The 61326-nt window shown below is 37.5% G+C and overlaps 7 protein-coding genes and 1 pseudogene across 7 annotated transcripts; 4 read left to right on the plus strand and 4 right to left on the minus strand.

Annotated features, from left to right (window-relative positions):
• The first annotated feature begins 8928 nt into the window (after positions 1-8928).
• LOC146906648 (putative transcription elongation factor SPT5 homolog 2) lies at positions 8929-11262 on the plus strand. The gene is made up of 6 exons (XM_085728907.1): positions 8929-9210; positions 9539-9600; positions 10442-10567; positions 10652-10912; positions 10993-11148; positions 11221-11262. The coding sequence occupies exons 1-6, from the start codon at positions 9138-9140 to the stop codon at positions 11260-11262; spliced, it is 720 nt and encodes a 239-aa protein (XP_085585033.1). The 5' UTR covers positions 8929-9137.
• Positions 11263-12020: 758 nt separating this feature from the next.
• LOC146906649 (F-box/kelch-repeat protein At3g23880-like) lies at positions 12021-15551 on the minus strand (annotated as a pseudogene).
• A 507-nt stretch (positions 15552-16058) lies between these two features.
• On the plus strand, positions 16059-16367 carry LOC146906650 (uncharacterized). The gene has a single exon (XM_085728908.1). The coding sequence runs from the start codon at positions 16059-16061 to the stop codon at positions 16365-16367; it is 309 nt and encodes a 102-aa protein (XP_085585034.1).
• A 1993-nt stretch (positions 16368-18360) lies between these two features.
• Positions 18361-19611, minus strand: LOC146906651 (uncharacterized). The gene is made up of 3 exons (XM_085728909.1): positions 19288-19611; positions 19149-19200; positions 18361-18974 (listed from the first exon to the last, which is right to left on the minus strand). The coding sequence occupies exons 1-3, from the start codon at positions 19609-19611 to the stop codon at positions 18361-18363; spliced, it is 990 nt and encodes a 329-aa protein (XP_085585035.1).
• Positions 19612-21464: 1853 nt separating this feature from the next.
• LOC146906652 (uncharacterized) lies at positions 21465-22079 on the minus strand. The gene has a single exon (XM_085728910.1). The coding sequence runs from the start codon at positions 22077-22079 to the stop codon at positions 21465-21467; it is 615 nt and encodes a 204-aa protein (XP_085585036.1).
• Positions 22080-32950: 10871 nt separating this feature from the next.
• LOC146906653 (uncharacterized) lies at positions 32951-34042 on the minus strand. The gene is made up of 3 exons (XM_085728911.1): positions 34012-34042; positions 33299-33912; positions 32951-33247 (listed from the first exon to the last, which is right to left on the minus strand). The coding sequence occupies exons 1-3, from the start codon at positions 34040-34042 to the stop codon at positions 32951-32953; spliced, it is 942 nt and encodes a 313-aa protein (XP_085585037.1).
• Positions 34043-40077: 6035 nt separating this feature from the next.
• On the plus strand, positions 40078-40784 carry LOC146906654 (uncharacterized). The gene is made up of 2 exons (XM_085728912.1): positions 40078-40105; positions 40210-40784. The coding sequence occupies exons 1-2, from the start codon at positions 40078-40080 to the stop codon at positions 40782-40784; spliced, it is 603 nt and encodes a 200-aa protein (XP_085585038.1).
• Positions 40785-47293: 6509 nt separating this feature from the next.
• LOC146906655 (putative transcription elongation factor SPT5 homolog 2) lies at positions 47294-49368 on the plus strand. The gene is made up of 6 exons (XM_085728913.1): positions 47294-47366; positions 47499-47560; positions 48544-48669; positions 48758-49018; positions 49099-49254; positions 49327-49368. The coding sequence occupies exons 1-6, from the start codon at positions 47294-47296 to the stop codon at positions 49366-49368; spliced, it is 720 nt and encodes a 239-aa protein (XP_085585039.1).
• The last annotated feature ends 11958 nt before the right edge of the window (positions 49369-61326 follow it).

Below are 61326 nucleotides of genomic sequence, written 5' to 3' on the forward strand. Positions count from 1 at the left end.
ACACAACACACATAAATGTATGATAAATATACATAGTCAGCTTCATTGATTAGGTTAGCGTATAACAAACAATCAATCATCTTGGTTCATTTTATGGATTAGTCCCGAGTGGAGTAACCCCAGAAGATAATCCTTTACTACCGGTGAAATGCTTAGCAAGAGCGCACCGGACTCCCTTAGTGAACGTGCGGGTCCCTCACGGCTTACCCCGTTCCCCTTGGAGAACCTTTTGTACCCAACCTTGGATGGAATACAAAAGACACATCACCTTAACTTAGTGAAATGCGGCTCCCTTGCGGCTTAACCATTCCCTTAGGGAACCCCTTGAATCCAATTTGGATAACAAGATACATGACACTCTTTCTTACTTTCCTGTAAGCCTTAGTCTTATGCATGAGAAATAAACTTAAACACACTATCTCTTTTACCTTGGACCCTTAAACGATCCCACTAGAGGTAAGCTTAATACTTGCTTAACTTACTTTGTGAACAGATATAAATCGATTCACATCTTACCATACTCGTATGGCACTTAACTTCTATGCGAAGAGATTACACTTTGCGTCTTAATATTCTAGAGATTGATACTTAACTTACTAGTTCTCAACAACTATGTCGAGGCTTTAGATTTCCCTTTCTTAATGGTTAACTTGCTACCCGTTTCTTGACATAATTTCTCTCATATGCCATGCCTTACTAACATGCTTAATACTTGCTCATTTATCATAAGAAATCTTGCTTACAATGATCATTATTTAGGACCTTGGTTTGAGGGGTTTACTTCTATAATAAGACGGCACAAAGGATCCGGAACGAAAAACACCGAATCTGCCAGAACGAGCAAGCAGTACCAGAAGGCACCACTTACTCGCCACTGCGGGTTGGTTGTGAGCAAACCTCCAGAACTGCCATTTTGCTCGCCATGGAGAGTAATAGCTTGCTGTGGCGAGTTATGACAATCCTGAACTTGTGAAAATGGTATTTTAAGCCCAAAAACCTCAAACCATGTGTCTCTAAGCATATTGGTACATATTTGATCATAGAATACATGTAAAACATTTATATGGCAAGTATTAACACATTTAGTAAGCATGACAAGGAAAGGGGCAACTAAACTAATACATAAGCCCTAGCATTTTCATAACTTTCATAATAATCTATCATGGCATAAACATGAATCCCAAGGGTGGGAAAACTATCTATGGAACTCACCTAAAAGATTACACTTGATTCCCACAAGTTTCCAAGCATCAACTTCACTTCATGCCTCAAAACCCTAGCTTTGGTCCTTATTGCTTTCTTGTTCAAACCAACCCACTCTTGTTGTTCTCTTGCAATCCATATCATCTTTATCCTTGCTAGTTCATCTCAAATCCATCCCAAAGCTCTATTCAACAAATCCTAGTTCTTGATTGACTAACATCCAAGGCCTTAGCTCACCAATCAATCTTCAAATCATCTTTCTCTTTGTTTCTTAACCATGAAGAATCCATAACTTGCACAAGATCATGCTTCAATCCCAACTTGACCAAAACCCTAACCTTAATCTCTTCTTAGGTGAGGAAATAGAGAACCCAAACAAGGCCAAGCTTCCATAAACTTAAGAGACCAAGAGAAGCAAGAATCTAGAAGTTACCATGGAAGGAAAAAGTTTGGAAAGGATTGGTGTTGAGAGGGAAGAGATCGATGGAGAGGAGGGAGGAGAAGAGAGAGCAAAAACTCTTTCTCTAACTTAGAAAGAGAAAGAGATAAGAAGAATAAGATATTTTGGCCAAACACCAAATAAATATCCTTCCTCCTGTGAAATTACCAAATTGCCCTTGCCTTAAACGTGTTATATCCATCTCTGATACTTACTCCGTAATAAGCTGACACTACGTAATAATATTCTCCATTAACCTTTCTTTCAAAATAAGTTCTCTGGGACGATCGACTGATACAGTTCTGATACTGACATGCGGGATGTTACATGTTTCACAACATCAAAAGTGTGAGTAAACATAAACAACTATGGACTTTATATATTGCTTAAGCTTGGTACACGAAAAGTACATACATAGACATAATTTCACGACGGGACTATATCTAGTCTCAACATTATTCAAAATTCGACTTAGGTAATATATGGCTCTTTCAACGCCACTCTTGTCTTCTTGAGCTAGCATGCTAGCTATTGTCGAATCAGATGCTGAAATGTACAATTTCATATTTTTGTTCTTGACCGGAGGCAATAGAATCATAGGTTTTATCAAATAACTCTTGATTGCATCAAAAGCTTGTTGATGCTCCTGCCCCCAGTAGAAACTATCCTCTTTCTTCACCGAAGCAGTTGTGAATAAACCTGCGTTTTACCACTTAAGTTGGAAATGAATCTCCTTAATAAATTAATCTTTCCCAACAACGACTGAAGCTCCTTTTTGTTGACGGAGGTTTAGTCTCTTAAATTGCCTTAGTTTTATTTTGATTTATCTCGATTCCTTTCTTGTGCATGACAAACCCTAAGAAGTCACCTACAAGTACTCCAAAGGCGCATTTTAATGGTGTCGCGTCATTTTTCGGAGATCAAGCTATTTAGTTAGCGTTGACTCACTAATTTTATTCACGACTGGACTTTTAATTTTTCAAAAGAAAGGGAAAAAAGTTCTAAATTACCACATTTTAAAAGATTTAGGGTTCGAGGGTTAGTTACGTTTAGGAAAGGTGTTAGCACCCTAAACGTTCGTAGTATTCTATGAGAACCTCTTGATTTTATTTATTTCTTGGCTATAACTTGCTTGTTTTTTAAAGAAGGAATTAAAGTGGTGATTAAAAAGAAAAAAGAAAATTGTTTTTACATTTTTTATGATTTGGAAGAACAAGGTCTTTTGCATACGTACCCGTGAGGGATCAAAACCTCGTAGTTTGGGGTAAAAATACCGATTGATTTGTTTTATATTTTTTATTAGTTTTGAAAAATGTTTTAAAAAGTAAAAGCAAAAGGGGCAAAATAGAATTTGTGTTTTTTATATTAAAAGAAAAATGACTCAAATATAATTAGAGTAAATTGGAATATTTTTAAGAAAAAAAGGTAAAAAGGGAAATCACTTGATTTGTTTATTATGAAAAGGATTTTTTTTTTTTTTTTGTGAATTTTGATTATTTGCATGTTTTTTGTTCTTTTTGAATTTTAATTAAAACACAACGATAAAACTAACGTGACAATAAAATAAAAGCGCGAGGAATTTCCGTAGTGACGTTGTATCACCACGAAAACCCTTTAACCTATTTTTTTTGCATTTTTTCAATATATATATATATATATATATATATATATATATATATATATAACAGAATAAATAAAAAGGACACATGCATGATTTTTCTCATTTATGGTTACATTGGACCTAAATACATTCTATATCATATGCAAATAAAATAATTGACCCAAAATAAAAATAAAAATAAAAAATACGGAATAATACAATAAACATAAAATGAAAAAAAAATGCAAAAAAAAAAGGAAAATAAAATGCAAGAGATATTAAAATGCGAAATGCAAGGGGGGTGCAAATAAGTATCAGGGCCTTGGGGAAGGCAGCGCGTGTGTAGGCCATAGAAAAATGTATCAGGACAACTGATCTGATCAGCGGCCCTGATCTGATCTAAAGAAACCATATCACAGGCCGTTACTTGAAGTCAAAGTGGTCAGGGTACGAGGGTGCATGTTAAATAATTGCACCCACACGTACCGGATCAGAACGGCTTATAAATAAGCTGAGTCAGTTTTTTTAATTCATTTTTTCCTTTTTTTCTCTCTCTAAGACCTCTTTCCGGCCTCTCCCTTCTCTCTACTGACCTTTCTTCTCTCAACTCTTTTCTCGCCGGAAATGGTTTCCGGTACGGCGGCGGCCGGCCAAGGACCATTCATATTATAAGATGTTCTAAGTATCAATAGAGATGATTTATGTTATAATTAACTAGATCCATTTAATGATCGATGTATACACGTGAGACCTTTTTAAGTACTAAAAAAAGAGTTTCTCCAATGTAGATGCTTTAAGTATTGTCACGTGTTTTACCTTGGACTATACATTTTGTTTTATTCCATTTGAGTATAATTTAGTAAAAGATAAATTGAGTTTCCAGCAACCGATCCGTTTAAGTATGACTATGCCCTCTTGTCTTTGCTGCTCCTAATGATTCATGCTAACATTCTAGCCTTTTGATTCGTGTTATGTTCTACAGTTTAAAACTCAATCTGAAATGAATCCGTATTTGAAAAACCTTCATTTATTCGCCTGCTTTCTAAAAATATATAATCTGAAATGAATCCGTATTTGAATAAAAACTAGTAAAAATTCCTTGAAATAAAATCTTTCTTATACTGAAAGTAATTTTGATGATCAATTTTTTTAGCGTAAAAAAAATATATGCAATTTTTTTTAGGAATAGAATGAGTGACTCTTGAAATTTTTATTTCATGGAAAGGATTTTAAGTTAACCCTCAAACATTCTTTTAGCGTGAAACAAAAAAAAAAAAAACCAATGGAAGAAGAAAAAAAAACAATCAATTAAAAGACATTAATTGTTTTGTTATTTTGTGGTGATAAGTGTTGACTACAATATCCCTCAAAAAAAAAGTGTTGACTACAATAGAAAATGGAATTAAAGCCTACCATATCAATTAATCTAAGCCATTAACCAAAATTGGAATTAAAGGTCAAGATTTAGAGTTAGATATTACACTTACTCTTGGAGTCAAAATATCCCCACCCTTTGTTTTTTGTTATAGGTGTTTTGAAAGATATATCTCTACAAAATTACTAATTATAACACAAAGGCTAAAATATGGTATTGGTCCCTGCAAAATAGGTCAGTTTTGGTTTTAGTCCCTGCAAATTTTTTTTATGGTTTTTGGTCCCTGCAAAAATAGGCCAGTTTTGGTTTTAGTCCCTGCAAATTTTTTTTATAGTTTTTGGTCCCTGCACAAATAGGGCAGTTTTGGTTTTAGTCCCTGCAAAATTTTTTTTATAGTTTTTGGTCCCTGCAAAAATTTTTGTTTTTGAAAATAGTCCCTGACCCCAATTATGTGATGATTTGTCACTTTTGTGCATATGTGGCATATGTGCTTACTTAATAAAAAGAATATTATTTTTTAAAATTTATATAACAATAAATATTTTTTAATTAAAAAATAATAATAAAACAGATACAATAATTATTTTTTAATTTATAAAAGTGGCAAATCATCACATAAATGGGGTCAGGGACTATTTCCAAAAATAATTTTTTTTGCAAGGGCCAAAAACTATAAAAAAAATTGCAGGGACTAAAACCAAAACTGGCCTATTTTTGCAGGGACCAAAAACTATAAAAAAAATTTGCAGGGACTAAAATCAAAACTAGCCTATTTTGCAGGGACCAATACCATATTTAAGCCTAACACAAATATGCATTCTGCAAGAATCCCTAGTTTCCTGATCCATTCCCATGATATAGGATCAAACAAAAAGTCACTAAGGTAGGAGAGACGATGAAAATACTAAACACGGGAAATGTTGGGGAAAAAGATGGAAAACTTATAAAGCAAATTAAAAAAAAAATGTTCAAATGTTCTTGGATATTGGAGATGTCTCTAATCTTATGATTTTGAATTTAAAATAAATATTGAATGTCAATTCTCGCATATCATTTGTAAAAAACTAAATAATGAAACACCACATTCCAATGTCTATTTCTTCTTTGAGTACTGTCATTGTAGTCTCCACGATTTAGGTATGCTAAGATGAGTTTCCTTGTTACATTTGTGTATTAATGGAAAACGGGTATAACTCAAAGTGTATTAATGGAAAATGTGTATAACTCAAAATATAAACAATATAAATGAAAGATCTAAATTAATCTAAAATGAAGTTCATAAATAAAAATAGTAAACCATCAAATTAATCTTTATCTTTGTAGGACACTCACAAATAATTCTTAGAGATCGGGATATTTCACTGAAATTTCTTACTCCATTAAATTGTCAATTTTGTCCCTATATTTAACCACTTACTATCAGTTAAGTCTTTATATTTTAACAATATATTATCAATTTAGTCCTTAAGTTTATCCACTTACTACTAAATTAGTCACTAGTATGTTCTTTGAAGGACTAATATGAACAAAATTTGACAGAATTAAAGATCTTTTGAAATATTCAAAAATAAATGTATTGCATCGAGTGCATATAAAGGAGAAGGGTTAATACGTTTTTACCCCCCTGTAATATAGGCAAGTTCCGGTTTTCCCCCCTGTAAAAAAAGATTCTTTCGATTCCAACCTTGTAATATAAAGATTCCGTCGAAAACCCCCCTGGTCGAATATTGGACCCCCCAGCTGATGATGTGGCGTGACGTGGCGTGCTGACTGTATAATTATTTTTATTTTTTATTTTTTTTATAGGGTACACGTGGCATTTGTCATTTTTTTATGTCGTTACCCCCCTGTAATTTAGGCGAGTTCCAGTTTTCCCCCTGTAACAATTTTAAAAATAAAAAATAAAATCTGGAAAATTTTAAAAAATAATTATTTTTTTTTAAAAAATTCTGGAAAATTAATAAAAATTGAAAATAAAAAAAAAATAAAAAAATTGTTCAGTCTTCCGGTTTATTTTCTCTTTTATGTTGTTTATTCCTTTGATGATGTCTAACTAATTCCTTTATGATTGGGTCATAAATGATTTTGTTCTAGCTCATGACCATGAAAGTTATTATAGTTTATTCAGTATAAATTGTATGTAATGCTTTTATGATTCTTACCCAATATAATTGATTTTAGGGAATTATAATTAGAGAAAAGGGCTTTGAGTTAAGGGATTGATCTGAGCTGTTTTTTTAATTGTCATAAACCGATTAACAATCATATGATTTAGGTGCAGATTACTAATAAGTGATGAATAGATGATATGAAAGACCTAATCATTTCTCTAATCATATTTCAAAACCAATTTTATTCTTCAGTAATTTATTTATTATTGCAGAAAAACATGTTTTCCTAAGGCAACCCCCTATTAACATACATCCTGAATATTGACGAAATTTTTCAGGGTTATGATTTTTTCTGGGTATTTTTTTATTAATATTGATGAAGATGATGAAGGTGATAAGAGAATAAGATGAAGAAAGGAAAAAAATATCGGGTAGTTATAGTGCACTATTACTTACAATAGACGACTAAAATCCAACGGTTTATGTTTTATCAAATAGATTCCACTTATTGATCCAGATTTTTAAAATTTTAAATATTTTCCAGTTTTTTTATTTCGCAAAAAAATCTAAACTTTTTTTATTTTGAAAATTAAATTCTAGTATTTTTAAATATCTTCTAAATTTCAAAAAAAATCCGAACTTTTTTCCAATTTTTTAAATTTCGAAAAAAAATCTAAATGTCTTTTCTGCTTTTTTATTTTATTTTTTGAAAAAAATAATCTGATTTTTTATTATTTTAAAAATTTTAAAAAAAATCAATCTTTTATTTTTTTAAAAAAATAATCTGATTTTTTGTTATTTTTAAAAGATTTTCAGTTTTTAATTTTTATTATTAAATGATTTAATGATGTGGTATGTATATACACCCATGTCATGCAAATATAATTATTTTTTAAAATTTTCCAGATAATTATACAGGGGAAAAACTGGAACTCGCCTAAATTACAGGGGTAAAGACATAAACAAATGACAAATGCCACGTGTACCCTATAAAAAAAATAAAAAATAAAAATAATTATACAGTCAACACGCCACGTCAGCAGAAAAGGGTGACTCAGCACGCCACGTCACGCCACGTCACGCCACGTCATCAGCTGGGGGTCCAATATTCGACCAGGGGGTTTTCGACGGAATCTTTATATTACAAGGTTGAAATCGAAAGAAGCTTTTTTACAGGGAGGAAAACCGGAACTCGCCTATATTACAGGGGGGGTAAAAACGTATTAACCCTAAGGAGAAAGAGAGTAGTAAAAGTAATAGCTTGCATTAGCAAGTAACTAAGATAGTTAGTTATGATTTGAAGTTACTAAGAATCAATAAGAATTACACTTTTCCATAGGGATGACAATCGGACCCAGACCCAATGGACACCCATAAAAATTATCCGCAATGGGTAGGGTAAAATCCCGCTATTATGGGTATGGGATTTGGTCCAGGTAATTACCCGCAAATTTGAATGGGTATGAGCGCGGGTAAGGGCACTATGCTGCCCAGCCCCGCAATCCGCATATATACTTATTTACATAATATTATAAATACTTTATTATTTTTGGTGTAGAATTATTTAATTTATTTAGCTATTTAAGCCTAAAAACTAAACCTAAAATAATATAAAACTTTAGTAACAATTTATTATGACATGCATCTTTTTAATAACATGCAACTGCAATTTTTTAACGCATCACTGATGTAAGGTATATGTTTTTTCTTTTCTTTTCTAGGATATGGAGAACCTAGGCTCGGGAGCTACAAGTTTATGATTTAAATCAATTTGATGTTTATTTTAGTATGCACTTTTTTATATGTATTTTGAATGTTTTTATTTTAATTTTCAAGGGTTATTTTGGATTTTTTTATTTTGCTAAATACTACGATTCATACTATTTTATTATTTGATTTGAAATTTTTTGGATCATAGTTTTATTTCAATTGTGATGTTTTTTGATTTTCTTTTCATAGTTAAAATGCAGGTAATAAGTGCGAGTATGGATACCTAGATACCCATAAGGTATGGGAAAGAGCACTAAAGTTGTTGCCCACGAGGGTACGAGTTTGGGTACGAGTATTTTTTTACAAACGCGGGTATGGGAAAGGGTACTATAGTACCCTGCCCATTGGGTACCCATTGCCATCCCTATTTGAGAGTGCCCTACAAAGATTTAGACTAATTTTATGGATTACTAAAAAAACATGTAGAAGATAAATGAAATAAATAAAGAAATACTGTAGAACATAAATTAAGTAAGTGAATAAAAAAGACCGTTAAAATTTAAACACGACACACACACACTATAAAAGAACAACACACAACACTAGGGCACAACAAACACAACACTAGGGCACAACAAACAAAGGAGTAACACACACACTAGCAAACTTGAGCATCCAACTGAAAATTTGAATTTGATCATGGTGAAGAGGGAAAGAGAAGGAGAAGAAGACAACAAGGGAGAGAGAAGGAAACTTAAGCATGAAGCCAACGGTGCATTTTTGCATTTTTCTCATTTTTTTCTTCTTTTCTTGCTTTCTTTCTTGGTGTTAGTTCATAAAAACTTGTTCTTGATGTTATATCTTTTTGTTTTGTTTTTGTGACACTTTCTTTTTCTGTTTGTAGAAGAAAAAGATGATTGATGGTGTTTGTTTATAAAAACCTGTTCTTGATTTTGTATCTTTCTGTTTTCTTTTTGTGACACTTTCTTTTTCTGTTTGTAGAAGAAAAAGATGATTCATGGTGTTAGTTCATAAAAACTTGTTCTTGATTTTATATCTTTTTGTTTTCTTTTTGTGACACTTTCTTTTTCTGTTTGTAGAAGAAAAAGATGTTTCACCACCATCGGTAAAAGGCCCAAAGTTCTGGAAGGTCCAATGTCATGTAAGTTGAATTATGGTTCATATATTTCCATGGATAAATGTCAAGAATTCTAAATTTTCACCATGTTCTTTATAGCCTTTCTTGACACAGTAATACAAATGATCGTTCATATTTATCCATGGATAAATATCAGTATTTCTAAATTTTCACCATGTTCTTTATAGCTTTGCTTGACACAGTAATACAAATGATCATTCCATCTTCTCACTATTTGAGAGTGCCCTAAATCTGCATTTACAATCGTTTCTTTGTTTTCCTATATGAATCCCTTGTTTTACTTTAGGCCAATAAACTCCACCAACACACATGTTTCTGTTTTCCTTCATTAGAATAATCAACATTCATACTCTCATAAGCTTTAGCATCATCTTTGTATTTTGATTTGGTATTGGCATTATTTGACTCACCCTTGGGAACCTTAGAATGGTCAAAACTTATTTACAGCACTTTTTTTCAATGAGGAGGAATAACAAAATAGTGAAATTCCACTTTTGTTATCTTCGAAACATCAGCTTCTAAACTGAAGATCCATATGAAAATAGTGAAATTTCTGAGATTGAAAATAGCCCTTCTGTTTACCTCCTCATTGAAAATAGTCCATTTGGAAAACATTGAAAATGTTCCCGATTCTGTTTTCCTCCTCGTTATTCCTCATTCTTCGGATGTTTAAAAGGTAAAAAAGTGGAATAATAAGGAGGTAAACATTGAATATAGTCCTTCTGTTTGCAATGATGAATCGGGAACATGCAGATCATTCTAGTTTAATAACCTTTGAAATGGTGAAGAGCACCCTGTTTGTTTGACTTGAATAATAAGGTTTGAAATGGTTACCTTTTATTAGGCTGGTCGTGAAAAGGAGGCTGTCGTTAGACTCATGCGAAAGTGCACAATCTTTTCAGCATTTATCGTTGAATCTCTTCCGAAATGTGTATATGTGGAAGCTCATAAAGAATCTGATGTCAGAGAGGTATGTCCAAGTGAAACATCTATATTTTCATAACCAATTTAATGTTACATCTTTGATTTTTTTATTTTTTTTTTACTGTTTTAGGCTTGCAAAGGAGTTGAAACTTTAAATTGCAAGAAACTAATTGCTGTTCCAATGAATGAGATGATTGATCTAATGACACTAGCAAGCAAATCTAACAAGGAGGTTCAAAACTTGAGTCAATCGGGTGAGAGTGGAAAGAAACAGCAATTTAGGAAAGGTGACATTGTTATGGAAACAGATGGAGAAACAAAGCGTCAAGTTAAAGTGGTGGATAAAGTGGAGGAAGACCATGTTCTTATAAGAACAATGGATCATCTTTCTGTAAGTATTCAGTCTAAAGTCAGTCAGTCGGTTTCAGAACAAATGATTTTCATAACATGTTTTTTTCTTTATTTTTTTAGGAACCTTATGAGGTGAAAACATCGCAAATTCGTAAACATTTTAAGGAGGGAAACCGAGTTAAAGTTGTTTCTGGTACTCAAGAAGGTGAAACTGGCTTTGTTGTGAAGGTGGATCAGCATGACCACCTGGTCTTATTTACCGATAAAGGGAAGCAGGTGAGTTTTAATGATAGATTTTCTGAAATACTTTCGAATCTATGACTGAATAACAAAATAACCTCTCTTTAGATCTGTGTCCTTGCAGATGATGCTGCAGTAATGACTGAATGATTCTATGACAGAAAAGTGTTACAAGACAGATGGCAAAATTCATGAAGAGTTAGAAGATTGTTTTCACTCTAGTGATTGTGTTTCTATTCCTATCTTGTCTGTAACCATTTATACTTTGTAAAACTCTTATCTCTTGATACTAGGTAGCATATCTTGTCTGTAACAATGAATCATAAATTTGCTTATGCCCTCTCTCTTGAGTTCTCTTAATGATAAATTTGCTTATTCCCAATGATCATTCATCGTTTGGAAGTTGAAACTATGATCTGTTCTAGTTTTATGCTATTTTGATTTAGTGCATGTTATAAGAGATTATCCATGATGAATCTACTTGGAAGGAATATGTACAATCCTAGCTTACACTATCTCAATAGCGTTTCATCAAATGTTTGTAGATGTTCATAATTTGTGACAACCATGAACTTCTATTATGATGGTTTTTATATAAATGTTAATTTTTATATCATTTTGTAGGGTTAATGTTAACACGATTAGAAAAATATTCAAGATTATTATATCTGCATACTAAGTGCAGTATTATTATATCAAGGTCCAGATTAAGATTTCTGACATGCTCTAGAAGTTATATATTCAAGGTTAATGTAGGGTTAATGTGAACAATATTCAAGGTTATATATTAAACAGTTTAATATCTCTGATATGCTCTAGAAGTAGCTGACATGTGAAGTATTATTATTGAGCGCTTCTTACAGTTTCTTTGCAACCTTTTGCTTGATAACAGTTTCTTTGAGTGCTTCTTAGTTTCTAATCTCCTCAACAAAGTCAAAATCCTCACATATATTTTCATCGTTGGTTTGGATGTCATTTGGTGTGGCTGTTCTCCAGCCGAGTACTCCAATTTCTACGAGTATAACTGCTTCTGTTCCATATGTGAGGTAGAATGGAAGTTCTCCTGTAGTCAAATGAGGAGTTTGTATGATATACCATGAGAACTGAATGGAGCTCTTCGACCCAGTTACCCTTTGCTTCGTCTAACCTTAGCTTAAGTTCTTGCAAGATCACTCAATTTGCTGATCCGGCTTACCCGTTTCTTTCGTTCGTTTAATGATCTGGCATAACCTTAATTCCATGTTTCTTTCGATTTCCTCTTTTCTCTTATTTGGTATCATTTAATGATCGATGTATACACGTGAGACCTTTTTAAGTACTAAAAAACGAGTTTCTCCAATGTAGATGCTCTAAGTATTGTCACGTGTTTTATCTTGCACTATACATTTTGTTTTATTCCATTTGAGTATAATTTAGTAAAAGATCAATTGAGTTTTAAGCAACTGTTATTTATGGTATATTCTTTTCATGTTTTAAAATCAAAAGTAGGTTTCATATATTTTTTATTGTTTAGTTAACTATCCACATTTTTCTTTCCATATTTTATTTTTCAATTCTCATTACACTTGTCTTTGCTAATATGTTGCGAATTAAGATCATGCTAATATTTCTTCATACACTTGTTAATTTTAATGTAAAATTTTTTAAGAGCAGGTGAAATAAATTACATAGAAAAGAGTCAACTTGAAGTTCAACAAAGAGTTGAGCTGTAGAACAAACATACTCCTAAAAGATAGATATCAAAAAGGAATTAAATTTCCTAGAAAATGAGTGCTATAACTAAACAATTGTAGCTGCAATAAGCCTCTTTCTTCGATTCTTTCTTCCTATCATTCCTCACCCCTTTCCTTCTTTCTATCATTTCCTCGTCCAACAATGTACGATCAATAACCTTGATATCTTTGAAGTTGAGATTGCAGATCTATAATTAAAAAATGACTTGTGTTAGATTGGAAAGTGAGGTAGCAAAACACAACTAAATAAGTAAGAAGTTGCATAATGATCAACTAAATAAGTGTAGTGTAATATTATATGATTAAACAATGATGTGCCATGAATAAGATCCTGTACTACATGTGACACAGTGAATGTATATCAATAATTAGATTCTATAACAGCATCATTATCAAGAAAAAGCATATAAATTTATATAATCAAATGATTCTTTCTCTGCAAAAAACGCAATATCGTTCGTGTATATCCAGCTGAACCTATCTTCCACACCAGTCTGCAGATCCACGCCATAAAGTTTCGACTTTAAACGTTCATTCTAATTTAGGTCATGAAGCCAATTCCAGTTCCAATCATGAGAACTTCCTTAAGTGATTATTTTCTGCGCTACTGAAACGTTCTTATCAGTACAAGTAATTTCGTCGACTAAATCAGTATATTGAATGACACACTATATCCTTCAAAATTGTATTTCTAAACCAGTTTTATTCACCTTCAAAATCCCTTCTAATTGTTCATAAATCTCACCACCAAATCAAATCAAATCGAACTAAGCAATTTAGCCGTCACCATTCCGTGCGTAAATTTAAATAAATTAGACCAGATTGCATTCTCATCCGACCAACATCTCCAAACCCATTTGCTTAATAGAGATACATTGAACAATTGTAAATCTTTTACTCCAAGACCTTATTCATCTTTTGATAGACACGCTGTATCCCAACTTAGCCAATTTATCCTTCTGCCATCTGAGTCTCCTCACCATTTGCTTAATATAATGGTATACTACACAACACCGAGTTTGACAAAACCAATCTACCTCCAATAATAAATGACGCCTCTCTAGTCTCCACCCATATAGTGCATGTCTTCTTCATTGACTCGATTACCGGAGTCCATGTTGCATATCTTCTTGGATTAATTAGCACCTACCGAAACGCCAAGGAACCAGAATGGAACACTATAAACGTTGCAAGCAAGGAACTTGACGCTGCTTCCGTTAAAGAATCATCCAAATTCAACCCATATAGTTTGCTTTTGAAGAATTTCATCTTAGGCCCAGATACCATTTCAAAGCTTCTTAATAGCCAAAATAATGTCAAAATTTATATCCTCCTTGACTTTGAACCCCCTAAACTCCCCAATTTCCACCGTTACCAATAGCCAAAATAATAAAATAAAATCCATCATGTGATATAATCAAACAACATACAAGAATTAACGGAAATTCAAATAAATCGGCGAAGAGGAACTTACTTTCATTGACATAAAACCAAGCTTTCAGAATAGTTCTTGATATAGTGCCACCAGCGTTCGCCATTGATAATTCTAGTTCTCTCTACACTATGATCTCTCAAATTATAGACAACGGGTAGTTCTTCATCATCATTCGCCAATATGAGTGCATCATAAGTTTTAGAAAGGTGCAATGGCAACCACCGAGAATCAAATTTTTTCTCCAAGTTATAATCTATAATTTGAAGATCTATCTTACGTAATTGAGTCCAAGACTCTTGAACTCCATAATCTGTCATCTTCCATATAACAAGATGAGTTTGCTTGACAACATGAGAAAAACAAAGACAGTCCATCAACAGACAAATAGATGGCTTAATACATGGTACTTCAACAAAACCTCGAGGGGGAAGCAAATATTTGTATGTCTCCGTGCCCAAATCAAGTGAAATAATCACAAATTGCTCAACAGTAAGATCCTTGTAATCATACAAAGAATGGGAGTAGTAATTGCGAATTGCCAAGTAATTAACAATACCACTAAAATGCACACCATCACAACTTAGCTGATGATCCTCCACCGGAAAACTTTGAATATTTCTCCAAGCATTATCACCCAGACTAAAAACTTTCGCCCCTCGGTATAAGTTCACTACCTTATAAGTGTCTTTGGAATTATCATAACCAAATGTCAAATCATAACTGTACGGTATGCTACGAAAATGCCCTAATTTATCTGATATTGTTCTGGTAGCAGGGTTCCAGAAACGGAACCACATCTCTCTATACTTAAAAGAATAACCGAGCAAACATATCAATCCATTGCAGGAACCAACAACATTAGAGCAATCCTTATCCTTCAAACTATAGTAAGGATCATTGGTAAGGGTAATCGGTTTGGACGAACATGAACTCTCTAAGAAACGATCAAAGGAGATGGGTAGGACACTGGTATCCTCTATACTAAGTGTTCTTCCCAGTGTGAAGTTTGGGTTTTGTGTAGAACGCTGAAGGTGCGACTTGACGAATAAAGGATCGGACATGAGGGAGTTCCACGATTTACAGCAGGACCTCAGTCGCATAAGGGTTTTCACCGGAAGGAAAGAAAACACTTCTACGATAAGTTCGTCAGGAAGGATTGTCGGCGAAGACATGGAGCTGGGTGGACGCTGCGACTTCTGTGGTCGGAGATTCATGACGGAAGGAAGGAGGGGAGGGCGATATAAATATCTATGGAGGTTTTCCTTTTTCCTGATTTGTTTTGTTTGATGCACAATTTTATGGTGTATATACACACACACACGAGATATATTATATCATCGTACTTAAAAAGATCTTTCCAAAAAAAAAAAAATAAGGATATGCATAAAAGATATATATTCAATCCAAAAGCAAAAAGGATATTATATCATCTTACTCCATATTTTTGTTATATTTTTTTTAGGGATATTTTTGTTATATTGTTGGTGTTTTTGAAATAGATAAACATAGTTAGTTTGATTTGTTTTTTTTTTAGGGAAATAGTTAGTTTGATTTGTTATTATTTAAAAATAACAAACATTTATATTTATAATTTTAATTAAAATTAAAATTTCATAAAAAAACCGTTTAAATTTTCTAACGTTAGCGCAATTTAAAGAGCGGAAAGACGGACACGCGATTGCCCGTCTTTTCTTGCTAGTTGATGTATAATTTTAATATTTAATTTTGTTTGTTTTTTCCTTTCGAAAGGTTTTATTAGTTTTTCTCTCATGATTGCTATGGAATTTGCAGCCTTTTACAACTGGTCAAGGTTGTGGCTAGAGAGCGATTCCTCAAGTGTGGTTCAGGCCTTCAAGAATCCATCTATCAATCCTTTGCGTTTGCGGAATCGTTGGCACAATTGCATGCAACATGGTTTATTCGTCATTTGCTCCCACATCTTCCGTGAAGGAAACGGTTGTGCAGACACCATGACTTCCTTGGGACACGATTTGACTGTTACTTCTTGGTATCATTCTATGCCGGCTTTACTTGCGGTTGATTTTGCTAGAGACAGACATGGGCTACCCAATTATAGATTCCCTTAGCCATTTCTAGTCCTTTTCTTTATCTTTTCTTTGTTTTCCCGAGGGTTTTGGCCTAGTCCCCCCTCTTGTACATACTTTTATCTTTGTTTTAATAATATATATATTGGGAAGGCGGTAGAGGATGGGAGTTTCTGTTGGGTGCCAACCTAGTTGGGATGCTTCAGAATCGCCCAGATGCCTAACCTTTCTCTTGGCCTTATAAAAAAAATGTTAACCAAAAAGATTACCGAATTTATAGACACTTCAAAAAATGATTTTGTCAAAAATTAAAAGATTTACTTCAAAAAATATAACGATGCACAAGATTACTATCCAATTTTTCCTCTAAAAAAAAAAGATTACCATCCAATTTAATTTGAGTCAATCTTTTTCTTTTTGAGGGATTTTGAGTTAATCTTAAATCCCAAGTAATTCTACATAAACTCGACACTATAAATACTTGCAATACACATGCTATAACATCAAAACCCCAACTCTAACGTAGTTCGATCCTTCTAAGTTCAAGAAATCTGTGCAACCAAGAGAAATATTGAAGAAATCTGTGCAACCTAGAGAAATGATGAAGACTCGAGAGAAGGGTGAATCCTATAACTAATGAAATTATCAGTTATAAGGAATTTGCTAAGTCTGTTCCAAACTATGTGTATATGCAATATCCCTTAACAAACTTCGGAAAAAAGGAGAAAGAGAAAGAAAGTGGGAAGCAAAAAATTAGAAAGTGGTACAACAATTGAAGAAGGCAAATAAAAAGCAGGTCAACGATAACAAATTGCTTAATGGATCGAATAACAAGTTATTTGATTCTTGGAAAATTGAGCAAGAGTTTTCTGTGATTCTCATCATTATCAACTCTGCAAAGGTTAATTTCATGATCATTCGAGTTCTCACGATTCAATTTCTAAAATTCTTAGTTTTATCTTTTTTTATTTTATTTTCCATTAGATCTTTTTTTGTTACATATTTTTCCATTAGATTCTTTGTTCTGTTACTCTACAAGTTATTATCAAAATTGAGTTAAAAAAAATAAATTAAGTGTTTTTGAAGTATTACAAGATCATCATTTATCATGTTATTAATTCGATTTTCTAAAACTTATTTTATAAAGTCTGTAATTTTAAAAAGAAAAGTAAGTCCTCTCATCCGTTCCCCTCCTAAACTCTTCATCCAAACTTAAGGGAATCATTCCTAATTATGAAATTGGCACGTAGTTTTTTTTTTTTTATAATTATAGTGTTGACATGGATCGTAAAAGGACCTCTAATGAAATTTAGAAAAGAGGGCGGATTTTATTTTTAGATTTTGTTTTTGTTACAAGTGTTTTGAAAGATATATCTCTACAAAATAACAAATTATAACACAAATATGCATTGTGCAAGAATCCCTAGTTTCCTGATCCATTCCTATGATATAGGATCAAACAAAAAGTCACTAAGGTAGGAGACACGATGAAAATACTAAACACGGGAAATGTTGGGGAAAAAGATGGAAAACTTATAAAGCAAATTAAAAAAAAATGTTCAAATAAGGATATTGGAGATGTCTCTAATCTTATGATTTTGAATTTAAAATAAATATTGAATGTCAATTCTCGCATATCATTGGTAAAAAACTAAATAAGGAAACACCACATTCCAATGTCTATTTCTTCTTTTTTTTTTTGGCTTTCGCACCGGTTTCCGACCCACCAAAGGTGGACGACTAATCCGGCTCATGCGTAGAGGCATGCGCACTGGCCAAGCGTTGTTCCTCCTGGGAATCGAACCCGGTATTCCCCGGGTACGTCCTTGGAAGGAGCTCCTTGCCACTGGAGCCCAAGCAACTTGGTTAATGTCTTTCTTCTTTGAGTACTGTCATTGTAGTCTCCACGATTTAGGTATTGCTAAGATGAGTTTCCTTGTTACATTTGTGTATTAATGGAAAACGGGTATAACTCAAAGTGTATTAATGGAAAATGTGTATAACTCAAAAAAAAATTTTTTGAAGGAAAGGTTGCTTATAGCATTTCATTAATAATAATCGTTTCAATACAATTTGGGATTACATAATAAGTAGTGGGACTAGCTAAGGAAACAACTTCTCTTGCGAGAGCATGAGCAGCCGAATTCGCTTGTCGCCTAACAAACTCTACCCGGGAGTTTTGAAAAGAAAAAGAGAACAACTCTCTACAAGCCACAATGATGCTTCCAAATTCTGTAACATCGCTATGGTGTGAATGGAATGCATCCCGTGTAACCTTGGAGTCAAGCTCAAAATCAATAGAATCAAAATGCATGTCTTGCAGCCATTGTAGAGCGTGAAACAGCCCCAAAGCTTCACCAACTGCTACGGGATAAAGATGATTGAAATGTAACGTCTTAGCTAACACAAAGGTTCCGGACTTATCTCGAAGGCAGACTCCAATGCCTGTCCGCTGAAATTGATCCGAAAAGGCCGCGTCAATATTGCATTTATATCGCCCAGGACTCGGTGGCAGCCATTGAAGCGTGACATCACCTGTTTGACGGTGGTGCTGATGCGTGACTTGCTGCAGATGCGTGGCATTCTGCCCCTGCTGTCCATGTGTGTGCAGCAACATGTTTGAAGGCATAGAGTTCGCATTCTCCCAGTCTGCAATCAGCGAACAGGCCCTGTCCACAACAACAACACTTACCTCATCAGAATCCTCCCAAACTTTCAGGTTTTGGTGCTTCCATATGCTTCAACAAAGTGCAGCAAAACGTTGTTGATGGCTCGTGGACAAATGTTGCAGCAGATAGAATATTGCTTCGACTGCAGAATTACTATGAACTGCTGCGTTTTGAACTTCGGACCATATCCCAGCTGAGAGCCAAACCTGTATAGCAAAAGAACATTCAAAGAAAATGTGATTTAAGTCCTCGTGATTCGAGCTGCAGCTAACACATCGCGCCGGGCATGTTACACCCTTGTCTTGCAACCGAACTCTAGTAGGAAGACAGCCGATGCACATGCGCCACATCAAGTGTTTGACTTTTGCTGGCACCTTCAGACGCCAGATATCTTTCCAATTGCCCGGTCGACGAAGATGAGAGACATCAATCAATTCCTCCACACATAATATGTACGCACTTCGAACGGAGTAACAGCCATTCCGTTCTGCTTTCCAAACCAAATGATCCGTCTGAACTTGTTCGAAAAGAGGGGTATTTAGAATACTATCAGCAACATCATGACTGAAAACCTGTTGAACCAGAGGTGTATTCCACTCTTTCCTATTTGCAGACATCAAACTTTGAACCGTGAATCCTTGAACAAAATGACCTCCCACTCATCAATACACGCACCATTAGACAACCAGGGCGCTCCAAGAATAGGAATCATCTCACCAGAGCCTATGCTCCATCGTGCTCCACCACGAACAATGAATCGGGCACGAAGAATGCTGCGCCATACATAGCTCGGATTATGGCCAATGGATGCATTGCGAAAAGATTTTGTTGGAAAGTACTTAGCCTTGAAAATACGAGATACAAGAGTATTAGGTTCCGTGAGAAACTTCCAACCTTGCTTGCCTAACATCGATAGATTGAAAGCTGAGAGGTCCTTAAACCCCATGCCACCATGTGTTTTATGCATTGATAACTTTTCCCAACTCAGCCAATTAATACCTCGGTGATTAGTTCTACCATGGCCCCACCAGAATGTGTTTATCATACGCTCAATAGTAGTGATCAACGTTGACAGTAAATGAAACAAACTCATAACGTATGAGGGAATAGCTTGAAGAACCGACTTGAACATAACTTCGCGCCCTGCCTTAGACAAACACTTGCTGCTCCAAGAATTTATTCTTTGCCACACCCGATCTTTAATGTACGCAAAGGTGGCTGTTCGGTTCCTCCCAATCATAGACGGCATACCTAAATACTTTCCAGTGCCTAACACTGCACGGACCCCCAAGATGTTAGTAATACTGTTTTTCAACTCTTTTGAAACGTTCCTACTGTAAAAAATATCGGACTTCGGTAAACTGAAAGCTTGACCTGAGGCAGTCTCATAAGTGTTAAGGATATTCTTCATTACCTGGGCCTGATCCTCTTCTGCTTTAAAGAAAAGAAAACAGTCATCAGCAAAAAGGAGATGAGAAACAGGAGGTGCCCCACGACAGATACACGTGCCCGTTATGGTATCACTACACTCAGCCTCCCGAATTAAGGAGGAAAGTCCTTCTGCACATATGATGAAAAGATACGGAGAGAGCGGATCACCCTGTCTGAGACCTCTCCCTAGAATAACCGGACCAACATGCTCCCCATTAACAAGAACGCTGTAATCAACCGATTCGACACACATGACCATCCACTGAATCCATTTTTCAGAAAAACCCATCTTCGTCATCACCGCCTTCAAATAGTTCCAATCCATTCTATCATAAGCCTTACTAATATCAAGTTTCAGAGCAACAAATTTATCATTACCTTTAGTGTTCATTTGCATAAAATGGATTACTTCAATGGCAACCATTGCATTATCCAAAATAGATCTATTAGGGACAAAAGCTGACTGGCTATCAGAAATGCACTTGTGAAGGATCAACTTAAGTCTATTGGCAAGTACCTTAGACACAAGCTTATAAAGTACGTTACAAAGGGCAATGGGCCGCCAGTCCTTCATGGTTGTCTGAGATGTTCCTTTAGGTATGAGTGCGATATTCGTCATATTCAAGTCGGGTGGGAAAACACCTGTGTCCAACCAAGCACAACACTCTTTGAAGATCTCATCGCTGCATAAACTCCAGAATTTTTGATAAAAACCCGGACTATAGCCATCTGGCCCGGAGCATTTATCCGGGTGCATAGAGAAAATCGCAATCTGGAATTCTTCCTTAGTGAAAGGTGCAGTAAGCAATACATTGTCCTCATCGAAAACAGACTGATGAATAAATTGAGTGACAGGGTCCGCAACATTATTATGTTTCTGAAATAGATTCTCAAAATAATTTTTTGCAACACCACACATTCCTTGACTATCAGAGACCTTGTTACCTGAGTCATCCTCGAGAGACAAAATCCGATTAACCTTCTTCCTTGCTGTGGCAGAGGCATGAAAATATTTAGTATTACGGTCACCGTATCTATATCAATGAACCTTAGCACGTTGTCTCCAATATGCATCGTCCTGAGAAAGCAGTCTGCTCATTTTCTTCCTTAAATTAACAATTTCGTCTTGGTCGGGGCCTGTGCTACTCAGCCTAACACTTTGGATTTTGCGCCTACATTCTTCAATGTCTGACTTCAGCTTGTTACAATGATCCCTGCTCCATGTTTTCATATCAGCTGCACATTCAGTGAGTCTAGGAATAATCGTATGTGCACTGTGCAAGTGCCATGCATCAGTCACAATTTCTTTAAAACCCGGTTCAGCATACCATGCATTTTCATAACGAAAACCACGCTTGTGGGAATAAGTCCGCTGCATAGGGGTTCTATTCAAAAGGATGGGGTAATGATCGGACGACGGGGCTGCAAGATTCTCTACCGTGGCCATGGGAAAGAGATTGAACCAGCCATTGTTAGCCAAAGCTCTATCAAGTCGTTCCTCCACCGCAGAAGGTGAACCAAGACTTTTAAACCATGTGAACGGGTATCCCTCAACCGGGACATCCACTAAACCGGAATCGAGAACTGCTTGACGAAACCCATTTATCAACCAATTAGGCCGCAAATTCCTTCTTCTTTTTTCACTTGCATCCATAATGTCATTGAAGTCACCGAGAATTCACCAAGGGCCTGAAAAGTTATTAGACAATTGACGAAGGAAATCACATGCAAGTCGTCTGCGTCCCCCTTCAGGGTACCCGTAGTAACCCGTGAGTCTCCACAAGCCATGTATAGGATCAACAACATCAACAGAGATATGATTGTGCGAATAGTTTGCAATTTGACAATTAAAAGAGGAGCGCCAAAATAATGCTAGGCCACCTCCTCTACCAACACGATCAACAGAGAAACAAAAATCGAAACCAAGCAAGAAGCGTAATTCTTCAATTTTATTTCGGTGGACAAGCGTCTCACTTAAATATAAGAGGTCCGGATTAAAGTGCCGAACTAGGTACTTTAAATCTGGAATTGCATTCGGGCTACCCAAACCCCTGCAATTCCAACTTATCAGGCTCATTTTCCTGGACAACTAAACATCTTCATGATCAATCTCTTTTGGAAACAAATTTAGAAATCAGTAGTAGCAACATCCAAACAATTAGAGTTGTGATTGAAATTCCACTACCATGACATCATAAATCAACAATTACCAACCACTCCAAGCAAATCTTGTACTAGTATCAACGGAATTGCACAGAGCACAACAAAGCTAATTGAAAAAAAAAAACAAATTACAGTCCTTGAAACAAAATCGATTAGATTGAGGACAATCAATCGAAACAACCTGACTCCCACTAAAGGACAAAATTAGGAAGGGACCTTAGGAGAGAACTCAATATTATAGATAAACTGACAAACAAAATTGAAAATGAGGAAACTTCAAAGAAGACAATTCATCGAACAGTTTAGAGGCATATATGGAAAATGAGGAAACTTCAAAGAGACAATTCACCAAACAGTTTAGAGGCATATATGGGAAATGAGGAAAGTAAAGAAACCTGAGGAAAGTAAGAATATATATATTCATATATTTTCATCTTTTCCTATACTTATTTTTACTTAAATTGAAATTAATCTAAAATGAAAGATCTAAATTAATCTAAAATGAAGTTCATAAATAAAAATAGTAAACCATCAAATTAATCTTTATCTTTGTAGGACACTCACAAATAATTCTTAGAGATCGGGATATTTCACTGAAATTTCTTACTCCATTAAATTGTCAATTTTGTCCCTATATTTAACCACTTACTATCAGTTAAGTCTTTATATTTTAACAATTTATTATCAATCTAGTCCTTAAGTTTATCCACTTACTACTAAAGTAGTCACTAGTATGTTCTTTGAAGGACTAATATGAACAAAATTTGACAAAATTAAAGATCTTTTAAAATATTCATAAATACAAGTATTGCATCGCGTGCATAATAAGGAGAAAGAGAGTAGTAAAAGTAATAGCTTGCATAGCAAGTAACTAAGATAGTTAGTTATGTTAATATGTTAACTTTTTAAAAAACATTTCATAATGTCCGTAATTTAAAAATGAAAATAAACCCTCCCCCCTTCCCCTCCTAAACCCTCCATCCAAACACACCTTAAGGGAATCATTCCTAATTATGAAATTGGCACATTCCCTCAAAAAAAAAATGAAATTGGCACATAGTTTTTTTTTTTAAAGAGTAAATTGGCACATAGTTTTTTTTTTATAATTATAGTGTTGACATGAATAGTAAAAGGACTAGGAATGGCAATTGGACCCAGACCCAATGGACACCCGCAAAAAATACCCGCAATGGGTAGGGTAAAACCCCGCTTTTATGGGTATGGGCTTGGGTCCGGGTAATTACCCACAAATTTAGATGGGTATGGGTGCGGGTAAGGGCACTATACTACCCAGCCCCGCAACCCGCATATACATAATTATATAATATAATAAATATTTTATTTATTTTTGGTGTACAATTATTTAATTTATTTAGCTATTTAAGAATAAATGTAAACCTAAAAACTAATATGGTAATCGTTTCATCCTTACCTTCATAATCTCACGAGCTACAAATTTATGATTTAAATCAATTTGATGTTTATTTTAGCATGCACTTTTTTATATGTATTTTGAATGTTTTTATTTTAATTTTTGAGGAATATTTTGGATGTTTTTCTTATTTGGTTAAATACTACGATTTCCACTATTTTATAAGTTGCTTTTAAAAAAAATTGGATCATAGTTTTATTTCAATTGTGATACTTTTTATTATCTTTTTATAATTAAAGTGCGGGTAATGGGTACGGGTATGGACACTTAGGTGCCCACAGGGTATGGGGAAGGGCACTAAAGTTGTTACCCACGAGATTACGGGCTCGGGTATGGGCATTTTTTACAAACATGGGTATGGGGAAGGGTACTATAGTACCCTACCCATTGGGTACCCATTGCCATCCCTAAAAAGGACCCCTAATGAAATTTTGGAAAGAGGGCGGATTTTGTTTTTAGATTTTGTTTTTTGTTACAGGTGTTTTGAAAGATATATCTCTACAAAATTACTAATTATAACACAAATATGCATTCTGCAAGAATCCCTAGTTTCCCATGATATAGGATCAAACAAAAAGTCACTAAGGTAGGAGAGACGATGAAAATACTAAACACGGGAAATGTTGGGGAAAAAGATGGAAAACTTATAAAGCAAATTAAAAAAAAAAATGCTAGTTCAAATGTTCTTGGATATTGGAGATGTCTCTAATCTTAGGATTTTGAATTTAAAATAAATATTGAATGTCTACTCTCGTATATCATTGGTAAAAAACTAAATAAGGGAACACCACGTTCCAATGTCTATTTCTTCTTTTAGTATTGTCATTGTAGTCTCCACGATTTAGGTATGCTAAGATGAATTTCCTTGTTACATTTGTGTATTAATGGAAAACGGGTATAACTCAAAGTGTATTAATGGAAAATGCTAAGATGAATTTCCTTGTTACATTTGTGTATTAATGAAAAACGGGTATGACTCAAAGTGTATTAATGGAAAATGTGTATAACTCAAATGCTTAAATATGTCTTTCGTCTCTGCAAATATAAATCATTTGAATTTTTGTCCATGGAGTTATTAATCCTTCAATTTTGCCATTGCAAATATTAATCATTTGAAAAATGGTCCTAATTACATCTGATTAGTAACTTCAGGGACGAAAATTCAAATGACCTATATTTGCAGGGACGAAAGACCTATTTAAGCCAACCACCTCGCCCAATCATCACTTGCCACATGGCCACCACGTCGCTAATGACAACCCACCTCAGCAAAAATCCTAATTAGGACCAAAATTCAAATGATTAAATTTTGCAGTGGCAGATTGGAAGGATCAGTAACTTCAGGGACAAAAATTCAAATGATCTATATTTGCAGGGACGAACGACCTATTTATGTGCAAATGGAGGATGCTGGTCTCCGCATGCCATCTCTCTGATAAGGCGGTGATGAGGCCATAACTGTTGTTCTCGTACCCAGTCGGAACATTTTATCTGCAATTTCTTATTCGAACTTGGTACACCACATTCCTCCTTCCTTTGTGTGTTTATTTGAGTATGAGTTGGCTACTACATCAATAAAAAATTTCTTTTTTGAATATATACTATAAAGAGATCAATTTATTACATCAATATAAGTCACTACATTTAATAACTCATTATAAACATTAAATTTTACCATTTCAACAGTTTTTTTTTTTTTGAAGAAGCTAATTAAATTAACCCACATAAATTGGCACCAGAGAGAATCGAACCTGAGACCTAGAGGAGGAGCACACTCCCAAGTCCCAAACCAATACCACTAGGCCAACGCAAGCGGGTTTTCAATGGTTAAATTCAAAGTTCTTATCGAGCACAATATCTCTACAAATTTTAAATTTCAACTTATTTAGTTAACAAATTTAATTTTTAACTCTGTTCTGGACCGACCCAAAAGATCTTTGGCCCATTAACTTAGGCCCAATATCTTCTAAAGCCCAAACTCCACGTTTGGCAACATTGCTTGCAACATACCCCCTCCCCACGAGGGGGGTTCACAATGCAAACGAGACCGGTTCAAAAGAACTCCAACGTCTCTTTGCACATTCTGCACGTTCCCGCAATAAAATCTCTGGCGGTTACACTTCCCACGATTTCGTAACCGCCAGAGCCAGGTGTGCCACCACAACGGCTCTGCATCCCTCCACCTCTATAAATAGGGGATTCAATGCAGTCCCCAAGGTAGAACTCTTTTCTTCCTCTCAAACCCTCACTCTCTGAATCTCTACTGACTTGAGAGTCGGAGTGCCTACAGGTACACACCCCCATCCGCTCCGAGAAGCATTCCAACACATTCAACCACCGTATTCAAAGCACCGGTAGTCACCTTCTGATCTGGTACGATCAGTGGCGCCGTCTGTGGGAAATACATAAGCTCCCCCGTTTTTATACTCCTAAAAACTAGAGTTTTCAATAAAAAACTACCATGACTACCAACGGTGCTCATTCCCAGTTACGAAGTGAGGTCCACGTCCTTCAACAGGATGGCATGACTTCTACACCTTTACCTGTGGAAACAAACAGGGAGGAACCAACTCACATTATTCCTCTCCAACAAAGGCCTCTACAAGGTCCCCCCGACCTACGGAGACACCCGAGGATGCCACACAAACCAGTGTCCTCGTCGGCAACTTGATCCGCACGGTTCAACGACAGACGTCGTTAATCGAGGAACAGAACCGGCACTTGATAGATCTAGAGCAGGCGCGTCACATCGTCCCCACCAGGCGAACTCCTTCCCCAACACATAGCAGAAGGGGAACAAGCCCTCACAGGCCCCGTTCTAGATCCCCTTGGCGTTCCACCAGCATCAGATCTCCGAGCTACACCAGGAGGTCATCAAGGAGGTCGCCAAAACGATCTCCTCCCAGGCGATCTCCATCCAGACGATCTCCCCCGAGGAGATCTCCTCCGAGAAGATCCCCGCCTAGACAAAACAGGCGCTCTTGGTCTCCCTCCGGGTCCGAGGACACTCGCGATGCTCGCTACGACCGTAACACTTACCGTCCGTTCACATGACGCATCCGAGAAGCTCCTATCCCTCGCGGACTGGAGAAACCTCCGCAAATGGACTCATACGATGGGACGACTGATCCAGACGAGCACATTGAGAACATCAAAGCGGTTTTCACTTACAGGTCGGTGTTAGGCGCTGTCAAATGTAAACTCTTCGTCACCACTCTGAGACGAGGAGCGGTCACTTGCTTTAAGAACTTAAGGAGAAACTCCATCAACTCATGGAGCGACCTCTGCAACGAGTTCACAACCCACTTCACAGCTTCAAGGATGCAACCAAAAACGGTCGCATCCCTTGAAGCCATTGTTCAAGGAAGGAGCGAACCCTTCTGAGACAACATCGAGAGGTTCAACAAAGAAGTTGTCCAGGTACGAGGTGCCAATAAGACAATGAAATTGTATCTCATCGCCAAGGGTCTGCGCGAGGACACCGATGTCAAGAAGGCTGTCCGCTTGGATCGCCCAAGGACTCTCAACGAGTTCCAAGCGATCCCCAAGATCTACACCACCTTTAAGGAGGAGATGTATGCAGACCGCCTCAATAAATACCGGAAGGAGGAGCCTGCAGCTGAATCCTCCAAAAAGCCCTTCCATGAGAAAAAGAAGGAAGGCAAAGTTGCTGGAGAAAGCAAGAGGCCCAACGGTAACTTCACCGAGTACACTCCATTGGCCATGTCAAGGGAGAAAATCCTCACCGAGATCGCCGTAGCCGATCTGGCAGAAGTTGGCATCAAGCAACCAAAGGCTCCATCTCAGGAGAGGAAAGGAATCGACAAGACGAAGTACTGCTGATTCCACAAATGCCACGGCTACACCACCGATGAATGCATCCATCTGAAGGATGCCATTGAGCTACTCATTCAGAGAGGTCAGCTCAAATAGTTCGTCAAGTACCCGGAGGCGGAAAGAAAGACCGTTGAACTCATCAGTGACAGTTTTGAACCGGGCAAAACCATCGCCATGTCCGTGGAATATCTCGGGGATTTCTGACAACGTGGAAATCACCCCCTACTCATGCACTTGGGAAAAGTTTCCCACCGCCAACGTTATCACCGGAGGGGCGCTGAACATTTCCATGGGAAGCATGAAGAGGAAATTTGAGGCGCTCATGAGCGTCAATACCATGGCTCCCTCCTATCGCGGAGGAAGGCCACCTCCGGCGTTCTATGATTCCGAACTACCTGGTGGGGCTTTAAATTTCGCCATTCCTTTGCTCGTGCGAGCATCGATGGCCAATGTTGACGTCCGACGAGTCCTGATTGACACAGGGGCCTCGTGCGACATCATGTACACCAGCCTGTTCAAAACTCTTCAACTAACGGAGAAAAACCTTTTTCCCTACGTTGGGGACGAACTCTATGGCTTTAACGGCTCATCTAGTCAGCCATGGGAGTACGTGGAACTACTGGTCACCTTCGGCGAAAGGAGGCCAAGAAAACAATAAAAGTCCCATTCTTGGTGATCGACTGCCCTACTCTCTACAATTGCATTACAGGGAGAACCGGGCTTGCCCAACTAGGGGCCGCATGTTCAACCACTCACCTGAAGTTGAAATACCATGCGAAGGAGGGCATCATAGCCTCTCTCAACGGAGATATCGAAGCTGCAATAAGATGTTTCCTCCAAGCCAACAAATCCCAGAGCTCGGTTTCCCAATCCAGCAAACCTGCTGAAGACAAAGGGAAAGCTGATGCGAGCACTCTGGAAGCCAACTTGGTCGAACTTGACCCCAGGTTCACCAAGGAAGGCATGAAGGAACAAAAACGGGAGAAGAAGGTTCCGCTCAACGCGAAACTTCTTAGACCTATTCCCGATGGAGAGTTCGAGCTGGTCCATTTCGGAAGCGACCCCTCGAAAAATTTCAAGATTGGCAAGGATCTCCCCGAACTTGTCAAGAACCAGCTGATCGCCTGTCTCAGGGAGAACGCCGACCTGTTCGCATGGAGCGCGGCCGACATGCCCGGAATCGACCCCAGCATCGCTTGTCACCAGCTGACAGTAGATCCTGGAGTTAGCGCTGTAGCCTAGCGACGTAGAAAACAGTCTCCTGAAAAATCAGAGGCTGCTGAAAAAGTTGTAAAAGACCTTCTAGAGGCAAACTTTATTTCTAAGGCCAAATACACCACCTAGCTCTCCAATGTTGTACTTGTCAAGAAATTTAATGGAAAATGGCGTATGTGTGTTGACTATACCGATCTTAATAGGGCCTGCGCTAAAGACGCATATCCTCTTCCTAACATCGATAAACTCGTAGATAATTCCTCCAGCTACAAACTTTTATCCTTCATGGACGCCTATTCTGGGTACAACCAGATACCCATGGCTGAAGAAGATAAAATGAAAACAGCCTTCATGATTAAATCAGGGAACTATTACTACAACGTAATGCCCCTCGGTCTGCGAAATGCGGGGGCTACTTATCAACGTATGATGAACAAAGTCTATGACAAGACACTTCTGGGCGACATTCTCGAGGTTTACATGGACGACATGATCGTAAAATCCCAACAAGAGGTGGATCATGTCGCCCATCTCAAAAAAGTGTTTGAGCAAACTCGGAAGTACAACATGCGACTCAACCCAGAAAAATGCACCTTTGGAGTCCAAACGGGTATACTCCTTGGTTTCTATCTGACAGAAAGAGGGATCGAGACGAATCCAGACAAATGTCGCGCATTTATTGAGCTTCCAACACCCCACTCCAAGAAGTGCATCCAAACACTCAATGGAATGCTAACTGCCCACTCCAGATTCGTAGCTATGTCCGCTCAACACGCACTTCCTTTCTTCAAACTCTTGAGGAAAGACACAAAGTTCGATTGGACAGAGGAATGCGAGAATGCTCTGAGGCACCTCAAAGACACCCTAGCAGCACCGCCCGTACTCTCCCGACCCGACCAAGGTGAAACGCTGTACTTGTACCTATCCGTCTCTTCCGACGCGGTAAGCGCCATGCTCATCAGAGAAACGACGGAAGGGCAAAAGCCAGTCTACTTCACCAGCAAAGCACTGCTGGGTCCAGAGACGAGGTACCAGAGAATCGAAAAGGTAGCTCTCGCACTCCTCACAGCGGCCCGAATGCTGAGGCAGTACTTTCTAGCTCACACGGTGGTGGTCTGGACAGACCAACCCATCAGACAAATCTTGGGCCGCCCAGACGTAGCCGGTCGGGTGATGAAATGGTCACTCGAATTATCCGAGTTCAACATACATTACGAATCCAGAAAGGCACTAAAGGCACAAGTGTTCGCGGACTTTCTCACCGAGATGACTTTACCAGCTGAGTATAGCTCTGAGGAATGGACCGTCTTCGTAGATGGATCATCCAACTCTAAGGGAAGCGGAGCCGGAATAATCGTAGAAGATAACAAAGGTATCGTTTTCGAAATCTCCCTCGCTTTGTCTTTTCCTGTTACCAATAACACTGCAGAGTATGAGGCCTCCTTGGCTGGCTTGCGAACCGCCAAAGACATGGGGGCCCGAAAGGTGAAAATCTTTACCGACTCACAACTCGTGGCTTCCCAAGTCACCGGAGAGTTCCAGGTAAAAGAGGACCACCTCCAAAAGTACAACCAGTTGGTACTAGAGAAAATGAAAGATTTTAAACCGTCGAAGTAACTCACGTTCCTCGCGAACAGAATACTCGGGCGGACATTCTTTCAAAAACTCGCAAGTACACGAACTGCGAACGGAAACAAAACAGTAATACAGGAGGATCTTAGTGAACCAAGCATACAGGATAGAGGAACTCTACCTCAAGAGATCAATACGATCATCGGAATGGAAGACTGGAGGGGACCCATCTCTCGATACATAGAGAATGGGGACCCATCGCAAGAAAAGACGAGGTTGAAGCGAAGGGCTTGCTCATTCACTTTGGTGGAAGGAACCTTATACAAAAGAGAATTCATCATTCCACTAATCAAATGTTTAGGACCTAACGAGACCCAAGAAGTCCTTGCCGACGTTTATGACGGCATATGCGGACAACACCTTGGCGCCCAACCTCTCCGAAAAAGGTCCTATGAGCAGGGTAGTATTGGCCCACCATGATAAAAGACGCCCAAGGTTACGTAAGCCTCTGCGATAAATGCCAGCGACATGGGGACATGCATCTAGCACCTCCCGCTGAGCTAACATCTTTGGTTTCTCCTTGGCCTGTTGCATGGTGGGGCATCGACCTTCTAGGACCTTTCCCTAATGCCATCGGACAGCTGAAACACCTCGTAGTCGCCATCGACTACTCAACAAAGTGGATCGAAACTGAACCACTAGCTAAAATCACAGCTAAAAACGTACTCCGTTTCTTCAAAAGAAGCATCTTAGCAAGATTCGGAGTGCCAGCTCTGGTCATATCCGACAATGGTACACAGTTCACGGACCAAAGGTTCCAAGACTACCTAAGGAATATCGGCATCAAACAAAGCTTCACCTTCATCGAACACCCTCAAGCCAACGACCTCGCCGAGGCTGCAAACAGGGTCATCTTACGGGGGATACGAAGAAGGCTAGACATGGCCAAAACCCAGTGGACTGAAGAGTTACACGCGGTCCTTTGGGCCTACAGAACTACTCCCTATTCCACGACTGGCGAGTCACCTTTTCGACTCACATACTGGACAGAGGTAGTCTTACCCATTGAGCTAACCGAACTCACATGGTGTACTGACGCCAACACTGACTTCCCTGCCAACACGACAAATCTACGTGAAGACCTCGAATTTGTTGACAAAGTCAGGATCGGAGCAACCTTGCGTGAGGCAGCGCTGAAACAAAAGATAGCCGCTCGCCACAGCAAGAAGGTTATAAAAAGAGAATTCGAAGTGGGCGACCTCGTCCTCCGGCGAAACCAGAAGGATTCTGAAGAAGGGAAACTCGCCGCTAACTAGGACGGCCCCTACAGGATCCGGATGAAGACCGGGACGGGGCCTTACGGACTCGAAGATCTCCACCAAAATGCAATTCCAAGGACTTGGAATGCAGAAAAACTTAAAAAGTATTACACTTAGATGGCAGACAACGCTAATTTACTCTAGTGTACATACTCAGTTCGATGCAACGAACTCTTCGCTCTCAAACGAGCAAATAAACGGAGGAGGAAAGTCGTGCCACTCCAAATCCAAAAAGAAAAAGGATGAGAGAAATTTACACATAAAATTCTCTTACTCCTCAGTATGTACACTTACCGCTGCGACATCACTGCTCGGCATGTTTGGTAGAACCCCAGCTCGCGATGGGTGATTCACGCCTCGGTGCGTTGAACTTGGAATGGTTTCTTCAATTATCCGCTCACATTCAGATAAATGATCTCTTGGATGCGCAATACTTCTAACTAATACTCTGCATAAACAGCTAGAATCCTCCTGCCCCAAACTCTTCCTTGCGAATCAACGCAAAGGTAAAACTTTTCACACAAAAGAACTAACTACTTGGGAAGAAAGGGGAAAAACTTTGATTTCATCGAGTCAAAGCAGCAAAAAGCCAGGCGGGCATGCTAAACTCTCCAGTCATTAAATCACTTCGTCGAAGTAATGACTGCGGGGGGTAGTCCATCCTGCCACAACAAAACGAATCTCGTCTTAAAAGCTTCGCATTTCGAAAGCGAACAACAATACAAGTCGAACAATTAAGAGTATACGAATTATTGCAGTCTGACACACAAGATAGATAATTCACTCTCAATAAATGCTTCAAACAGTGTTAAAAAGCCTCACACAACGAGCAATCAAATTCCAAACATTATACTTGAAAGTAAAACATACATTTCAGACAAGTGTAATTGAGAATGAAGCAATTATATTATAAAAGTGCTAAAACCACGAAGGGCGCACAATGTCATTACAAGCATAATTGTTGAAGAAATTAAATACAAGGCCTCATCAGGCCTGGGCTTCATCAACATACCCACTATCTTCCTCGGGATCGGGGGTAGGAGTGATCACCCCATCTTCCACTTCACTGAGGGGATGAATTCCTTCGACGTTCAGCTCGATGCCCGGGTTCACCACCTTCAGCTGAGCCACCGCCCGATCAAAACCAAGCTTGACGGCGTCCGCCAAGCTTCCTTCCAGCTCACCAATCCGGTCCACAAGACCAGCACGCCGCAGGACAGCAAGGTCTTCCGCCTCATCCTCTCCAGGGAGGTCCGCCTTCTTCAGAGCTTCCTCCAAAGACGCCTTCTCCTCAACCAGCTACCGGGAGGAATCAGTTGCTTGCTCGAGAGCAACCTGAGCCCCAGACAACTGCTCCTTTAAAGAAGCAAGTTGACGGTCATGCTCATCCGCAACTGACCTCTTGCTCCTTTGATCCTCCTCGAGGGCGGCCACCCTAGCGGTCAAAGCGTCCCTTTCCTGCACCAAAGCATCGACCCGAACTTCACTCTCCAACGAAGCATTGTTCAGGGCGGCAGCGACCTCCAAAGCCTTCATAGTAGCAATAACCCGATCAGTTATCGCCTTACTCCGGCCAGCTGGACCCAGGTCCTGAATGATCTTCAGCTCGGGGTCATCCAAGAAAAGGGTCGACTGTGGGCCGCACAGCTCCGGCTCGGACCATACTTTTAGAAGCTGGAGGAAGTCCCCACTTTTAGAACGGACAAGAACGGCCTTGATCGGAGTGAGTAGGTCCTCGGAAGGCATCCTCACCCTCTGCTTCTTCGCAGAATCCTGCACCAACTCCTCAGAAGGCTCCTCGCCTTCCAAGGCCACCACAGGACTAGAAGACGAGCCAGGAGTAGAACCGGCAATAAGATGCTCCAGAGATTGAACATTTTTTCGCTTCTTCTTGGCTGATATCTTCTTGCCCGCTGCATTCACGAGAGCCCGCAAATCTTTCATTTTTCCTGCAACACAAAGAAAAGGGAATTTTGTCAGTTTGGGGGAACAAAACAAGAATATGGCAATAAGGCAATCACAAGAAAGACATAAAGAAAGTAAACTACCAAGGCAGGCTTCGAAATCCTCAGAAGTCATGGGTGTTGATGAGGCGGGGCTCTGTTACTGGAGTCCCATCCGCACTCATCAAAGGATTCCCCCGCCTATCAGTCATAACCCCCTGCGGAAGAGACTCAATGAAAGCCCAAAGTTATTGACGCAAGCTTTTCTCTTCATCAGTCAGATTGGAAACAGTACGACCGAAATCCCTTGGTTCGTAGAAAAAATGATCTTGAGACCAGCATAAATGAAAGAAAGGACGACGTTCGTGAACGCCATCCTCCGCGACCTCTAAAAGGTTATCCAGAGCAGCCACACTCTTTGGTCGGACCAGAAAGAAGCGTTCTTTGAAACTACGAACCTTTTCGGCAAAGATCTCAAACATCTTCTGGGTCTGACGGAAAGAAACCCAATCCGCGCCCCGTTACACGGTGAAGAAGGAGAAGAAGACATTTTTGGAGGCAGGGATGCGAAGATAATCGCATAATAACTCAAAGGTCCTCACAAAGGCGTAGGAGTTGGGATGGATCTGGGCGGGAGATAGTTTGGTCTAATGAAGCACGTCCCGCTGGAAGTTAGAGAAAGGGAGCCGGAAACCCATGTCTTTGAAAACCACTTCATACATGGGAAAGACATAGTTTTCATACTCCGAACACACCCTGTCAGACGTGCTCGGCAGAACCAGCTCCCAATCTCCCACTTCTCCGGTGGTACCAAAGGGGGCTTCACCCACGCCATCAGTAGCAAAAACAGACTCCGTTTCTAAAGGCTCCTCTCCGGGCCGCGAAACAGCAGACGCGACAACTCCCTCGTTTGCCATGATAGACCTGAAAAAGCAAGGGAAAAAGTGAATCCAACAGCCAGATCCACCCTTCCTTCACCCATCAGGTCGGTCACGGCAAGGAAGGGATCAAAACGCTACCACTAGAAAACAAGAGGAAACTACGGGCTCGAGTCACACATCGGGAAGACCTACTCCCGGTGAACAGACCCGAAAACTTATGGATGAAGCCTAAGCCTATCGCCAAAGTTTCTTCTAAACACTAGTAGAAAACAGACAACAAATATTTTCAAACTCTTTCTGATGCACGGTGGAAACCACCGTAACCAATGACGGTAACCACCGAGTCAGAAACACTTTTTGCCCTAAGGGCATGCATCCCTATGGTTTCTAAAAATGAACAGAAACTAAGGAAATTACAAACACGAAAGCAAAGAGAAGAAATCATCAGAATGGTACCTGTTACGATGGACGGTTTGGACTTGAAGTAGAAAGTTGAAAGACTGGAAAGATTTTGCCTTTGAGAAACTCCGGAGAAAACTTCTAAACTCTCTGAGAAAATGAAACGAAGTAATATTCCAAACAACGTTTGGGCTATTTATACTCGTTTCATAAACCACTCAAAAGTCTCGGCTTTCTATCCAATACAGCCTTTCACATACAACTCTACTTCCCTGTAGCATTCCTACGGTCCAGATCTGATCAAACCATTCATCCAAGGGCCTTGATTTTTGGTAGCGGTTCATGGAACGTCAGGATTGAATCAACGGTTATGATGACACCTCGGAAACACAAACCGAGAACACTCTACAGACTATAGGTACTCAAGTACTATAATAGCTTTTACACGTGTCATACTGAAGCCAAAGGTCACGTCTCTTCAATTCCTCCCTCGAAACGGGAGCATTAATTGCGGAATGACATTCGACCAAACTCTCTAGCGAGGGAATCTTTCCGTCCAGTCCTCCGTTCCGAACATTAGGATGTCGAGCATGACTCATCAAAACTGGCGAATTCATTCAAGCACAGGGCGAACAGGGCTGGGGAAAAACGAGTCTGCTCGTCTAACCCTCTTAACGCTCTGGGCCACCCTCGCAAAGTACCTTCTGAATCAAAAAAGTCTCCAAGTCTGGCAAGCAAGATTCTCTTTACCCTCTAACGGGAAAGATGCTCGACAAAAAATATCCTCCAGCGGTCGGTTACCAATGAACAAACGCCTGCACTTAAGTCATCACTTTTAGTCAAGAGCAACGACTTGGGGGGCTACTGTTCTGGACCGACCCAAAAGATCTTTGCCCCATTAACTTAGGCCCAATATCTTCTAAAGCCCAAACTCCACGTTTGGCAACATTGCTTACAACATACCCTTCCCCGCGAGGGGGGTGCACGAAGCAAACGAGACCGGTTCAAAAGAACTCCAACGTCTCTTTGCACATTCTGCACGTTCCCGCAATAAAATCTCTGGCGGTTACACTTCCCACGATTTCGTAACCGCCAGAGCTAGGTGTGCCACCACAACGGCTCTGCAGCCCTCCACCTCTATAAATAGGGGACTCAATGCAGTCCCCAAGGTAGAACTCTTTCTTCCTCTCAAACCCTCACTCTCTGAATCTCTACTGACTTCAGCGTCGGAGTGCCTGCAGGTACACACCCCCCATCCGCTCCGAGAAGCATTCCAACACATTCAACCACCGTATTCAAAGCACCGGTAGTCACCTTCTTATCAGGTACGATCAAACTCGAATTCAAGTTATTTTATTCATGAATTAAATTTAACAAATTAGTTGTCTAATCAAATTTCGGACTATATTCAAATGACTCGCTTCATTTTTTTAGTGAGAAAATTAACTTGGTTCATGTTGTCCATAAAAATCACATATTCTAAGTGAGAGAGGAAAAAATGAGTAGAATAAATAATTAAGAAAAAGAAAAGTGTTGTGAGTTCATGATAGTATCCATGAAACTCTTTGATCTAATGATCAATATTACTCATGCACGGTGATAGACATGACAAGTTCTCCCACCGTAGCAGGGAAAAAGTAGTGTTGAAAATAGTTGATTTAGGAAGTTTGTTACCTTGACTATTTCTTTTCTTTCTATATGGTGTGCTACTCCTTTTTTATTTTGCGTTTATACATAGTTGATTTAGGAAGTTAGTTACCTTAGTGAAAGAAAAAAAAAGTAGTCAGTTACTTATATTTTTGTTGTTTGGCTCCTCTAGAGATTAAAGAAGGAAATGTTGAAATAAAGATTTCAATAATAGAGAGCTTAAAACTTGAATAATAACAATGTTATGTGGACCAAAATAGAAGTACATGATGCAATAAATACATGCATATTCCCCATTCTTTCATCACCAGGATCAACCAGTGGTATTTGAAGTACTTGTATCATCACAAATATTAAATTAATTAAAGAAAAAGGTAAAAAAATATACACACCCTGTTTTTTGTCAAAATATACACAACCATTTTTTTTGTCAAGTAGCCTAATGGTTAGAACTCACCTTTTTTTAAAGAGAATAAGTGGGGTGTATGGGGTTCGAACCCCGACCCCTGCATATAATAATGTATGTCCTTGCCGACTGAGATATGCTCACCGGTACATATACACACCCATTTTACTAGCGCTCATACACACAAACCCAACCATGCATAATAGAATCTTAAAAGTGAAACGATGTACTTGTGATTGTGTCTGTTTATGTAAGTAAACAACAAAATTAATCGCCATAACTTTGTAAAGTACTACAAAATCTATCTTGCAAAAGTTTGATTTTTTTTTTGGTCGTGTTTTGTACGTTATAAAAATCTATCTTGCAAAAGTTTAATTTTTTTTTAACAAATGATGAATTAAATATGAAGTTATAAGATTTAATTCACCTTTAATACATTTAGCAAAAATGTTAAATAAATAAAAGTCTTCATCTGTATGCACAAAACGACCATGAATTTGAAGAAAGTGATCCCGACTAACAGATGACCAGACTTCCACTTCCAAGGTGTCCCACAAAATCAAAATCCCCCCAGAGGCCCCCACTGATGGGCTGTAACATCCAAGACTGCTTTTAGGATTGCCGACTAACCCCACAAACCAACACGAGTCTTTTCAGCGTGTTTTGTCCTCACTCGCACGCTTACCGGGAAACTTCCCAGTAGGTCACCCATCCCAAAATTGCTCCAAGTCAAGCACGCTTAACTGTGGAGTTCTTATGGAATACGCTTAACTGTGGAGTTCTTATGGAATGAGCTACCGAAAAGAAGATGCATCTTGTTGATATGGGTAGTACCTAACAATTCTTATAAGCCTTCCTTCAACCATGTAGTCCCATACCTACACGGCCTCTGGATCCCTCTCATTCCGATGTGATTCGGTTCCTCTTATTAACGTGGGGTCATCCTTACGGATAGTGCCCGTTCCAACTGGCGGGAACCTTTCATATCCAACTGGCGGGATATCGAAAGCCACGTCGTGGGTGTTACATGCCCACCAGCTTCCGCTTGGTTCGTCCCCGAACCACACCGTACTGGGAGAGGTCTGCTCTGATACCATTTTGTAACATCCCAGACTACTTTTAGGATTGCCGACTAACCCCACAAACCAACACGAGTCTTTTCAGCGTGTTTTGTCCTCACTCGCACGCTTACCGGGAAACTTCCCAGTAGGTCACCCATCCCAAAATTTCTCCAAGTCAAGCACGCTTAACTGTGGAGTTCTTATGGAATGAGCTACCGAAAAGAAGATGCATCTTGTTGATATGGGTAGTACCTAACAATTCTTATAAGCCTTCCTTCAACCATGTAGTCCTATACCTACACGGCCTCTGGATCCCTCTCATTCCGATGTGATTCGGTTCCTCTTATTAACGTGGGGTCATCCTTACGGATAGTGCCCGTTCCAACTGGCGGGAACCTTTCGTATCCAACTGGCGGGATATCGAAAGCCACGTCGTGGGTGTTACATGGGCGATACGAGAATGCATGGCTCGAGTCACCCCACAAAGAGTTACACATAGAATCATCACACACGGCTAAGAACCATCTTCTGAGGCGTGGCATAATCAATGGTGAAGTAGTTGATTGTGTTTCAGGGTGTGGTATGACAGAGACCGCATCACATTTATTTATTCACTGCGCCACTTTTGGTTCATTATGGTATCACATCAGGTCTTGGATCGGAATGTCAGGTGTCGACCCCCTTAATATTGATGACCATTTCATTCAGTTTACTCACTCTACAGGTCACTCAAAGGCTCGTCAATCATTTCTTCAACTTATTTGGCTACTTTGTGTTTGGATGGTTTGGAATGAACGTAATAATAGACTTTATAATAATATCCAAACCACCGTAGAACAACTAGCTGATAAAGTAAGATTTCATTCTTTATGGTGGCTTAAAGCTAACAAAGCCAACTTTATGTACGGTACTCAAAGATGGTGGTCAGACCCTTTATTATGTCTGGGTATTGACTGAACTTGGCTTTGTCTCTTCATTGTATGTCTGACTGTTTTTAGGGGTGGCACTTTTAGTACATCTTGTACTTAGGTGTTTCACTGCCATTGTTAATATATCCCATTTTTATGTCTTCAAAAAAAAAATTTGTTAAAAAAATTCAAATTTTTTGTAAAAGAGATTTTTATGATATTATAAACATTAATTAAAAATTATGAAGTATACATTGTTCACCGATAAGAGCAACAAACACGTCGAGTTGTTATATCTTGAGACAATACAAAAGACCTTTTACCTTCATCGTATATTTGGGAGGCTACAATTATCAGGAAAAATCATTGGGGATACGTGACACTGCTTCAGGTAACAATTTATATTTCTTATGTTTGTGTTTCTAATTTTTTTGAGGGGATTGTGAGGTTTCTAAAAAAATTGCTTGGATCCGTTGGGATTCAATATGTTTATCTGTGGATCGTGGTGGTTTGGGGGTTAGAAGGTTAGGAGAATTTAATTTATCTTTGTTAGGGAAGTGGTGTTGGAGGATGTTGGTTGAGAAGGAGGGGTTGTGGTACCGTGTGCTTAAGGCACGTTATGGGGAGGATGGAGGGCGTGTTCAGGATGGGGGCAGAAATGCTTCCTCGTGGTGGCGTATGATGTGTCGCGGAGGGAGGGGATAGGGTCGGGTGTGGGGAGCTGGTTTGATGATAATATTAGGAGGGTGGTTGGTAATGGTCGGAACACGTTCTTTTTGACTGATAATTGGCTGGGTGGAGCTCCTTTAAAGCTGTAGTTCAATCGTTTATTTGAGTTGTCAGTGCATAAGGATTGTTCGGTAGAGGATATGGCGAGTTTAGGGTGGATGGTTGGGGGTAATGCGTGGAGATGGAGGATACGGTTGTTGGCTTGGGAGGAGGAAAGCGTGAGGGAGTGTTCTGCTTTGTTGGTTAACATTGTTTTGCAGGATAATTTACAGGATTCTTGGCGTGGCTTCTTGATCCTAGTCATGGCTATACGGTTCACGGAACGTATCGTTATCTCACAACTTATGATGAACCGATGCCTGCTGGTGTTTATAACAATGTATGGGATAAGCTGATTCCTTCTAAAGTATCTCTCTTTGCTTGGCGACTATTACAAGATAGGATTGCAACAAGATCAAATTTGGTGTCTAGACATACTGATAGTTTCTGTGTCGGTGGGTGCGGTGATATGGAAACGGCGGAGCATCTATTTATTGGTTGCAATTTGTTTGGCAGTGTTTGGTACCTTATTTGTCTTCAGCTTGGTATTTCTTTTGTGTGTCCAGGGTCATTACAAGATCACTTTTATCAGTTTATTCATATGGCGGGTATGCCAAGATCCTCTCATTGTTACTTTAAGATTATTTGGCTAGCATCTACATGGGCAATATGGAAGGTTAGAAACAATTGTGTCTTCAAAAATGCGGTGATTGATCCTTACAGGATACTTGAAAACGTGAAGTTGGATTCATTTTTATGGTTATCTTCGAATGTTGTTCCTATTTCTTTTGGTTTTCATGACTGGTAGAGACGCCCCATTCTTTGTATGGGTGTCATGTAACTGTTTTTGTTCATTTTCTTTTTTCTGGTGGATGCACCTTTGATAGGTGTTGTTTTGCTGTATCATACTTTGGGTGATTCATCACTTTGAGTACACCTTGTGCGGGGTGAATCACTTAGCTTTTGAGCAAAATATTTCATTTTGATTTGTTCAAAAAAAAAAACTTTATGTTTCTTATTCTAACATGTAAATATAATTGGTTTTTTTTTTCAAACATGGTTTATGGATCATTTCAAACATTTATATCCATTTAAGGATAATCGACATTATACCCCAACATGCCAAACGCTACCCGGTTCATATTAAAAAAAAATTGAATTCTTCGTGCAATCGCAAAAACTTATGTTTCATAATTTTATCATCAATTCTCAATTGTATACAATTTACAATAATGTGTATTATTTCTCAAATCCTTCGTTGAGAGGTATAAAGGATTAAATCCCTTTAAGAAATAGAGATTTTGATTGTTATATAAGTCACGCAAAGGGCCCTTAACTATTGAGGGGATCTATAGAAGGAATTATACTTTTACCACTAAACTATATCCACCATAATACCATTATTATACCTTTTTTTTTAAGGGGTATCACTTTTATACACTAGCGTTCAGATGTGCATTCGTTTGTCTGCCTTTTCTACTATATGTGTATATTCGACTATGTTTCGTTGTATAAATTAATATATAATATGTCATTCACAAATATAATTTATTTAATACCATGTAGAAGAGTTTAAAATCATGATGAATAGAGATGGACACTTGAATTTATCTCTAGAAAAAATGTTATTGGGATAGTTGAGTCTTCGTCCATATTTTGCCTTCAACACTTCTTTTCACAAAGCCTTGTCATCGCGTAACAAATGTCATTTCCATTTCGATTGAAGAGCAATATTTTTTTTTTAAGATCTTTGATGTCCAACAAATCCTAATAGTGTGTTTGAATAGGGAATGTTTAGAGGCAATATAATTTTTTGAGGGAATTTAAATAATTTTAAGTAAATTCTATTGTTCGGATAATAATTTGGAGAATTTTTAAAATGATGAAAATTTATGAAGTGTTTTGCCCAAGTTAAATTTAGAGGATTTCAAATAACACCTAATAGTGTGTTAAAATGACACCTAAATTTAGAGGATTCCTAATAGTGTGTTAAAATGATTTCAAATTTAAGAAGTGTTTTGGCCAAGTTAAATTTAGGGAATCCTTATGATTTTTTTTCAAAATTTACATTTTAATCCTCGGCTTTTTCAAAATTTTCAAAAATTACAAGTTGACGCCTAATTTTTAAAAAAATTATAAATTGATCCCTCAAAAATTTTAAGAAATACAAATTGGCCCTTAAAATTTTCAAAAATTGCAAACTGGCCCCAATTTTTTAATTTTCAAAGTTGACCCAAAAATTGCAATAGCCCAAAAATAATAACAATGGGATTATATAGCATTCTATCCAAACAAAAACATTTAAAAATGAAGTCGAATAATTTGAATTGCTTAGAATTTTAATTTCTTTAGACTTTCTCAAATCCTAAGAATTTTTTGATTTGACCCCGTTTCATTAAACATATTTTCTTTAAATGTAACCCATGCATTTCTTCATGTATCTCGGTTCGCTTCCCTTTCAATGAAAAAAATAGCGACACGCAAACAAAAATATATAAGCACCAAAAGACAAGTAAAGAGAAGAATTTCAACAGTAAAATTTCAGACGAAATGTTGAGCAAAGGAGAAAACATATATAAAACATTGAGCAAAGGAGAAGACATATATAAAATAGAAGCAATAGTAGAATCGAAAATAGTTGATTTAGGAAGTTTGTTACCTTGACTATTTCTTTTCTATGTGTGCAACTCCTTTTTTATTTTGCGTTTATACATAAGATAAGATTTCAATAATTGAGCTTAAAACTTGAATAAAAACAATGTTATGTGGTCAAAATAGAAGTACACGATGCAAAACTTGAACATACATGCATATTCCCCATTCTTTCATCACCAGGATCAACCAGTGGAATTTAAAGTATTTGTATCATCACAAAGATTAAATTAATCAAAGAAAAAAGTAAAAATATACACACCAATTTTACTCGCTCATACACACAAACCCAACCATGCATAGTAGAATCTTAAAAGTGCAACGATGTACTTGTGATTGTGTCTTTGTTTATGTGATTTTGCTTGAGTAAACAACAAAATTAGTCTCTATCTTTGTAAAATGCTACAAAATAGGTCAATAAAATTGTGAATATTTCAAAAAGATTTATGATTCTTTTTTTTTTTTGGTCAAGAAAAGATTTATGATTCTATAAAATAGTTAAGTTGATCGATCAATTTGGTCTATATATTTAACAATTTACTTTAAATTTAGCCTTAACATTACTATCACAGGGATTAATGAGTAAAATTAGACCAAGTCAAAGACAATTTTTTTTAAGAATGTAAAAATAATATTCAAATAAGCAATTAGGGGGTTTAATGAGAAAATACAGGGCTCAATGCTTGATTAGGAAGAACTCCAAATTAAGTGGAACACCACATTCCGTTGAAGTAAGAAATGAACAAGAAAATTGTTGTTTCCACTTTTGATTTTACTGAAAAACTCACTCGGCGGTAGTTAACTGTCGAAATTCCTTATGCTGCGGCAGTTAACTGCCGAAATTTTATTTTTTTTAGTGTAAATTCAGTGGCAATTAACTACCGATGGGGGTAAATGTGTAATTTCCAGGTGTTTTATAGTCAAGGCTGAAGTGGGAACAACAAGCTTCAATAAACAACATGTGTGAAACAACACATTAATTCAGTTGAAGTAAGAAATGTTGTTGTCTAATTCTCTTTATGTTGTCTTCTATGACATACAACAAAGAAACACCATAAAAACCATGTACACACACATTAGATACTAACAACAATCAGACACTTAATCTGACATCTTTCTCTTAATAATCCACATTTCAATATAGATCAGACTATAATGTTATAGAGTGGGTATAGAGAAACTACAATAGAATAAACCTCCATATATTTGAATTGAATCCCTTTAACTTATAGGTTTATTTAACCAAATTGCAAATTGTTAAATTGTGGCCACTCCTAAGAGAAACCAACTCCTCTTTCTTAAGATATGGATGGATGATGTGTTTCCCTATACCCACTCCTGAAACTACAATACGATACATCAACAAATCATAACTATTTAAATTTGATATACGGTGTGTTTGGATTGAGGGTTTAAGAGGAGAAGGGATGAGAGGAATTACTTTTATTTTTTAAATTACGAACAATGTAAATTTTATTTTATTTTTTTAAAATAAATTAAGTGTTTTTGAAGTATTACATGAACATTTATCATGTTATTAATTCAATTTTCTAAAAATTATTTTATAAAGTCTGTAATTTTAAAAAGAAAAGTGAAGTCATCTCCTCCCTTCCCCTACTAAACCCTCAATCCAGGGTGTGTTTGGATTGAGGGTTTGGGAGGGGAAGGGAGGAGAGAGTTTAATTTTCTTTTTTAAATTCCAGACTACATAACATGTTTTTCTACATAACATGTTTTTAAAAAATATTTCATAATTTCCGTAATTTAAAAATGAAAAATAAACCCTCCCCCCTTCCCCTCCTAAACCCTCCATCCAAACACACCTTAAGGGAATCATTCCTAATTATGAAATTGGCACATAGTTTTTTTTTTAAAGAATAAATTGGCACATTTTTTTTTTTTATAATTATAGTGTTGACATGAATAGTAAAAGGACCCCTAATGAAATTTAGAAAAGAGGGCAGAATTTATTTTTAGATTTTGTTTTTGTTACAGGTGTTTTGAAAGATATATCTCTACAAAATTACTAATTATAACACAAATATGCATTGTGCAACAATCCGTAGTTTCCTGATCCATTCCCATGATATAGGATCAAACAAAAAGTCACTAAGTAGGAGAGACGATGAAAATACTAAACACGGGAAATGTTGGGAAAAAAGATGGAAAACTTTTTTTTTTTGACAAAATAAAAGATATTCATTCATTCAAATTGAAAGAGTACATCAATATAATGCAAATTCGCTAAAAACAAAAAGGATGAATCTGTGAACAGAATCACAACATCCATGTTAATAGCATAAAACGGCGAAGTACAAATGCCTACACATATGACTATATTTAAATCTTCGGAATAACCATGTTGCCGGATCTGCAACGTGGATGACGGCCAAAGTCATTGATTGGATCTGCACTGGATCGAAGCTGATTTGACAATCTGAAGCGATCAAATACCTGAGAGAAACAATAGACACAAACAACGTCGCACAAAGACGACGAACAACCAACGTCGCTCGAAGACGACGAAATCACAAAATAAAACGAAATAGATGTGAAAATCACTTATTTCAATAAAAGGGAAATAGAAAAATGAGTTAGAGGGGTGATTTTGGGTCAAAAATTGACCCTACATCACCCCTCTTTGGTGGATGAAGGAGAAAAAATTAGGGTTTTTGTGACGGCTCACAGGAGAGAAAGGAAAAAGATTCAAAGTTAATGACTTCTAGATGGAAAACTTATAAAGGAAATTTAAAAAAAAATGCTAGTTCAAACGTTCTTGGATATTGGAGATGTCTCTAATCTTATGATTTTGAATTTAAAATAAATATTGAATGTCAATTCTCGTATATCATTGGTAAAAAACTAAATAAGGAAACACCACATTCCAATGTCTATTTCTTCTTTGAGTACTGTCATTGTAGTCTCCACGATTTAGGTATGCTAAGATGAGTTTCCTTGTTACAGTTGTGTATTAATGGAAAACGGGTATAACTCAAAGTGTATTAATGGAAAATGTGTATAACTCAAAATATAAACAATATAAATTAAAGATCTAAATTAATCTAAAATGAAGTTCATAAATAAAAATAGTAAACCATCAAATTAATCTTTATCTTTGTTGAACACTCACAAATAATTCTTAGAGATCGGGACATTTCACTGAAATTTCTTACTCCATTAAATTGTCAATTTTGTCCCTATATTTAACCACTTACTATCAGTTAACTCTTTATATTTTAACAATTTATTATCAATTTAGTCCTTAAGTTTATCCACTTACTACTAAATTAGTCACTAGTATGTTCTTTGAAGGACTAATATAGTCCTTAAGTTTATTCACTTACTACTAAATTAGTCACTAGTATGTTCTTTGAAGGACTAATATGAACAAAATTTGACAAAATTAAAGATCTTTTGAAATATTCATAAATACATGTATTGCATCGCGGGCATAATAAGGAGAAAGAGATTAGTAAAAGTAATAGCTTGCATAGCAAGTAACTAAGATAGTTAGTTATGATTTGAAGTTACTAAGAATCAATAAGAATTACACTTTTCCACAGGGATGGCAATCGGATCCAGGCCCAATGGACTCCCGCAAAAGTTACCCGCAATGGATAGGGTAAAACCCCGCTATCATGGGTATGGGATTGGGTCCAGGTAATTATCCCCAAATTTGAATGGGTATGTGCGCAGGTAAGGGCACTATACTACCCAGCCCCGCAGCCCGCATATATACTTATTTATATAATATAATAAATACTTTATTATTTTTGGTGTACCATTATTTAATTTATTTAGCTATTTAAGCCTAAAAACTAAACCTAAAATAATATAAAACTTTAGCGACAATTTATTATGACTTGCATCTTATTAATAACATGCAACTGCAATTTTTTAACGCATCACTGATGTAAGGTATATGTTTTTTCTTTCTAGGATATGGAGAACCTAGGCTCGGGAGCTACAAATTTATGATTTAAATCAATTTGATGTTTATTTTAGTATGCACTTTTTTATATGTATTTTGAATGTTTTTATTTTAATTTTCAAGGGTTATTTTGGAATTTTTTTATTTTGTTAAATACTACGATTCGTACTATTTTATTATTTGATTTGAAATTTTTTGGATCATAGTTTTATTTCAATTGTGATGTTTTTTGATTGTCTTTTCATAGTTAAAATGCTGGTAATAAGTGCGAGTATGGACACCTAGATACCCATAAGGTATGGGAAAGGGCACTAAAGTTGTTGCCCACAAGGGTACGAGTTTGGGTACTAGTATTTTTTACAAACGCGGGTATATAATACCCTACCCATTAGGTACCCATTGTCATCCCTACTTTTCCATTCTATTTTTCTTCTCTCATAATAACATGGACCTATTTGAGAGTGCCCTACAAAGATTTAGAGTAATTTTGTGGATTACTAAAAAAAACATGTAGAAGATAAATGAAATAAATAAAGAAATACTGTAGAACATAAATTAAATAAAGTAAGTGAATAAAAAAGACCGTTAAAATTTAAACACGACACACACACACACTATAAAAGAACAACACACAACACTAGGGCACAACAAACACAACACTAGGGCACAACAAACAAAGGAGTAACACACACACTAGCAAACTTCAGCATCCAACTGAAAATTTGAATTTGATCATGGTGAAGAGGGAAAGAGAAGGAGAAGAAGACAACAAGGGAGAGAGAAGGAAACTTAAGCATGAAGCCAACGGTGCATTTTTGCATTTTTCTCATTTTTTTCTTCTTTTCTTGCTTTCTTTCTTGGTGTTAGTTCATAAAAACTTGTTCTTGATGTTATATCTTTTTGTTTTGTTTTTGTGACACTTTCTTTTTCTGTTTGTAGAAGAGAAAGATGTTTCACCACCATTGGTAAAAGGCCCAAAGTTCTGGAAGGTCCAATGTATTGTAAGTTGAATTATCGTTCATATATTTCCATGGATAAATGTCTAGAATTCTAAATTTTCACCATCGGTTGTTCTTTATAGCTTTGCTTGACACTGTAATACAAATGATCGTTCATATTTATCCATGGATAAATATCAGTATTTCTAAATTTTCACCATGTTCTTTATAGCTTTGCTTGACACAGTAATACAAACTTAGGTTGAATTGCAATAAATTGAACATACTGAAATTTTGCATTTTTATGCCTACACTTTTTGTTTCGCGTTCCTTCGACTCTCCATTCCGGTTGGAAGAAGAACTACCCTTCATTGGATCAAAATAATCCTTTTTCTCAAAGGTTATTAAACTAGAACTATCTGCATGTTCTGATACATCATTGCAAACAAAAGGACTATTTTCAATGTTTATCTCCTCATTATTCCTCTCACAAATTCCATCCTTTTTATCTTCTAAACATGCGAATTTCTAACAACTATTCCTCTAATAATTCAAAATGTCTGTAATGAAGATGTTTACCTGATCAGAGGAATAATGAAAATAATGGAATTTCTGAGAGGTGTTATTTACAGCACTTTTTTTCAATGAGGAGGAATAACAAAATAGTGAAATTCCACTTTTGTTATCTTCTAATTAAACATCAGCTTCTAAACTGAAGATCCATATGAAAATAGTGGAATTTCTGAGATTGAAAATAGTCCTTCTGTTTACCTCCTCATTGAAAATAGTCCTTTTGGAAAACATTGAAAATGTTCCCGATTCTGTTTTCCTCCTCGTTATTCCTCATTCTTCGGATGTTTAAAAGGTAAAAAATTGGAATTTTTAAGAGGAATAATAAGGAGGTAAACATTGAATATAGTCCTTCTGTTTGCAATGATGAATCGGGAACATGCAGATCATTCTAGTTTAATAACCTTTGAAATGGTGAAGAGCACCCTGTTTGTTTGACTTGAATAATAAGGTTTGAAATGGTTACCTTTTATTAGGCTGGTCGTGAAAAGGAGGCTGTCGTTAGACTCATGCGAAAGTGCACAATCTTTTCAGCATTTGTCGTTGAATCTCTTCCGAAATGTGTATATGTGGAAGCTCATAAAGAATCTGATGTCAGAGAGGTATGTCCAAGTGAAACATCTATATTTTCACAACCAATTTAATGTTACATCTTTGATTTTCTTATTATTTTTTTTTTTACTGTTTTAGGCTTGCAAAGGAGTTGAAACTTTAAATTGCAAGAAAATAATTGCTGTTCCAATGAATGAGATGATTGATCTAATGACACTAGCAAGCAAATCTAACAAGGAGGTTCAAAACTTGAGTCAATCGGGTGAGAGTGGAAAGAAACAGCAATTTAGGAAAGGTGACATTGTTATGGAAACAGATGGAGAAACAAAGCGTCAAGTTAAAGTGGTGGATAAAGTGGAGGAAGACCATGTTCTTATAAGAACAATGGATCATCTTTCTGTAAGTATTCAGTCTAAAGTCAGTCAGTCGGTTTCAGAACAAATGATTTTCATAACATGTTTTTTTCTTTATTTTTTTAGGAACCTTATGAGGTGAAAACATCGCAAATTCGTAAACATTTTAAGGAGGGAAACCGAGTTAAAGTTGTTTCTGGTACTCAAGAAGGTGAAACTGGCTTTGTTGTGAAGGTGGATCAGCATGACCACCTGGTCTTATTTACCGATAAAGGGAAGCAGGTGAGTTTTAATGATAGATTTTCTGAAATACTTTCGAATCTATGACTGAATAACAAAATAACCTCTCTTTAGATCTGTGTCCTTGCAGATGATGCTGCAGTAATGACTGAATGATTCTATGACAGAAAAGTGTTACAAGACAGATGGCAAAATTCATGAAGAGTTAGAAGATTGTTTTCACTCTAGTGATTGTGTTTCTATTCCTATCTTGTCTGTAACCATTTATACTTTGTAAAACTCTTATCTCTTGATACTAGGTAGCATATCTTGTCTGTAACAATGAATCATAAATTTGCTTATGCCCTCTCTCTTGAGTTCTCTTAATGATAAATTTGCTTATTCCCAATGATCATTCATCGTTTGGAAGTTGAAACTATGATCTGTTCTAGTTTTATGCTATTTTGATTTAGTGCATGTTATAAGAGATTATCCATGATGAATCTACTTGGAAGGAATATGTACAATCCTAGCTTACACTATCTCAATAGCGTTTCATCAAATGTTTGTAGATGTTCATAATTTGTGACAACCATGAACTTCTATTATGATGGTTTTTATATAAATGTTAATTTTTATATCATTTTGTAGGGTTAATGTTAACACGATTAGAAAAATATTCAAGATTATTATATCTGCATACTAAGTGCAGTATTATTATATCAAGGTTATATATAACCAGATTAAGATTTCTGACATGCTCTAGAAGTTATATATTCAAGGTTAATGTAGGGTTAATGTGAACAATATTCAAGGTTATATATTAAACAGTTTAATATCTCTGATATGCTCTAGAAGTAGCTGACATGTGAAGTATTATTATTGAGCGCTTCTTACAGTTTCTTTGCAACCTTTTGCTTGATAACAGTTTCTTTGAGTGCTTCTTAGTTTCTAATCTCCTCAACAAAGTCAAAATCCTCACATACATTTTCATCGTTGGTTTGGATGTCATTTGGTGTGGCTGTTCTCCAGCCGAGTACTCCAATTTCTACGAGTATAACTGCTTCTGTTCCATATGTGAGGTAGAATGGAAGTTCTCCTGTAGTCAAATGAGGAGTTTGTATGATATACCATGAGAACTGAATGGAGCTCTTCGACCCAGTTACCCTTTGCTTCGTCTAACCTTAGCTTAAGTTCTTGCAAGATCACTCAATTTGCTGATCCGGCTTACCCGTTTCTTTCGTTCGTTTAATGATCTGGCATAACCTTAATTCCATGTTTCTTTCGATTTCCTCTTTTCTCTTATTTGGTGTCATTTAATGATCGATGTATACACGTGAGACCTTTTTAAGTACTAAAAAACGAGTTTCTCCAATGTAGATGCTCTAAGTATTGTCACGTGTTTTATCTTGCACTATACATTTTGTTTTATTCCATTTGAGTATAATTTAGTAAAAGATCAATTGAGTTTTAAGCAACTGTTATTTATGGTATATTCTTTTCATGTTTTAAAATCAAAAGTAGGACCACTGCTTCCTCATCCGGTGTGGTAAACCGTCCTGCACCCTTACCTAGAAACCCGGACCGTACCATTTACACTTCCAACAAAACCTATGCCAGGTTTCTCGAGCTGAAAAAAGAGAAAACTTGGCATGACAAAATTTTTTGGATTAACCCTGAGGGTGAGTATGCTGACATTGTAGCCGTTTTCACTGAGAGAAAGTGGGAGAAACTCCTTAACCCATACCCCAAAATCAACCTGGATCTCTTGAGAGAGTTTTATGCCAATTCTTTACCAGATTGTGATGCTAAGGAAATGCATGCTGCGTTTTCTTACACCACCATGGTGAGAGGAAAAACCATCCGCTTCGATAGGGATGCGATTAATGAGTATCTAGGCAATCCTTACACCCTACCTGAGCCCGAGGACCCTGACACACCTGCCTTGTGTCCTTATGGGGAAAAAGAAGAGGCTGCTGATTGGAATCTTGGTAAGATTGAGAGAGAGATTTTGCTACCAGGAAGGACATACACCGAGTCCAAAGCGGGTAACCGCAATTTGGCTGCTTTCACTGATATGAGGCCAAAAGCTGGGATTATTTTTAAGTTCTTGGTTCATAATGTCTGGCCAAAGAGCCATGTCACCACAACTCCAAAGAAGGTGATGCCTCCTCTGATTTGGCATATCTGCAAAGGAAGGCCGGTGGATCTGGCTTCGATTATTTCAAGAGAGCTGAAGCATGTAGCTCTCGGTGGTGTAGCAGGCCCAGAGACCAGGCTTGCTTTTCCGGGCTTTATTATGGGATTACTTAGGCATCATGAGGTGCCAGTCACCGAGCCTTTTTCAGAAGAGCTGGTTTCTCCCATTGATGACAAGTACATTCGGGGTTACATTTCTAGAGCACTAACCAAAGGTGCCGCTTCTTCTTCTCAAGTACCCCCACCTGGGGATGTACCCCCACCTGAGGACTTTCCAGAGCATGATGATCCTCACCAGACTATGCCACCACCTCAGCAGCCCGGCACTTTTGATTTTTCTTCTTTGCAGGCTTGGATGACTCAGCATGAGCAGAATGCGCAGAATAGAGCTTTCAGGCAAGAGTTGAGAGATAATCACATAATTGATCAGCAGGCTGCTATCTTCCGCAGCAACCAGGGCATCTACTCGCATCTTTACGATGCTCACATGGATCCTCGGTGTTTTTTGTTCACTCCTGCACAGTACTATGATTCTTGCATGTGGCCTGGGGACAGGCCAACCTACCCAGGAGGGGGCAGTGGTGCAGCATTTGGTGGAGCAGCTGATGACCTTACTAGGACAGCCAGTGTCCACATTGGTGGTGATGCGGTGAGGACTGCTAGTATGCATGGGACAGCTAGTGTGCATGGTGTCGATGATGATCCAGAGAGGACAGCCAGTGTCCATTTATCTCAGGATGATATGGATGATGATGCGGCACACTGACCTCATTTTTTGATGTTTTTAGTGATGCTTAGTTTACTTTGACTTCTGCTTTGACTTTTTAGTTTATGTTTTTATTTTTATGCTGGAACAATTTATCGCTTTTGAACTTATACTTTTTGAGCACGGTTTTGGGTGTTCAATATTTTGGTTTAATTTTAATTTCGTTTTGGGTTAAATAGCTTAGCTTGTTGTTTGGTTTTTAACTTATTGCTTTGGATGAAATTTTTGATTAATCTTGCTTGTGTTTCGTCAAAAGAAAAATTGCTCATGAACATCAAAGTTTAAAGTGCTTTATGGAGCAAATTATTGAGCAAAAGCAGGTGAGTGATAATGATATGAATTGTGAGAAAGCGCAATGCCAAGGTATTGGTTTCCTGTTGTTCTAGGTGTTACTATGAATGTGAAATTTGTACTTTGCACAAAATATATATCATTTAATTTTTTTCTCATAAACATAAATATTTTTGAACCACTTAGTACTTAACATAAATGTGAGGTAGCTTCAATCTGTTGTATATATGCTGGAGACCGATAATCACCGTCTAACTTGTTTTAGTTATGTTAAATCTGATAATTATTTTGAACTGTTTGAAAGCATGGAAAGGATCAAGACACTTTTTGAATTGAGAGTAACCTACTTGACCACTTAAAGCCTACCTGTGAGAAGAGCGAGTATCTGATACCCCAACCTGAGCCAAATGAATCAAGTCCTCAAACATGAACTGTCAATATTCATAAGCACAATGCTTGTTGAATTTGCCTGAAAATTTTCAAAAATCCAGTTCATGGTTGAATCTTATAGGACTTTGATAATTTTACTTTGTTGAACCCTTAACCTTTTTGTACTTTGTCCCTTGCCTTAGGATAGGGGAACATTCAATTAGAGTTTTGTTGTATTCAAGTTGGGGAGAAAAAGGAGGCATTATATGTTAAGTTCTGGTGAAGTTGCAAAATAACCTGACAACATTGAATCAAAGAAAAAGTTGTACATTTGAAAAAGAAAAGAAAAAGAAGAAAAAGAAAGAAAAAAATCAAAAATAGAATAAGTTGTCAAGGTTATTGGTTTGATTGTTAATCATCAAAGGTTGTAATTATTGGTAGGGAAGATATTGAATTTCAAGTTGTATTACAAAGAATGTTCCTCTTTGTTAGGCTTTCTGATCAATTGCCCCACATATGACATTTCTTCTGTAGCCCGGCCAAGTTATAACCCTTGCAAGACCTTTTGATCCATGCTTTTATGCTTTTTGAGACGATATTTGGATGAACACCTAACTTAAATAGGATGTTAGCATGATTGTTGGATGTGTGTTCATTACCTTACTCATTGTTATCTTGGTGTTCCATTTACTTTTAAAGAAGTGTGTTAGGAGTGGTTCATAGATAGTTATGTTTATGTTTTGAAGTTTATGATGTGTATTTTGTGCTTAGGACTTGTTTCACATTTATAGCTGTGCTAGGAATAATGGAGAACTTCATGCTTGCCGGTGCTTTCACATTTGAATCACCACTTGAAATTTTTTATTTGATTTGAATTGTTTGGTACTGTGCTAGAAAGCTTGTCCAAAGCGTTGTGAGTTTCCTTTTGATTCTTTTGTTTGAGGACAAACAAAAAGCTAAGTTGGGGAGAGTTTGATAAGTGCTCAAAAGTAATATATTTCATGTGTTAAAAGAGGCATTTTTAGTGACTTGTTATGCAAGTTATCTACGGAAAAGCAATCAATTGTTGTAATTATACCATTTATGCTTTATATGCCTAATTCTACCCAATTTATGCAGGAAATGACAAGCAAGGACCAAAACTCAAGTGTGTGAACCAAGCAAATCTCGCTTACGCGAGGTCATCTCGCTTAAGCGAGATTCCTCCAGGGAGAAGCTCAACCTTCGCTTGCATCTCGCTTCCAGGGTCGCTTGTGGATTTTAGAATCTCGCTTACGCGAGATCATCTCGCTTACGCGAGATTTCTCCAGGGAACAATTGTAAATTTCGCTCCCATCTCGCTTCCAAGTCGCTTACGCGAGATGCAACTTCATCAAGGATCAGGGCTACGTGGCAAGACTTCATTGGCCATGGCTAGATATTTAGGCTTCTCGCTTAAGCGAGATGTATCTCGCTTAAGCGAGATTACACGTTTTCAGCCCATTTAAATACAAGTTTTCCCTCTCTCTAGACTATTCACTATTCCATTGAAACATTTTATACATTTTTAGAGAGAGGTTAGAGCTATTTCAAAGAGAGAAACACAAAGCAAGTGATTAAGGAGTAGATTCAACCCTAGATTCATTGAGACATCAAGGATCTTGGCATGGAATCTTCATCTTTCCTTCATTCCTTGCATTAGTTTACATGTCTATGTGTAACTATCACCTTCTTTGTAGTATTGAGGTAACAATCAAGCTATTATGTAATCTTTTGATCTTTTAATATATAAGGTTCTAGCTTAATGATTCAATATTGTTGTTATTCTTGCTTATAATGCTTTCAAAGACATTCAAGATGATTTGGACACGAACTCTTGAATCTAGAACTAGAATAACAATCTATCTTATGTTATATCACTCTTGACAAGTTTGTAAACCTTTGATAATTACTTTTAATCAAGATTTTAATGCTTTCGGATACTTAATCAGGCTGGACACGGTCGATTAAGTTATCCGATCGACTTTGTTATCGTTTAAGGGATTTGGACACGAATGTTTAAACGCTAACTTAGAAATAACGATGTCGCTTTGGACACGAAGGATGTTGTAGAAATGATTGTAATAATATTGGTTATAAAGCTAGAGTCTGTTAATCGATCGAGAGATTGCTGCTGTTATGCTTGCTCGTTATCTTATACCGCAAGCGAAATAGTTCGATCTCTTCTCATTTTTACTTTTGTCATCTATGGATATAGTGTTACAAACAAACATTTTATAAATGATACCTTAATGTGAAAGATTGTGAACACGCTTATGATATACTGCAACTCCCTGTGGAAAACGATCCTATATATACTCACGTGTACATAGTTATATGACATGTAGAAAACATACATCAACAGTCTATGCCAAGGCTCTATGACACAACACACATAAATGTATGATAAATATACATAGTCAGCTTCATTGATTAGGTTAACGTATAACAAACAATCAATCATCTTGGTTCATTTTATGGATTAGTCCTGAGTGGAGTAACCCCGAAAGATAATCCTTTACTACCGGTGAAATGCTTAGCAAGAGCACACCGGACTCCCTTAGTGAACGTGCGGGTCCCTTACGGCTTACCCCGTTCCCCTTGGAGAACCTTTTGTACCCAACCTTGGATGGAATACAAAAGACACGTCACCTTAACTTAGTGAAATGCGGCTCCCTTGCGGCTTAACCATTCCCTTAGGGAACCCCTTGAATCCAATTTGGATAACAAGAGACATGACACTCTTTCTTACTTTCTTGTAAGCCTTAGTCTTATGCATGAGAAATAAACTTAAACATACTATCTCTTTTACCTCGGACCCTTAAACGATCCCACTAGAGGTAAGCTTAATACTTGCTTAACTTACTTTGTGAACAGATATAAATCGATTCACATCTTACCATACTCGTATGGCACTTAACTTCTATGCGAAGAGATTACACTTCGCGTCTTAATATTCTAGAGATTGATACTTAACTTACTAGTTCTCAACAACTATGTCGAGGCTTTAGATTTCCCTTTCTTAATGGTTAACTTGCTACCCGTTTCTTGACATAATTTCTCTCATATGCCATGCCTTACTAACATGCTTAATACTTGCTCATTTATCATAAGAAATCTTGCTTACAATGATCATTATTTAGGACCTTGGTTTGAGGGGTTTACTTCTATAATAAGACGGCACAAAGGATCCGGAACGAAAAACACCGAATCTGCCAGAACGAGCAAGCAGTACCAGAAGGCACCACTTACTCGCCACTGCGAGTTGGTTGTGAGCAAACCTCCAGAACTGCCATTTTGCTCGCCATGGCGAGTAATAGCTTGCTGTGGCGAGTTATGACAGTCCAGAACTTTTGAAAATGGTATTTTAAGCCCAAAAACCTCAAACCAAGTGTCTCTAAGCATATTGGTACATATTTGATCATAGAATACATGTAAAACATTTATATGGCAAGTATTAACACATTTAGTAAGCATGACAAGGAAAGGGGCAACTAAACTAATACATAAGCCGTAGCATTTTCATAACTTTCATAATAATCTATCATGGCATAAACATGAATCCCAAGGGTGGGAAAACTATCTAAGGAACTCACCTAAAAGATTACACTTGATTCCCACAAGTTTCCAAGCATCAACTTCACTTCATGCCTCAAAACCCTAGCTTTGGTCCTTATTGCTTTCTTGTTCAAACCAACCCACTCTTGTTGTTCTCTTGCAATCAATATCATCTTTATCCTTCCTAGTTCATCTCAAATCCATCCCAAAGCTTTATTCAACAAATCCTAGTTCTTGATTGACCAACATCCAAGGCCTTAGCTCACCAATCAATCTTCAAATCATCTTTCTCTTTGTTTCTTAACCATGAAGAACCCATAACTTGCACAAGATCATGCTTCAATCCCACCTTGACCAAAACCCTAACCTTAATCTCTTCTTAGGTGAGGAAATAGAGAACCCAAACAAGACCAAGCTTCCATAAACTTAAGAGACCAAGAGAAGCAAGAATCTAGAAGTTACCATGGAAGGAAAAAGTTTGGAAAGGATTGGTGTTGAGAGGGAAGAGATCGATGGAGAGGAGGGAGGAGAAGAGAGAGCAAAAACTCTTTCTCTAACTTAGAAAGAGAAAGAGATAAGAAGAATAAGATATTTTGGCCAAACACCAAATAAATATCCTTCCTCCTGTGAAATTACCAAATTGCCCTTGCCTTAAACGTGTTATATCCATCTCTGATACTTACTCCGTAATAAGCTGACACTACGTAATAATATTCTCCATTAACCTTTCTTTCAAAATAAGTTCTCTGGGACGATCGACTGATATAGTTCTGATACTGACAGGCGGGATGTTACATTCTACCCCCCTTAAAGAAATTTTGTCCTCGAAATTTAGAGATCACCTACTAATCCTCATATCAAATTCTGTCCAAGCCCACTCGAAAGATCTCGTAGCATACTTTCTTCATTAAAACACGTACTTAACTTCTTTCTTTATCCGCATTAAAACGAATAAACTCTCTCAAACTTAACATCTTTCTCAAATCACTGAGCTATCTCAGAAAATCGTGTTCGAAATACATCTTATCATGTACACATCTTACTATGCATACATACCCTTTCTCACTGTACCTCGAGTCTCAAGCCTCTTACTTACGTTACTTATCTGAATGATGCTACAAATCTCTCGTCTTTTCTCAGAGTCTTAAAGAGAACTTACAATCTCATTGCACCCGAACTCATGGGTAACTCAAAAACACTCAATAACTTGCCAAGTCCATTGCACAGGTACTTGAATACTCTTGGCGAAAATTTACGTGCATCCCGAATACTAATGGCATAACACGAACGTTGCCGCCTCTTCAGGAAATCTCATCTCTATAGCATCTGCATGCCTTCTAATACCACTCCTTGTTAAGTAATAACGATACTTGTTCTAGTATTTCTAAACTTTGGTACATAGGTCCTTGGAACTAACAATTACTTGATTGAAAGAAAATCTCATTTTGAAACCAAGTTTGTAACGGTACCTCAGAACCACAGGACGAGTCTCTAAATTTTTATTAAAAAGGTTTTACAACTCGCCCCCAAACTTGTCTGTAGCAAGTCGGTCCTGAAGTCTGTACGTCTTAGGTGAGCTTGTTCACTTAAAACGTATCTCATCGGTCTCAACAATGAGAAATATTTTAATTTCTGGAATAAACATCGTTCCAAGTTCCTTAATACCCCTTTCAGCTTTTAAAGTTATAAAATCATGTCTTAAAATTTTTCTAGAAAGCATCGTTATCTTTCAACAAGTATGGTACAAGAGGATATATACTTCCTCATGCTTAACTCATGAACCGTATCCTTACGGAATAAAACTCTTGAGCTTCAGAAGCAAATGCTTCCCCAATCCTTTCTTTTCTCACCTGAATATCTCAGATACACTTCTCTAAATACATAAATCACATAAGATCCTTGACCATGACTCATTTCTTTTCTCCGAGTACACGGAACCTGATTCCTTAGTGAGACATATTTCTCTTAACATAGTACATACTTTTCCTGAACACATTCAACCTTACCAAGTGGACAGACCGATTACTTCACTAGTGATATCTCTACTCTTCCTTATCATATTGAAAACTCCTTGCTCATTTCTAGATACTTCTCACTAAATTTGCATTACTATCTCAAACATTCTTCACAAAGATTCTTATTAATAAGTCCACATTCCATGACTACCAATTGATTTTTGTTGCGCTACTCTGATTTCCACCGGTTAGCTTAAACCAATACTCTATTTTGCTGTGACGAGTGAAGCACCACAATCCTGTTTACCTCATGATTTCTATCTTCTTGAACTATTTCAAAATCTCCCATGATGTAACCTTTTTCTAATCTTTACCACTGGTTTTGGTAAGACCAACTCACGATAAACTTATCGTATACTCTTATACTTTTCTTAGAAATAGACCTTATGTTCTTACTGGTTGGTTTTACCTTCCAATATAATCGTCATTCTGAAACTTGTTTCCGAGCGATCTTAACTTAGAGAGCATATCTTGATTCTTGGTGTACCTCCTTGCTACTACATACTTGCTATCCTCCTGAGTCGTCCTCTCTATTTCCCATAGTAGACTCCTTTTGCTCTTGGGCATATCCTCCTCGAACATTTAACCTTGTATCTTCATATTCTACATTTTGTTTAATCATTCTCATGCTTGCTCGTTAGTCCTTCTTTTAAAGAAAACTTTATAAACTAGCACATGGGTCATTGACGTTGACAATTCTTTACTATTAAAACATATACTAAACCTAGGCCCCAATTGTTACTCTAAAATCACAGAACAAGTTGATAACACTCATGTGTCATCAAATCTTGGTTCTAGTGAGTTTAGCCCACTCTACGCGAGTCGTAACAAGTCGGTACCTACAAAATTTTAATTTTAAATTTCGAAAACGTCAACTTCTATCACCCATATGCATACATCATTTCTAAAATCACATAAACTTTACGCTTTAAGCTCGTATCGAGCCTTAGCAAATCAGTTAAACAAAACATAGATTCAGGGGATACTCTTAGTTCCACAGAAACCGAGAACCTTGTGCTTTCATGTAACTCTTCGTCACTTAACTTCTTACTTCGTGTCTTCACATCCGTGACGTCCCATCCAAATACTGGAACTTCTAAATTCTTGGTCTAAGCTCATACTTAACTCCTGATACATTATCTTCCAAGGTTACCTCAAGCCGAATCAATTCCGTTAATGGTTGCCCATGCCTTTCTTCTTGAAAACCTTAGGGTGTGATATGCATTTATTACTTGACGTCATAAAAGATTTTCGTGTTACAAAAGGATTATGAAAACAACCCTCCAATAGTCAACGAAACCCTGGAGATGAATTAACGGTTTTCGGGAAATAGGAAATCTCATTCCAGGTTTGCTATTGGCGAGTTTCTTCAGTTCAATTCTCTGAAAAAAAATACTTTACATACAATTATCATTTCTCAAGTAATCCAATGCACATCAGTCACTCCTACCTTCATAAAATACTTTATCATCTATGCATGGCAAGCATCTTCCTAATTTGATATAATTTTCGGTACGTTGGAAATTAATGCATTAGTCCTGATGACATAAAATTCCCGCTTAAATTATTAGCTTCTTCCGCTACAAGCAACTTTCCTCTCTGCATGTTGCTTTAAAACAATCTTCCGAACGCTAGAACCTTGTCCACTCTGAGCACACAAGCTCTTAATTCCATCACATAACTACTTCTTGGGAGCTCACTAACTCCGTCAACATACGTCGACTTCTCCTTATCTTAAAGCCTTGCGCTTACGTCTCAGGATCAATTCCTTTCTACCTACGACTTTTGCCGAAGCTTCAGGTCATGCTTAGTCATATACAACTTCTTCACTTATGGGTATACGAATTATCCTTAACATCTTCAGAACGTTCCTTCTCTTCCCTATCTTACATTCCCGGTGGATTCATACTTCTACTTACTTAATTCGCCGGCCACCTTCTGGCACAATCTACCTCTTACTAGTACTCATTCCGAGCTCTTACTTCTGATCTTACACCTTCCAGTGCATCTCCATCTTATGCTTCGTTCCTCCTTGGTCCCATTCAGCTCTCAGGCATCCGTCCTAATCGTCGAATGCTAAATTGAGTTGATCAGGCTCAACTAACATCAACAACTAGAACATTTACCCGGAACCTAATGGTCCCACTACCTCTGTTGTAACTTAATGACCCAAGGCACGATCTGAATCGACCTGCTCTGATACCAAATGTAACACCCATACTAGACGTATCTAGAAAGTCTAGCACGTGCGTTATCTTTAGTACTGGATACATTAAAATTTACAACAATAAGACTTCAAATGAATGTTTATACAACAACATGCGTTCGCACAAGAGATTACACCTTAAACTTTCCTAATACATAATGTATACATCCTTGAAGATCCACAACATCCGGCATCGGGTACGAACCAACACTTGTCGCAGCATCCATTCGGCTACTAACTTGCAAACCATCCTGATATCTGAAACAAATAAGGATTGGGATGAGACATAATGTCTCAGTGAGTTCCACCTAACCCTAGGCTATAGGCAACCTCAGGGGAAAACCTATCGTCACCACGTGTCTACAATACAACCTGACGGTTGATTATACGTGTGTGGAGTCTTGCTTCCCTAGACGGTAGTGCATGCTAGACCCGTCATAGGCTTATCTTACTTGTTATAGGCTTCTCATCTTACACGTGTCATGGAGGTTAAGGGGAAACTAAAACCGCAATGCCAAGATACGATTTACTCATCAATGCCTTCACTTGCTAAGTCATGACACAACTCTAAACCGGACGATTAGGGGAAACCTATGATCGTCGTCGGTATAACTTTCTGAACTTGCTTATTTGCTTACTTGAATATGTTGCATCTAACAACACATCATCTCTTGCCACAAAAGTGACTCTTTCTAGCTTGCTAGATCTTGACT

This window comes from Medicago sativa, chromosome 7 (genome assembly GCF_051527215.1).
Source record: "Medicago sativa cultivar Bolivia chromosome 7, Bolivia_mono, whole genome shotgun sequence".
NCBI lineage: Eukaryota > Viridiplantae > Streptophyta > Magnoliopsida > Fabales > Fabaceae > Medicago > Medicago sativa.

What these genes read in the sequence shown, in the direction of transcription:
- LOC146906648 (XM_085728907.1), top strand. Translation starts at nt 9,138, where the DNA reads ATGGTGAAGAGGGAAAGAGAAGGAGAAGAAGACAACAAGGGAGAGAGA. An exon ending in AAGAATCTGATGTCAGAGAG is followed by an intron (nt 10,568 to 10,651) that starts GTATGTCCAAGT and finishes TTACTGTTTTAG; the next exon opens with GCTTGCAAAGGAGTTGAAAC. An exon ending in TTACCGATAAAGGGAAGCAG is followed by an intron (nt 11,149 to 11,220) that starts GTGAGTTTTAAT and finishes ACCTCTCTTTAG; the next exon opens with ATCTGTGTCCTTGCAGATGA.
- LOC146906650 (XM_085728908.1), top strand. Translation starts at nt 16,059, where the DNA reads ATGGAATTTGCAGCCTTTTACAACTGGTCAAGGTTGTGGCTAGAGAGC.
- LOC146906651 (XM_085728909.1), bottom strand. Translation starts at nt 19,611, where the DNA reads ATGTCTGCAAATAGGAAAGAGTGGAATACACCTCTGGTTCAACAGGTT. An exon ending in TTCGGTTGCAAGACAAGGGT is followed by an intron (nt 19,201 to 19,287) that starts GTAACATGCCCG and finishes TTTGCTATACAG; the next exon opens with GTTTGGCTCTCAGCTGGGAT. An exon ending in TCAAAACGCAGCAGTTCATA is followed by an intron (nt 18,975 to 19,148) that starts GTAATTCTGCAG and finishes CGCTGATTGCAG; the next exon opens with ACTGGGAGAATGCGAACTCT.
- LOC146906652 (XM_085728910.1), bottom strand. Translation starts at nt 22,079, where the DNA reads ATGGATGCAAGTGAAAAAAGAAGAAGGAATTTGCGGCCTAATTGGTTG.
- LOC146906653 (XM_085728911.1), bottom strand. Translation starts at nt 34,042, where the DNA reads ATGACTTCTGAGGATTTCGAAGCCTGCCTTG. An exon ending in GGATTTCGAAGCCTGCCTTG is followed by an intron (nt 33,913 to 34,011) that starts GTAGTTTACTTT and finishes TTTGTGTTGCAG; the next exon opens with GAAAAATGAAAGATTTGCGG. An exon ending in AGCAGTTGTCTGGGGCTCAG is followed by an intron (nt 33,248 to 33,298) that starts GTTGCTCTCGAG and finishes GTTGAGGAGAAG; the next exon opens with GCGTCTTTGGAGGAAGCTCT.
- LOC146906654 (XM_085728912.1), top strand. Translation starts at nt 40,078, where the DNA reads ATGGCGAGTTTAGGGTGGATGGTTGGGG. An exon ending in TTTAGGGTGGATGGTTGGGG is followed by an intron (nt 40,106 to 40,209) that starts GTAATGCGTGGA and finishes GATAATTTACAG; the next exon opens with GATTCTTGGCGTGGCTTCTT.
- LOC146906655 (XM_085728913.1), top strand. Translation starts at nt 47,294, where the DNA reads ATGGTGAAGAGGGAAAGAGAAGGAGAAGAAGACAACAAGGGAGAGAGA. An exon ending in AAGAATCTGATGTCAGAGAG is followed by an intron (nt 48,670 to 48,757) that starts GTATGTCCAAGT and finishes TTACTGTTTTAG; the next exon opens with GCTTGCAAAGGAGTTGAAAC. An exon ending in TTACCGATAAAGGGAAGCAG is followed by an intron (nt 49,255 to 49,326) that starts GTGAGTTTTAAT and finishes ACCTCTCTTTAG; the next exon opens with ATCTGTGTCCTTGCAGATGA.